Here is a 72,089-nt window from a genome sequence, read left to right as displayed (position 1 = left end):
GTGGGTTCGGTCCCTGGTCGGGGATCTAAGATCCCACATGCTGCGCGGTGAGGCCCCCCCAAAAAATATCAGATCAGATCTATGGTAGCAAGAAACATTCTGGATGCACTAAGGTGACTGGATTGTAGGGAGGCAAGGAGAGTCGTTATGCTGTTGCAAAATATCAGGGGACTGATGATGGCTGCCTGGACCAGAATGGTGACAGTGGGATGGGGCTAAGTGGATACCTTTGATACATATATGGAGATAGAATTCAATAGACTTGAGGGGGAAGGAGGAATTAAGGAAGATGGCCAAATTCTTGGCTTGGGCCACTGTGGTGGGTTGCCGTGTCCTTCTAGGCCACCTGAGAAGGACTGGAGGTCCTCTTGCTGGCTTGGAGATGGAGAGGACCACGTGGCACACAGGTGGTCAGTGTCTAGCAGCTGAGAGGGGCCCCTACCTGGCAACCAGCCTGGAAGTGGGATTCCCAGTCCCACACCTGCAAGGCTCTGAATTCTGCCAACCACAAGGTTGAGCCTGGAGGTGGGAAATTGGTAAAGAGACAGAAAGCCTGACTTCCAGACAGTAAACAGGAAAATGGGGTCACTTGAGAGCCACCTGAGTTGCTGTTGCCAAGGAAGCAACAAGGACTTAGTTTGGGGATAGAGGGGTGAAGGAGACTTGTTAAATGAATGCGTGTGTAGAGGGGAGGACGGGGGCTGCAGGATAGTAAATAATGTCGCTGAGCTTCCAGGTCTGAGCTTCCCAGAAGTGATCAACCAATATTTTCTGAGCAAGGGGAGAGGGGAAAAAACAAAGAAACAAAAAACAAATCTCTGTGTATCAGTAGCTGACACGATAGTTTGGATCTTTGGGAGGAAAAAGAAGGCAATGATTTTGGTCCAGGAAGGCTGGACCACAGCGCTCTCAAGCTGCCTGGGAGCTGAGAGCTGGGGGTGGCAGTGGAGCCATGGGGGGTGTACATGACATCAGAGCGGCCATCCTGCTCTGGGGTGGGCCTGTCACTGCCTGCCCCCTTCAGCTTGCATCCGGCGCTGGGGTTTGGGGGTAATTTAGAAGAGATTCTGGTTTTCTTCTCTCCTGGACTGTAGGACAGAACCCGTGTAATATTTTGCTGTGGGGCGATTCATTACAATTTGGACTTAAGGAAAACCCAGGCTGCAAGCAGACTGATGCTTCTCCAGCAGAAAAGGCTTTAAGATACCTGTGTTTACTCTGTGTGTCTTCTGGGCCCGGACTGAAAACACTCCAGAATAATGTGTTTATCTGATTCTCTTATCATCTTGAGGCCACATCCCCTGATTTATGTCACAGACTTCTGACTATGTCATAGTTGGCCATGTGTTCATTTCTTTCATTTTTTCAGTGGGAGGTAAGTGGGTCTTTCCTGTAATCTGAAGCTGGAAAACATCCGGAAGGCAGGGGCTGTCTTTATTTTGGTTATATGCCTGAGACATATCCCTCTTTTAAAAATGGCAATTGTCATATCGTAACAGTAAATAATATTCATTTGTGCATTCAGCCAGTATTTGTTGAGTGCCTATTATGTGGCAGGTACTTTTCTGGGTGCTACAAATTCAGCAGTGAATAAAACAGACAAAACTCTGCTTTCATGGAGAGGAGACAGAGAATAAGTTAAATGAATGAAATGTATCCTGCGTTAGGTGTTGATAAGTACGAAAAAGGAAAATAGCGCAGAGAGAGGATGGGGCCTGGGGGGAGGGGTGTTGGGAAGGGCGGCCAGGGAAGGCGCCGCCCCGACTCCCGGCCCGGCGTCCATAGGAAGGAAAGGTGTAGGCAGTCTTGCAGGAGGCATCTTTTATTTATTTATTTATTTATTATTATTTTTTTGGCTGTGTTGGGTCTTCGTTTCTGTGCGAGGGCTTTCTCCAGTTGCGGCGAGCGGGGGCCACTCTTCATCGCGGTGCGCGGGCCTCTCACTATCGCGGCCTCTCTTGTTGCGGAGCACAGGCTCCAGACGCGCAGGCTCAGTAGTTGTGGCTCACGGGCCTAGTTGCTCCGCGGCATGTGGGATCTTCCCAGACCAGGGCTCGAACCCGTGTCCCCTGCATTGGCAGGCAGATTCTCAACCACTGCACCACCAGGGAAGCCCTATAAGTGCATTTTATTCTTAAGTGTTTGAATGGCTCAATGATACAGTAACAGGATTGGCCCAAAGGCTTTTACATGTGACTATGAAAATGTTTATGAGTTTGATTTGCATTTATCACGGAGAGAGTCAATTTGTCCCTGTCAGACGGGGAGGTGGTGCTTTATCTTGGTGCACAGAGAAAAACTCTAATTTTTAATAATGATTTTGACCTGAAATTTAACTTCTGCCACTTCTAAGAGCACCTTAGCTCTCTACACCTTAGCTCTTAACACCTTAACACCTCTACACCTGATGCGTATCGTGGGAGAATGGCTACGTCTAGAATGGAAAGTAATCTAGTCAGAAAATGTTAAAACTGTGGGGAATCTCAAAGATTAGTTCATGAACTCCCCACCCCTTTACAGCAGAAGAAAGCAAAGGATTGACTTAGGTGAGTGCTGTGATGATTTAACGGCAGACTGGGTCTCAGCCCTTTCTGCTTTGAGTTTACCCATCTGTCCACTGGACCACACGTCTCCCCAAGTGAGGATGATTACAGACCCCTAGTACCCGCCACTGAGAATCAGCGGTAGTTTTATTACTTCCCTGTGAGTTGATCACACCCAGAGGAGGCGAATTACGAATTACGAATTACGACATCTGGCTGGTTGAGTCATACTCCATCCTCTGAAACTCCTTGCCCGAGGCGGGCTTCTTCAAACAAGCCAAGGAAAGTCCATTCCAATTAGTTCTCTGTGCATGATGTTTTCTGGGTTATCTCACTGGTAGCTTCTGATGGCCACAAAAAGAAAACAAACGCCGTGATTGACAGAAGAAAAGGAATTCTGTGATTCAGATTATGAATGTGTACAGAGTGGTTTGGATGGGACCTTGGAAAATTCTGCTGATTCCTGTGGAAGTACTTATTTTTTTGATGGCATGTTATTACAGATCATCTACAAAATGTAAATGGAAAAAATATGAGTGGGTTGGAGTCATGGGTGTCATTATGTGCCCAAGAAATTTCCCCCAAATGTCTTGCATGTCACTACTACAGTCCAATGTATTTTGCTATCTGTAGTTTTTTCTACCTAGTTTCAGGGGTATAATGATATACCTTTTTAAATTTATTTAGTAATTTTTAATTTTTAATTTTTTTTTTGGCACGCCACACACCTCGAGGGATCTTAGTTCCCTGACCAGGGATTGAACCCGCGTCCTCGGCAGTGAAAGGACCAAGTCCTAACCACTGGACCGCCAGGGAATTCCTGATATACCTTTAAATCTCTGTATATTTCCTTACATAAAGATCTATATGGACATGATCTGTTGGGCCTAACAGATCTTTCTGTGAATGTGGGACAGGCTGAGGTCAGAATGGGCCATGACCAAGAACTAATTCATGAGCTGGTGACACCACCAGCAAGCAGAATAGAGACACAAAATCAGAGTCACCAAGAGCATACGGTCAGGCGTATAGAGGTTAGAAATCCTGTGCCAGGGTACATATGGAGTGCTGTGGACCATGTTCCACTGCCAGGTTGCCTTTGCTAAAGGCCCAGGGCAGAGCCCTTGTGGTCTGTGTGGGGAGGGAAGGAAGGAGAGGGGCTTCCTTGGTCTTAAAGCCATAATGTGCTAACATCTGCTCAATGAAATCTTTCCTGATTCCTCTGGAGATATGGTCACTCCTGCCTCTGAGTTACCAGAGCAGTTGTGTTTCTCCTACGACTCCTCACGGCTGTGTACTGTCTTGTAGCATAATCGCTTGTGTTGCAATCTTTATAGCCTCCAAACTGTCTAGGACTGCTTCATGCATAACAGGTGCATAAGAAATGTTTATTGACTTGAATAGATAAGTCCTGATTCAGATATAGATACCGTAAAACAGGAATGCTAATAATACCTAGCATATAGGGGGACTGTTAAAATAAATGAAAATAATTGATATAAAGTGCTTTGCTCAGGGCTGGGCACAAAGACACTCATTTAATATTAGCTATTATTATTATTAATGTAAATATTTATTGAAACAATAAATCCAAATTTAAATGCTTGTTCTGCCAACTGGTCTTTTGGCTTCTATCAATTATTATAAGAACTCTGGAATAAGTTTTGATGATTAAAATATGATATTTTAAAAAATTTTTATTGGAGTATAGTTGATTTACCATGTTGTATTAGTTTCAGGTGTACAGCACTGCACAGCACAGTTATAAGTATACATATATAGACTCTTTTTCAGATTCTTTTCCCATATAGGTTATTACAGAGTATTGAGCAGAGTTCTACAAAACAGAAATAGAGCCACAGATATAGAAAACAAACTTATGGTTACCAGGGCAGGTAAGGAGGGTGGGAGGGATAAATTGGGAGATTGGGATTGACATATACACACTACTAAAACGTGATATTTTTAATGTCCAGAGAAAACTGTGTTTTAAAATATTTCTTGTGCTCTGTTTACTGATATTGAACTCAGGACCAAGGTTGGAATGATTGAAACGAACACCGTAGACTTTAAATATTTCGGGTCCACAGAGGCCATATTTTAATCACACAATAATGAAGAATAAAAACACTTCATTTGTCACTGAAGAGTTGTATGGAAAGATCCTTGAACAACCCAAGTAACTCTCATGAAGAAATCATCATGTTCACAAGAAATGAGATAATGAGGTATTTTAAAGGCCAGGAGTTGCCCAATATGCACGATAAGTTTGGAACCATAAATGAATGGTGAGGATGAGACAGCAGGAGTTTAGCTGCGGGCTGACCTCTCAGACACGGAACCTATGGCAACGTCCCCAGCCGTGGACCACTAATTCAACAAGCCTGTTCTTTTGTGGTTTGGACATTATAAACTATGACGTTTCAAGAGTTCCCATCAACAGGGCAGGAAATGAGTTTTTCATCCTTTTGCTTTCTTTGTTGGTGTGACTTACAAAATGAGTTTCCTGAACATAGGAATGAATTATGATGATCTATACGGTGGTGCATACCACCTGAAAATGATATTATTACCTTCTGATTTGAGATATCTTTTCATGTGGTTACTCTTTCATCAGAACTAGATGTGAAACCTGATGAAGGCGGGAATCGTGCTTTATTTTTCTGTGTATCCCTGAGTGTGTTGTTATGGGTGCTTATTAATTACAAATTTACTTTGATTTAAGAGCTTGGTGTGATGTTTAGTCCAGTTTGATTTAGTAAAAAGCCAAAGGGGAAGGTTTGGCAATTGTCTTATGAAGGCTGGTGGTCAGTCTGTTTGGAAAACTTCACTCCAGTAATTAGGGCCTTGACTTTCCAGTATTTGGGGGATCTTTTTTGAAAATTCCTTTATAGATTAACATCTATAGATTGAAGGTCCATGCACTGGTTCCAGAGTCTATGATCTTAACCTCTGCTCTACTCTTTCCCCCTGACAATATGGAGGCTGGAAAAGTGCATGTCGTCCATGCTTACCTGGTTTTGAGGCAGTTTGGTGTGACCTCGTGAAGTTGAACATGTGCAGACCATGTGACCTGGCAATTCTTCCCGGTCTTCACTGCAGAGTCACTAATCCTTGTACGTGTGGACTAAGAGATTCAAAGTGAAAGATTCAGAGTAGCAGTGGTCGTAAAAGAGAGGAAAAAGCTTGGAAACATCCAAATGTCCATTAATAGTAGAAAAGGTAAGTAAATTGGAGTCTATTCACACTGCGGGCTACTTACTCTGCAGCATTTATGAAGTGGACTAAATGATTGTTCTTGTCTCTCCTCCCTTATGAGAAGTATTCTAACTCCATCGTATTATGACTCAGCCTCCAGCCCCACTGCTCTGATACCTGGCCCTGAGCACTGCGTGTACGTGTCCTGTGTGGGATATAACTCACACCTTTGTACCCCCTCCTACAACCATTATATTGTTCCTCACTGTCGCAAAGCTTGGCCCACTTTTTCTAGATGGTCATAGGGTCTCTGTTGTAACTCTGATCTAACTCTGCATCATAGCCATAGACAATACAAGGAACAAACGGGCAGGGCTGGGTACCACTAAAGCTTTATTTATAAGACAGGCTCTACTTAGGTGATCTGTGGTCTGCAGTATCAAAAGGCATGTTGTACAAGCCCCTTCATCTTCTGATCTCATTCTCCCCTATTTTTATTTCCCCGATACACTGTGAAGCTTTCCTTCCACACTTCTGCACAAGCTCTTCTTCCTAAAAGTCCTTCTCCACTTTTCTCTACAAATGAACTTCTTCCAACAGCCAAAACAAAACAAAACAAAACAAAAAACACCCAAAGAAACCCCAAACAAGAAATAGTACAAAGCAAAACAAAGCCTCACCTGCGAAGCCTTCCCAGCTCTGCTTCCAGGAAGAATTGGGTGTTTTTTCTTGTTTTCCCATAGAACCCTTCCACATTTCTATTACAGCACTTGCTACCTGATTTCGTGATTCTTAAATATTTTTGCCCCTTTCTCATCCCTTCCCAGTAGGCAGTAAATCCCCTGTGAATGGAAATTTGTCTCAATCATATTTGAATTTTATTTATTTATTTATTTGGTTGCGCCGGGTCTTAGTTGCACCCGGCGGGCTCCTGAGTTGTGGCACGTGGGATCTAGTTCCCTGACCAGGGGTCAAAGCTGGGCCCCCTACACTGGGAGCTCGGAGTCTTAACCACTGTGCCACCAGGGAAGTCCCTGACTTATTGTTTTTTAACCATGGTGCAGTATTTCGTTGTACGAAGGCGCCACCCCCTTATGGATCTGAGGCACATTTGGGACATTTGATAATTTTTCAGACGGATGAGTCAAGGAAGAGAGAATGCTCTAGAAGGTTTTTCTGGTTGCCTGTGATGCCATTGAACTGGGATCCGAACTGTAAGAAAAGGATGGGTTCTCTGGGGGAAGAGGATGAACTCGGGTTAGTGGATGGAGATCAGAACTAAGGGTGCTAGGCTGGGTCGGAGACCAACCAGATTAGAGCCCCGTGTGCAGGGAGCTGGGACTTCCTGCAGGAACAGTGCCTTTAGCGGCGGCGTTGGGTGCCAGAGCTGGGCTGGGTGGGGGGCTGCAGTGACAGCACACCCAGGGGGCAGGTGGGGGAGGAAACCTGGAAGACGGAGTGGGAGTGAATGATGCACAGGCTTGGAAGTGTTTCTCACCGCTTTGGTCCACATTCCATTGTGTGAGCTCTGCTTCGTGACCTGACCTGACCGTGGAAACAGCACAGTTTCATTCTCAGGTTTTAGGGACATTTTATGGGGGACAAGAGCTGAGGAAAATGTGCCATCCGTGAAAAGGCTTGCTTTGGAGGTCACAAGTAGCTGTTTGCTTTGCTTTTTGAGCTTCCTCCAAAGAAGAAAAGCTCCCCCAAGACCATGCCAACAAATACTTGCTTATCTGTTGCTTAAACTGGCAGCTTGGCTTAAACCTAACTACTGTCCTTTCAACCCAGAGCCACAGAAATGTGGAAAGAGCCTCTTTCTCTCCACCACATGCAAACAGAAGCATGAATTCTGGGTCTCATTCCCGTTGGGAAATAGCCAAAGTTATTGTGACAGGACGGTATTTTGAGCAATGTTGGCTATTTGTTTTTTGGAACACAAAGCAAGCAATAAATCTGTCACCCTGAAAAATCAGGTTGTGACCTAGAGGAAGGAGCAAATTGTGACTTTAGGTAAAAAAGAGTGACCTACCAGGGAGGATAATTTATCATGATAACAAAATTGCTGGAGCTCTCCTGACAGACCAGGAAGAAGGGCTGCAGTAAGCAAATTCAGGAGATGCAAGCGTCCGAATATTTTTAACTGATCAATATTTCCAGGGTTCCCAAGCAGCCAAAAAACTGCCATCGTTCAGAATAAGTACATTGCTCACCTGATTTGTAAAAGGGAAAACTGAGAGCTCTGATTATTCTCTTTAAAAAAAAATGTCACCAATCAACAATAGGTGTTCTTTGTAGGATGAAAATAAATATTCTTCTGGGGATTGAAGTGAGAATGCTTGATTTTGAGGGGGAAGCAGGAGATAATGTGACCTGGAAATGCTTAAGGAAATTGACTAGTGGAAAGTAATGTCCTTCACTCACTCTTGTGTTAAAACTGGTCCTCCTTGGGACTTCCCTGGTGGTCCAGTGGTTAGGACTCCACACTTCCACTGCAGGAAACTAAGATCCCACATGCTGTGAGGCATGGCCATAAATAAATAAAGATAGATACATGAAAAAGCAAAAACAAAAACAAACCAAAAAAATACTAGTCCTCCTGGAGGGGGAACCAAGCAAATATGTCACCTTGGGAATTACTGATATAAAGACTTAGGTGACACCAGAGATTATTTAAAACAATAATTCTGTCTTTCCACTTATACTGGGTATCTTTCATTGGCCCCTTTCGATCTGCTCTCCCTGCTACTCCGTCCTGCTCAGTGCCCCTTAAGGTGACTTCAAAGGGCTCCCATGTCCCCCGGATGTTGGTGGGGTTCAGTCAATGCCACCTGCTGGAGAACAGAGGGAAGAGAGGCTGGGGACCCGTCCATCCTCCTCCTGCAGGTGCCTATAGGTTGGCCATGTCCCTCTTCTGAAGTCACAGCTCCTGGAGGGAGCTCTTTTCTGCAAGCCTTTTCTATCCCAAGTTTCCAGTGACCTCTCTCTTGCCTTGACACTTCTGTCGCAGGGGTGACGGATGTGCCGGGTGTCACCACCCCCTGGGGTCCTGCACGGTCCTGAAGTTTCCCTGTACTCCGCCCACACTTTTGTGGATTAAGCCGTCCTCAGTTGCTGTGTGCCGGTTTCTGCTTGGTCCCTGACCCATCCATCACTCCACAGACCACCTTCCATAGACCTCAACCTCATCATGGCTTTTCAGGGACCCTGGGTGAACTCCAACAGGCCTTAAACGGGGGTGGGGGGGTGGTGAATGCTATCAGTTGCTGGATGAAGAATGCAAAGTTTACACGATGTGGCTCAGTGTTGGAAACCACAAGATACATCCAAGCTTTGGATATTATCAAACTATGGTCTTTATCTCTAGATTCTGCTGAAATGTACAACTACAATGAGCCCGACTTTATGTCATCATCACGTTTCCTTAAAGTTGAAGGCTAGATAAAGCTCTCCACTTCTGAGCTTGAACACCCGTGATCTTAGCCACGGTGACCACAAGGCTCTACGTATTTTCACTTCAGTGGCCCACGGATCCAGCCGTGCTCCCACGGACTTGCCAGGCTCATCCTACGTCTCAGAAGAGATTTAACAGCAGGGAGTTCAAGTACGACAAAGACTTCATTACTTTTATTAGCTCTCTGTGCTTCCCTCCTTACTGGTGCACTGAGAGGTATTACTGAATAATCCATACTTGTCAGAAATATAAATGTGCCCTAGCTCAGGACTGCTTTAATTCTACCTATTGTATTTTCTTATTTAGGACATTTTGGAAGGGATTCAATAGATTCCTTCTGTAGGGGACCTTTGCTGCAGTGTGGTGTTGGTTTATGTCCAGTAAATGAGCAAACCAGGAACATCTAATTTTCTTGTGCCCGAGACCCCTGATGAAATGCATTCTTAATGCCAAGTGGCACGCAGATGCCTCTAGCTTTTCAGGCTAAGGCAGATTTTCAGGAAGAAAAGAACTTACTTGCTGCTTCTTTCGATTTTATTGTTGACCTTAAACAGGTTAAATATTTTTCTGCATCCATTTCCCCAGTCATCATATGTGTATGTGCATAAACTGTGGCCTGAATGTCTTTTTTAAAAAAAACACCACAACCAAAACTATTGAATAGTATCTTATAAAATATTTGGTTATTAAATCTCTATTAACTTAATTATAATTAATTATAATAGAAGAGTATAAGTACTAAAGGGATATGAAAGAGGTGAAATAAGTAGAATTTATCTAATTGATATTAATATTGATAGAGCAGAACACTCAACATCACACAAACATTTTCAATTGTCTTAGACTTTAGTATTATTCATATAAAAGAGAAAAGAGAAGATGGATATTTGTGTCAGGCACCAAACTAAGAACTTTATGTACCCTATCTCATTTGGTTATTTACTTTAAATTTACCTCAATAGCCAAGACATGGGGACTTCCCTGGTGGCACAGTGGTTAAGAATCTGCCTGCCAATGCAGGTGACTCGGGTTCGAGCCCTGGTCCGGGAAGATCCCACATGCCGCAGAGCAACTAGGCCTGTGAGCCACAACTACTGAGCCTGCAGTTTAGAGCCTGTGAGCCACAAGTACTGAAGCCCGCATGCCTGGAGCCCATGCTCTGCAACAAGAGAAGTCACCGCAATGAGAAGCCCGCGCACTGCAACGAAGAGTAGCCCCCGCTTGATGCGACCCTGTTGCACAGCAACAAAGACCCAAAGCAGCCAAAAATAAATAAACAAGTAAATAAATAAATAAATAAATAAAACGTCCTTTTAAACAAAATAACCAAGACATGGAAGCAACCTAAATGTCCATCGACAGAGGAATGAATAAAGAAGATGTGGTACATATATACAATGGAATACTACTCAGCCATTAAAAAGAATGAAATAATGCCATTTACAGCAACATGGATGGACCTAGAGATTGTCATACTAAGTGAAGTAGGTCGGACAGAGAAAGACAAATGTCATATGATATCACTTATTTGTGGAATTTAAAAAAATGGTACAAATGAACTTGTTTACAAAACAAAAATAGACTCACAGACATAGAGAACAAACTTATGGTTACCAAAGGGGAAAGCAGGGTGGCAGGAGGAAGGGAAAGATAAATTAGGAGTTTGGGATTAACATAAACACACTACTATATATAAAAGAGATAAACAACAAGGACCTACTGTATAGCACAGGGAACTATACTCAGTATTTTATAATAACTTATAATGGAAAAGAATCTGAAAAAGAATAAATATATATATATATATATATCTGAATCACTTTGCTGTACACTTGAAACTAACACAGCATTGTAAATTAACTATATCTCAATAAAAATTTACTTTTAATTTTTATTTCTTACAAACTCCATGAGGAGACTGACACGTACTGGGTGTTACAGAAATCTCCCATAGATTTTAAACTAATACGTATTTTTCCTTCTTGACAAGACATCTTGGAGTACTGAATTTGACAGTATTCATAGCCTTGGGGATTTTGTTTATAAAAATAGCACCTATGGCAGACTCAGGGCCGAGCAGTGCGGTCAGAGCAGCCGGGGCAAGTTATCCGCATCCTCGATAATCTCTCCTCGTCCTCCCAGCCGCTTCTGCAGCCTCACCCCTGAGCTCCTTCGTCGCTCTTGCCCGGGATCCTGCCTTGTCACCGACTCAAGGTCCTCCTTCCACTGGCTTCTCCATGGAGCTGGACATGGTTGTCACTCCTTCCCAACGTTCTCTCTGCTGTTGGCTGTGGTGACTTCGGTCTCTCCAGGCTGGTCCCCTCCCACCCTGGCCCATCCCTTCTCAAGTCTAGACTCTACCCGGCCATCACTCCCTGGGGTTCTTAAAGGCTCTGCCTGGGGACCACTCATCTTACTCAAGGGCTCTCTTCTGAGGGCCCTTTTCACAACTTCAGACACACACTTCCAGTTCAGCCATCCGTCAGATGCTGGCGAGACCCAGGTTTGCTTTTCTAGCTGCTCATGTGCCTTACTATGTTTAAGATACAACTCATAATCCACCTCTTCCCCCACCTGGTTTCCCTACAGGGGTGCCCCTACCCCATTCTGGCACAAGGAACAGTTATCTTTCCTTCACTCCCTAACTCCAGTGTTATGTTTGTTTGAATCATTACAGCATCTTTGAATCCAGTCACTTGTCCTCACTACCACCCACCCCAGACCAGATTCCTAATGTGTCTTTCCTTAGTAACTCACGCACTTCAAATGCTTGAATCAGTTACCTCTTCTACAGTCAGAAGGTTTTCACAAGACGCACATCTGATCGTGTCGCCTGCTTAATTAAAACCCTTCAAGTGACTTTATTTTTAGGAGAAAGATCCAAAGTCTTTCTCATGGCTTGTAAAACTGTGCAACTTCTGGCCCCTGGTTTTCTCTTTAGTTCATTTGAAGCCAGTCTCCCATCTGTTTCCTGTGCTCCTGCCCCTGTGACCTTATTTCAGTCTCTCAAACACACCAAAGCCCCTCCCACCACAGGACCTTTGCACTTGTGGTTTCTTCTTACTGGAATGCTCCGCTGCTCGTTTTTTACTTCCTTAAAGTCTGGCTCCGTTGCTAGACCTTAGGTACCATGAAGATAAGAGCTATGCCTGTTTCTGCTTTTTATTTTATCTCCAGATGCAGTTCTGACATACAGAAGAAGCTCAATAAATATTTGCTATGAAAACATATATAGGTAATACCTATGACCAAATTCCATTTTTTGTTTGCCTTTTAACATCATATCAAAATACAAGCATTTTGTGCCAAAGTTAATACTTTAAATATGTACTGATGTTTAAAAATTTTATATCGTTAGCTCTATCAGTCTCTCTGCTTTGGTTTATTGGCACCATGCTTAAATAGGACTCTCTCAGTAGAGGATGATATGAATTTTCATCTATTTTTTATGATATAGCTCTTTCTTTAACAAAATATTAATTTTTTTTAAAAGAATCTTTTATTTATTTATTTATTGTTGGCTGCGTTGGGTCTTCGTTGCAGTATGTGGGCTTCTCGTTGTGGTGGTTTCTCTTGTTGCAGAACACAGGCTCTAGGCGCACGGGCTTCATTAGTTATGGCACGCAGGCTCAGTAGTTGTGGCTTGCGGGCTCTATAACGCAGGCTCAGTAGTTGTGGCACATGGGCTTAGTTGCTCCATGGCATGTGGGATCTTCCTGGACTGGGGATCGAACCGGTGTCTGCTGCGTTGGCAGGTGGATTCTTAACCACTGTGCCACCAGGGAAGTCCCCAAAATATCAGATTTTTAACCATACGGAGTGTATTTGATGGCGAGATGTCAGGTAGTGAAGTTTTTGTTCTCCGTATAATACCTAATTTTCCCAACAGACCTTATTGAAAGCTCCATCTCTTCCCCAAAGACTTATCATGCCACTTTTATTTTTTATTTTATGTATATTTCAGACTTTTTTGAGATTTAATTTTGCTCTGTTGCTCTGTCATTTTGGTGACCTATTGCTCTGTCATTCTGATGACACATTAGAGTTGACCTTTGAACAATGAGGAAGTTAGGGCTCCTACCCCCTCTGCAGATTCAACCAGCCACAAATTGCGTAGCCTGTAGTGTTTGCTATTGAAAGCAAATCTGGATATAAGTGGACCTGTGCAGTTCAAACCCATGTTGTTCAAGGATCCACTGTATTTTAGTAATGGTGACTTTATAAGGCATTTAAATATATATTGACATATTTATATATAGATGTATTTAATATATGGTTGTGACAGTTATCTCTTGCTGCAATTATGCTGTATAACAACAATCCAAAATCCAATGGCTTAAAATAGCTCTTTTTAATAGGGTTTCAGCAAGCAGTTAAGCCTTAATGCCCTAAGGCGTTTACTACACGTAACAAATTAACTGTGCTGCATGGGGGAGAATTGAGAAAATTGTCACTCAAATATTTTTTCTATAGGACTTAATTTTCTCATGGAAACCCCTTTGAGAAGGTATGGCTTAAAACAGTAAACATTTATTTAGCTCATGAATCTGCAGCTTGATTTAGGCTAGGCTAAACTGGTTTTAGCTGGGCTCATTGTTAGTCTGGTGGTTTGCTGGCCGTGGGCTGGGGAGATGCACTTAACCAGGTCGCACATCTTTTATCCTCCATGAGCCAGCCCAGGCATTCGTACCGTGAGGGATAGAGGGCAGGATAGGAAGCAAACACAGAGCATTTTCAAACCTCTGTTTGCAGCAAGTTTGCTAACATCTCATTGGCCAAAACAAGTCACATGACTGAACTCAGCTCTGAGGGGCAGGGAAGTATACTTTACCTTTTGATGGAAGAAACTGCAGAGGCACCTTGCAAAGAAGGTGCATGCAGGGAGGGAGAGAGAAATTGAGACCATTAAGGTAATTAATGTACCACGTGATAGTCTCCTATTATTACTCTTTAAAGCTTTTTTACTGGCTCTTCCTGCAAATGTGTTATGTTTTGGAATCATTTTGTCAAGACAAAAAATGCCCACTGGGATTTGCATGGACACAAAGTATAAATTGAATACTGAGCTAGATGTTTTTAGGTATTCATGTCATTTGGTCTTTTCAGTAAATGAAAGTAGCTATCACCACCCCCATTTCACAGGTAATGACACTGAGGTTCAGATAGATTAAATACAGTCATCTTTTGGTATCTGTGGGGAGATTGGTTCTGGGACCCCTGCGACTACCAAAATCCGTGGATGATCAACTCCCTCAATGAAGGAGGTGCAGTATTTGCATATAACCGACACACATCCTCCTGTATACGTTACATCATCTCTCAATTAGTTATAATACCTAATACAATGAAAATTGTTATGTAAATAGATGTAAATGGCTGCCTGCAGGTGGCAAATTCAAGTTTTGCTTTGGGGAACTTTCCAGAATTTTTTTTCTGAGTATCTTCCATTTGAGGTCGGTTGAATCCGTGGATGTGGAACCCATGGATACTGAGGGCCGACTGTAACTTTTTATCAGGCAGCAAGTACGGTGAGAACCTGGGCTCAAACTTAAGCATTCTGCTTCAAGTCTGCTTCAAGTCCACATCTTCCATCATCCAGGGCTGCTTCCTTTGATAATTGCCGTGAGGCTCAAGCACGACAGTGTCCATGAATGGGCCTGGAGAATTAAAGTGAGCTAAGACCCAGTGATTTTGAAGTCCTTTAAGTATCCATGTTTCTGTAAATACAGGCATGTCTCATTTAACTGTGCTTTTTACACATTGAAGGTTTGTGGCAACCCTACGTTGAGCAAGACTATTGGTGCCATGTTTCCAACAGCATTTGCCCATTTCGTGTCTCTGTGTCACATTTTGGTAGTTCTCGCAAAATTTTAAACTTTTTCATTATTATTACATTTGCCATGGCAATCTGTGATCAGTGATCTTTGATGCTCCTATTGCAAAACATGATTCACTGAAGGCTCAGGTTAGCATTTTTTAGCAATAAAACATTTTTTAATTAAAGTATGTACCTTTTTTTTAGACATAATGCTATTTTATGTGTAATAGACTACAGTATAGTATAAGCATAACTTTTATATGTACTGGGAAACCAAAAAATTCATGCGACTAGCTTTATTGTGGTAGTCTGGAACTGAACTGGAAATATCTCCAAGGAATGCCTGCAGAGCTCATGAAGTTTAATTTGTAGAATAATCTTTTGTGTATCCTTCCTGTTTCATCCATTGGGTAACATGGTTTATAAAATCGACTGAAGGAGATTAAATAATCACAAGAGAATTGTAGTTGACATTTATTATGGAGGCACTAACTTTTATAACTCTATTGTGTTATAATCCATTCAATTTTCTGGCAATTTAGAAGAACAACTATTTATAAGGGGATTAGCTGTGTCTTCGGGCTGCCAAAATGTTCCCTTGGGAGGCTTTGATTGGGGTTCAGAAATGATGTAAAGGAGCGGAGGGCAAGTGGCATGTGCTGGTGGCAGTGGTGCCAGGGGTGGTGTCAGATGCTGACTTACTTCATTTTATCATCTTGGGAAACTATGCTCAATAGGTAAATTCTCTGGAGGATGCCATACAGCCATTTGCAAAGTGAAATATGTATTGAATACTTGCATTTTGATTAAAGTGAAAGTGTTTTTTGCTAGAAATTCTGGAAACAAGCAGCAGTGGAAAAAGCAGCAACAAAATTGCTTGAAGTTAAACTTGTTTTGTTGTGAATATTCTTTATAAGAGCCAAACCATTCTGTGTATGAAAACCAGTCCTATAGCCAGACATCTTAACGCTTTGGGTGGTCCCATCAATTCAGATCGTGAGTTGACCCCTCATGGAAATGGCTGAAAGTCAGATGGGGTCGTTGAATTCTGGGAGCCCTGGCCCCTCCAGCTGCCTGATGGCCCAGCATGTGGCTTTGCATGGGGTTATTCATACTGGCTTGAGAATCATGAGTACATTCATTTCCTATGAGTTCCTTAATCTCTGCCGTGCCTCCAGCCTGAGGACAGTATCGTGTATCCCTTAAGGTCCCAGTAAACATCCCTGAGGGGCTTCCCTGGTGACCCAGTTGTTGAGAATCTGCCTGCCAATGCAGGGGACACGGGTTCGAGCCCCGGTCTGGGAAGATCCCACATGCCGCGGAGCGACTAGGCCCGTGAGCCACAACTACTGAGCCTGCGCGTCTGGAGCCTGTGCTCCGCAACAAGAGAGGCCGCGATAGTGAGAGGCCCGCGCACCGCGATGAAGAGTGGCCCCCGCTTGCCACAACTAGAGAAAGCCCTCGCGCAGAAACGAAGACCCAACACAGCCATAAAAAAAAAAAAAAAAAAAAAAAAAAAAAATCCCTGAGAACCTGCTGCTGATGAGAAACGCAACTTAATCACTTTATCTTCTTGGCTTAGATGGCAGGACTTGCTGGGGCAACACGTGGAAACTTCATAATGTCCATCGAGGATTAACTACCTGAGAACAGTGCCGAACATCTAGAGAGAGGAGATTGTAGGAAGCTGTCTGCTCGCAGCAGGAATTTAGGAGGAGTTGTAAGGACCGGAGATAACGCAGGTTAAGGTGTCTGGTCCACAGTGGGCACCCCACACATATTAGCTGTGATTCCCACAACCGAGGGGTTGTCTGCATTTGCATCCTTCTGAATGGAGGAAGGGGGGTGAGCTAGATCAGTGGGGTCCACAGCCTACTACTGGTCATCAGAATTTCAGGAGGCGCTTCCTAAAATCCTAGATTTCCAGGTTGCGGCACTGGTGATTCTTATTCAATAGATTTATTTTATTTTATTTGTTAATAAAGCTCTGCAGCTCATTCTGGTGGCCAGCTAAGTTTAGAAACCACTAGAGGAGGAGATATCTAAATTCCCTCTCAGCTGCACCATTTGGAATACTGAGAAGGTTCCTTTCTCAGTATTTTCTGCTCGAGCTCCTTGCAAATTTGCATTAACCGAGGTCACCTGGTATTGTGCCCGCTCTCGACGTGGGAGAACTTGAAATCTAACTGAAAACACAGACAGGGACCTGACTGAGGAAACCAAACAGTCCCATCTTTCTCTTAAGCCAGAATCAAACTAAGAATCTAGACTTGTGAGCGGTCATATCAAGGGACCGTGCTCTTGTCAGAGCTGGTTGTTCTCAGGGCAAATTGGCTTAATGGGCTGAGCTGCCCTCATAGCCACGCCCATGCTTCAGGGAGTCCAAGACCTGGGATGCCTGGGGCACACCTCAGTCCTTAGCCTTGTGCAAATTTCTTGTCTTGATTTCCAAGTTTATCTTATGGCATGAACAGGAAGAAGGGAGTGCCCAACAAAGTATCTGCCGTCACATTTTCCTGCTGTCACACACAGCACTTTATGCCCACATGTAGGACACATTCCCAAACATGTACCCTGTAGCCTGTGCATTTTGCTCCTAGACAAGAACGCCCATCAGAAGGCAGATGACTGAGAATAATTTGTAAATGCGTCCTTACATACAATCAGTATCTGTATGAATGTGTATGTGTGTATCAACATATCAACTTGAAAAAAATCAATCATTTATAAATGACTAATTGACACATGTTGCATAACTAAAAGAGGACACCTTTGTGTCCAGACATCACTGTTGAGAGCTGCCAACGTAGAGATTTCTGATGCTCAAGAAAGGTGCATGTTTTAGTTCAGTTATCACCCTCTGTTGAAAGTGGACCCATAGGGTCCTCTCTGCTCTCAGACTAGGTGATGCCTGCCTTCTGCGCTACTTTGGGTTATACTGGGCAGCTTCTGGCTAGGACATTTCTCTGTTATCCTACCAGTGGAAAGGAGGTTTGTGGAAGACTTGTGGGTTTTGAGGAGGCTGGGATATTTAGCACATGGTAATTTAGGAATCGTACATTTTTCTGAGTATGCATTTGCCAGGATCTTGAACTGAATCGAGCCAGGAGCCCAAACCAGAGGCTGGTTAACCAACTTCAATTTCTCAAACAATAAATGAATCGGTTAACCACAAACCCATGGAGAAATGTTTCAGTTTTAACCTACTCAACCTGTTTAAACCAGAACTGGTGGTGAGTATTTTTTTTCTAAAACCACAGAACCATAACACCAAAATGTTTTCAAATCAGACCTAAATTAAATTTGGTTTGAGCTCCTGACTTCAACTTTGATAGTTGAAATGCTTTCTTTCATGTTCTGCACACTTAGCATTGATGATAATTTGGTAGAACCTTGTGTCTGAAGATCAGAGGAATGCTGCCAAAGTTTACAAACAGCATTTCAAATATATTATCTTTATCACATAGGTTGAAAAATCCTGTCATAGACTAGATTCACTCAGGGTTCACTGAAGGTGAAGTCATGAGTCAGAGAGAGAGGTGCATGGTGCCTGGGAGACCTCTTTAGATGTTTGTTGCATTTGCATTGGTTGCTGAGCCAAGTGGCCGACATTTATATAAAGTTTTTTGCATTGTTCACCAAGGAAGGAAATAATAGACCCATCCTCTTGTTCCTATACTACTTGTTACCTTGTACTACCAATGAACAGATGCTAAGATAATTTTAATTCATTGATGAATATGTTTCTTTGGAGCTTAGTTAAAAGCTCCATTCTTTTTTGATTTTGATTTTATATTGGAGTTATAGTTAATTTACAATGTTGTGTTAGTTTCAGGTGTACTGCAATCCATTCTTTTCTTATAGACAGAGGCCCAAGGCTCTGAGAGGCTCAGTTCTTACAGCTGTGAATGGAAGAGCTATGTTTAAGCCCAGCTCTCTTTTGAGTCATGGTCCAGCGTATTAACTACCATGAAATATGCCTTCTGGCTTGAGACATTGTTCTGTTTATTACCATATTTCCTTCTGTCTTGATAGGATTAGATAAAGACCACGCTGATTACTTTTATGCTTTGGCAACACCATAATGAATTAAGATTTTTTATGCCATTTTCTCTTCAGACAGTTTATAACTGAGGGAGAAACAGCTAGAGAAAGCCCTGGTCCATCCCTTCCATCTCAGTGGCGTGCTACACAGAAGAGGAGCTTGACCATCACGAGACCCAGCTCAACTTTCCACTCTGAGCGCCGTCTCAGGCTGCTTTTCTAAACTACAGTGGAAAAATGGAGACAGCAGAAAGCCAGCTAGTGAACAAAAACTACAAAACTGACCCTGCCTTCGGCTTGACATCTGCTCTGAAATGAACCTCTTAAATCTCTTCTTCCCGCTAGTGGATGGTTTTAAAACATATTCCCAAGGAGATGAATTTGACTCTTTATGTCTCCAGGTTTCTTTGGCCTTCTATGACTTTAACTGCAGGCTTACATTTTCTGAAGTCTGTCTGCAGGGAAGCCAGGCAGAGCACATTAACAGACCCCGCCTGCCACGGCTAAGTAATCTGGTCAAAGTATTCTTGTTGCGCAGTGCATGCATTCAGAGGACCATTTTCATTATTGCTGTAATTTGTTCTGATTCAAGTATTCCACGGAGAATGAGGTTTCTAGACCGAAAGTGGTCAGACGCAGCATAGCAGTGGTGATGTGGGATGCAGATGGCAGACAGAGCTTGAAGGAGAGATGGCAAATGTTTCTACATGCCTCAGTGTGTAGCATTTCTGATTTTTATATGGACATTAAATCTGGTCAAGCTCAAGTGCCATTTGCTCCAAGAGAGGATAATGTACACGTATCCTTCTGAATTCTAAAAAACAGACTGAAGCTGGAGGTGGCAGCCTATGTAGTCACAGCTACATTTCAGTATGCCTATAATCTAGGGCTTACAAAGAAGAAAAGAATATGCATATTTTGCCTGTGGGGTTCCAGGGAAAATTATTTTGACACTTGATGGATGATGTAAGATGATAAATCATGGAGTCTTTCTTAAATTGCAAGTATGACAGTTTTTATCAGTGAGTAAGCAGAATGTTTATGATGGGACGGGAACGACACTAGGCATTAGGGTAAGATGAATACTACACAGTACCCCTTCCCTCAAGGAGTTCACAGTATATAGTAGAGGAGACAGAAATTTAAATAGTTTTTCAAAAGCATGTGATGTGTCATTTGGCATCATGGTACCCTGGGAGTTCAGAGGGGCCCTCGGACTGCCTGGGGCAGGGTTCTGTAGAGTTGGGAAGGATGTCAGAGAGGAAATGCCTCTTGAACGGATATTTGAAGGATGCCAGGAAATCTCTGGTGGGGACGGTATTCTAGGCAGCTTGAGTCTCAAGTGCAAAGGTTTGGTAGCGTCAAAGAGCACTTTGCATTTAGGGAAGTAAGAAGTTCAGTAAGGCTAGAGATTGTGAGGGAGTTAACAGGAGTGGAGGCTGAAAAAAATAAGAATTTCTCCTCTCATGACCTAGAATCTCTAGGTCATGAGAAGAGGAGACATTAAAAATTAGGGAGCATGTGTGGACTTCCACATATATGCCACTGGGGAGTTACTTGGGATTTTGAGGAGACATTCAGATTTGTCATTTTCTGGTAAAAGTGAAAAAAGGTGGATTTTCTTGTTTGTTTTGTTTTGTTTCTTTGGCTGCACCACACAGCATGTGGGGTCAGATCCCTGACCAGGGATCGAACCCAGGCCCTTGGCAGTGAGAGTCCTAACCACTGGACTACGAGGAAATTCCCAAAAAAGGTGGATTGTTAACTGTAGAAAATAGTATGGGGGAGACTATACAGGAAGGCATGAATTAAGGCAGTGGGAATGGAGAGGAGGGGACTTATTTGGGGAACGTTAAGGAATGGAATTGTGGAATTGACAGGGGATAAGGGAGTGGAAAAGTAAAGGAAGACTGGCAGATGTGTGGCATGGAAAACTGATGGGATGGTGATACCATTAGTTGAAAAAATAAATGCAGTTTTGAGTGAGTATAAATTTGAACATACAGAGTTTCAGATTTTTACGGGATATTCAGGTGGGAATGTCTGCTTGTCCATTAGAAGTATATTTCTGGGACCGAAATGAGATGTCCATGTCAGAGATGGAGATTTGGGAGTTAGTCAGCCTATAGACAGCAGCTGAAGCCATGGGAATAAATGCCACCCACTGATGGTTTATAGAAAAGGGAAGGAGAGCATTTACGGTTCTGAAATATGGCAGAACGGGAACTCGAGAACCCACCCACTGCAAACACACAAACATGTAAGATACAAGGCAGCAAAGCTTATTAGAGCAGAGCTGCACTCAGAAAGTAATGGATGGATGGGGAGTTTGGGTTTAGTAGACACAAACTATTACATTTAGAATGGATAAACAACAAGGTCCTAGTGTATGGCACAGGGAACTATATCCAATCTCCTGGGATAAACCCTAACGAAAAAGAATATAAAAAAAAAGAATGTATGTATGTGTATAACTGAGTCACTTTGCTTTACAGAAGAAATTAATACAACATTGTAAATCAACTATACTTCAATAAAAATAAATAAATTTAAAAAAAAAGAAAGTAATGGGCATTTCCAGGGACCAGACATGCGGAGCGGGTGGAAAATTGCCCCACACCCTCCAAGTTACCTCCCTGAAAATGACTGGCATGGTAAATGAATAAGCTGAGATGGTGCCTGCCTGCTGGGGTGAAGTGCAGGTTTTGTGGTTCCCAATAACCTAGAAGATTGGGTTGTAGCATACATGTGGGATCAGGGGATGAAGCTTTTGTCCCCACTGAAGTAAGGAATTAAGACTCAAACCCATTTGGGATCCCTGAATGGATTTATGCACTTCAAAGGGTGGATTAGGAAAAAAATACCCTCTGGCATAGAAAGAAGACAATTAAATGGTCTCATTCTGGTTTTGAGATTAAAAAAGAAAGTCTCATGTGGGAATTTTTACATAATAGTTTCTACCAATATGGGTTTGGGGTTAAAAAACATTCTTAAGTTACTTTTGAGGTATGATTTACAGACTGTAAATTTCGTTCTTTTAAAGTAAACATTTTGATGAGTTTCGACAAATGTATAAGAGCCCCATAGTCAATAATCAATAAAGATACAGAACATTTACATCACCTCTAAAAGTTCATAGGAATTCCAAAAAAGGAACCATCAAAAGAAAAAGTCAATGGACACAAAAAGCCAGGATTATACTCTCCAGAACTTTAAGTAATCAAATAATCTGGTAGAAGCCAGAAACAAGAATTTTTGAAATGACTAAACTTACAAAATAAATTACTGAAAATATAAAAAAGAATAAGACACTCTGAGAAAAGAGCAGATAGATTGAAAAAGAAAAAAATAACTTCTAGGAATAAAAAATATGGTCTGCAGAATAGAAAACTCAGTGAATGGATGAAATGACAAATAATCTACAGCTGAAGAGAAGATTAGTGACCTGGAAGATACTTTTGTGAAAATAACCCAGAAAACAGTTTAGAGAAATTATACGTATTATGTATGTAACATATATAATATATAAAGTATGAACATGTACAATAATATAATAAATAATATTATAAAGTTATATAATATATAAAACATAAACACAAATATAAAATGTGAAAATATAGTCATATTATATGTACTATATTATGTATATAATTTCCTTAAACTATCTAGGGAAATTTTATATATATAATTCACATATAAATATATGTATATATAATATGTATACATATATTGTATATATATACACACAACAATGACTAATATGGGAAATATAAAAATAAGTTAGTACTAAAATTCTGGACAAACACAGCTGGTAAAATAAAAGAGATATTAAAATTAAAGTGTTTTTAAGTCATTGTATTGTTCAGGAGGATAGAACTGTTGATTAATTTTATAGTTTGTAAACTCAAATATGAATATTAAATAGTATTATGAATATTAAAAGGTACATGCAACATAATTTCTGCTTGTGGTAACAGTAGACATTCTTTTTTTTCCTTTTTTTGGCTGCATTAGGTGGCTTGCAGGATCTTAGTTCCCTGACCAGGGTTGGAACCCAGGCCCTTGGCAGTGAAAGTTTGGAGTCCTAACCACTGGACCACTGGGGATTCCCACAGTAGACATTCTTGTAGAAAAAAATCTGCTGAGCACATTAGAAAAACTCAACTAAATATTTAAAAATCTGTTTGGAGGCCTACAAGTTCTAGCAAGGCAGCAAGGATATATATATATATATTATACACACACATATATAAACTATCTCCTTGAAAATTAGAGGAATGCAAATTAAGATGAGAGGTCATTCATACCCATCAGTTAGGCAAAAATAAAAAGCAGAACTGCCAGATGCTGGGAGTGTATCTGAGACAGCCTCTTTGGAGAGAAATTTGACGGCATCATGTAAACACAGAGCTCTTCACCTTCTGTATACCCGAGAACAGCAGCTCTCAAAATGGCCTGGGACCCTTGGTGGCCCCTGAGACCCTTTGGAGAGTCTGGAAGATCAAAGCTTTTCATAATACTATTATGAAGTTATTTATTTTCACTCTCATTCCCTCACCAGTATGGTGGAGTTGTTCAGAGACTACGTAGTGTGTACGATCGTCATTGCTGTGATGGTTAATGGCGAGTGTGCTTGTGAATTCTTGTGTTGAAAACATTTCTCTCTCGATTTCTAATATGATAAATATTGATAAATAGAATCCACATTAAGAAAATAGTTCTTTGGGGTCCTCAGTAATTTTTAAGAGTATAAAGTTGTCTTGAGTCCAAGCAGTTTGAAAATCCTTGGGAAATTGTCACGTGCACAAAAAGAAAGGAATGCTCACTGCAGCATTATTTGCAGTTGCAAAAGGCACGGAACAGCCCAAATCCACTAAGTAGGAGAAAAGATCAATTGTTCTAGATTTCTAAAAAATAATGTTGAATATTTGAATGAAAAGGACAAGTTGTGAAAAGACATGCATAGTTTGTACTATAAAGATTTTTAAAGTCTTTAATACCCCCTGCCCCACACATGCACAGCTTTCCCCGTTACCAACATCCCTCACAGAGGGTACATTTGTTACAAGTGATGCATGTGCACTGACACTTGCTCATCACCCCAAGTCCATAGCTGACATTAGTGCTGACTCTTGGTGTTGTACACTCCATGGGTTTGGGCAAATGTATAAGGACACGGATCCACCATTATAGTAACATACAAAGCGTTTTCACTGCCCTAAAAATCCTCTGCGTTCCACCTATTCACCTCCTCCCCACCCCCAATCCCTGGCAACCACGGATATTTTTGCTGTCTTTGTAATTTTGCCTTTTCTAGATGTCATATAGCTGAAATCATGCAGTGTGTAGCTTTTTCAGATTGGCTTCTTTCACTTAGTCATATCCATTTAAAGTTCCTCCATGTGTTTTCAAGACTTGACAGCTCACTTCTTTTTAGCAGGGGTACCATAAAATTTAAAAACCTGCAAAATTACTAAATGTGTACACAAGTAGTTAATAACTGCCATGAATTGTAAACAGAAGCATGAGGGTGGTGAACACCAATGTGAAAATGGTGGCTACATTTGGGAAGTGAAGCCTGAGGATAGTGTAAGTGAGTGACACCCAGAACAATCCTATTGTGTTTGTAATTTATTTCTTTAAAAAACTCTGACAAATCCGTGCCAGGTCTTTTCGGTGTTTGTCGTATTATATTTTATACTTTTCTGTGCTCTTGAAATAGATCATAATAAAAATTATTTTAAAATTGTAAAAGAACCAGTGAAGAAACCCTGAGAAACCAACATCGAAAGATTGGGCAGCAGAGCCAAATAAGGATTATTAGAAAGAGAGGGTGCAAAGTAGAAGAAAACCCAGGACAGCCCAGTTCCAAGCACTATACGGTGTTGGGACCGCATCACAGTCAGATGCTGCAGAGAGGTGCGGTGGAGTGAGACCTGGATGCAGGATGGGAAAGGCAAGTGGTCAAAATGAATGGTTAGCAGTTCGGGGAGCAGGTAAGGCTGGAGGACAGGGGCTTAGCTTGTGGAAGGTGCTGGTTAAATGGTTCCTAATGGTTCAGAAAGTAAAAGTAAGGGAGATTCAGTAGTGAAACCAAGCAGGACACTGTGGGGCTCCTGGGGATGTGAGCCTTTCTGTCCCCAGTTCTTGTAGGGAAGAGACTCCAGCCTCCATGACCTTCCCTGAGTTCCAAAGGGCAGATTCAGACAGTTACTAATCAGGGAAGAGAGGGAATGCAAAGACAAGGGAGGGGCAGCCAAAAAACAATAGTGCAGCCTTGGGGCAGGGCCCTGATTCCACCTCAAGGGATACACATAACAATGTCTTTAAGCTCTTTATAGAATTAAAGCCCAATAAATGGAAGATGTCAACAATCTTCATACCAGAGAAAGACCACCTGAGGCCAGGAACCAGAAAAGCTCATCAAGAAGATTATCTGAGACCAGATTAGAGCAGTTACAGGCCCTGCACACACCCTAATCTTACAGCAACCCCACCCTTGAACCGTTGCTATAAAACTCCTCATCAAATCCCCCCGGGGTTGGGACACATCGTTTTTCGGTGCAGGAGACCGCTGTGTCCTGCTTTGCCTGGCACAGCTCTAAAGCTATTCCTTTCTACTTCACCCAAGACTCTGTCTCTGAGATCCTATTTGGCACCAGTGCACAGAGGCCAAACTTTCAACACCAGTAGGGAGTGGTTAAAAGGACTGGAGCCCCTCGTGGGGGAGAGGAACAAGTGGCAGGGGGTGGTAGAAGGATAACGTGCCCTGCAATTTGGAAGATCAAGGTTTCGTATGTGGAGCGGTTCCCGGTGTCCACAGACTCCTGGGTTTGGAGCAGGAGCTTGTCGTGGATGTAGAGAGCACTACGGTTGACAAGCCCAGGAGCTGTGTGGCCACGCTGTTCGGTTAATTTCGAGACAGTGTAGGAGGTCGTTTAACGTGCAGCTTGGTGGTCGGGCCGCCTGGGCTTCACTCCCAGCTCTGTTACCTACTAGCTGTGCGACCTTGACCAGGTGTCAGATGGAGTGTGTAAGCCTGTAAAGTGGGCTTAATTGTAGCACACCTTATGGGATTGGTGGGAGGATGATACAAGATAATTCAGGAACACACTTACACAGTGCTTGGCTCGTAGAAGGTGCTCAAAAATGTTAGCTAGTATTTTTTACTATTTTTTAATGCTTCCACACAATTGTTGAAGTCACCTGCAATCATGTAAGAGATGAAAGGAAAAGGGCCAACTGGGTGCCAAAGGCATCCGTGACTTTTGGGGGGTGGCTCGAAACAGGTAATTGAAATTGACAAGGAGAGGGAGACGCATGAGCTTCAGGGAAAGAGGGTTTTGTGGATAAAAGGGCAAGAGAATAGTCTGAGAGTGGAAAGAAGCAGCTAAGAGAATACTGACCTCTTCCCTGCAGATGTAGAGATATAAATTCTGGAGAGAGAAAGAGAGAGAGGGAGAGAGGGAGAGAGAGAAACACGAGGAACACGGGTACGAATATGAGAGGACACAGTTGTACATACAGAATTGTTTGAGTCCGAGACTTCCCTGGTGGGACAGTGGTTAAGAATCCGCCTGCCAATGCAGGGGACACGGGTTTGAGCCCTGGTCCCTGAAGATCCCACATGCCGTGGAGCAACTAAGCCTGTGCACCACAACTACTGAGCCTGTGCTCTAGAGCCTCAGTGCCACAACTACTGAGCCCATGTGCCACAGCTACTGAAGCCTGTGTGCCTAGAGCCCGTGCTCCGCAACAAGAGAAGCCACCGCAATGAGAAGCCCGCGCATCGCAACGAAGAGTATCCCCTGCTCGCCACAACTAGAGAAAGCCTGCGCGCAGGAACAAAGACCCAACGCAGCCAAAATAAATAAATAAATAAAATTAAGTCTTAAAAAAAAGAATTGTTTGAGTCCACAAGAAGATGTGTGTCTGGAAGGGCTTGCATTTTGGGTGTGACTGAGGAGACGTGATGGGTAACTCAGGTGGAGTTAAAGTAACTGCTTGAGATGTAACAGTTATGTTAGTGCCTACATATATTCTTGTGACTTTCAAAATCCTCCATTTATTGAGATTACAATTGCAGTGCTAGGGATACAAAAAGGTCTAGTGGCAGAGGGAGGTACGTAACTATATACATAACAGCATTGGAGGAGCAGGTGGGGTTAACTTTCTAATTGGAGTTGGGGAAGGCTTCACCAAGGAGATGGCATTTTAAACTGGGTTTTGACAGATGATGAAAAGATAATCATGAATGAGAAGACAGATGAAAGAATCTAAACAAGGGACTTCCCTGGTGGTCCAGTGGTCAAGACTCCACACTTCCACTGCAGGGGGCACGAGTTCCACCCCTGGTTGGGGAACTAAGATCCCATAGGTTGCGTGGCTCAGCCAAAGGAAAAAAAAAAAATCTAAACAAGAGAGAGGAGTAAAAGTCAGAACATTTAAATATAGCACATAATCACTGACAGATTTTTAAAAAACTAGTGATAAAATGATTGATTTGGTGAAAAATTGATACGCAGCAAGATAAGTACGTGCCTGGCACTTTGAATAGAGCCTTTTCTTGGCCTTTACTGAATGTCAGTTTAACAAAACTGCCTTTATTTATTTGTTTTTTAAATATTTATTTATTTATTTGACTGCTCCGGGTCTCCGTTGCGGCACGCAGGTTCTAGTTTCCTGACCAGGGATCGAACCCTGGCCCCCTGCATTGGGAACGTGCAGTCTTAGCCGCTGGACCACCAGGGAAGTCCCTAACAAAGCTTCCTTTAAAATTGTATCCCAGGAACTTCTTTCCAGAGCATCACGCAGACATCTTGGCCATCTCCCATGTTACTCTGGATACCATGATGCTATAACCTAACAATTACCTTTATTTCCGTTGGTGAATATGTTTAAGATGAGAAATTAAAAATTATAAACCATGCATGCATTGGCTTTAAAAAAATTTTTCCCCCTAGTTTTAGAACCAAACCTGCTATAAGTGTGCAATCTGCTTTGGCACTTAGATGAGTTTGGGGTAAGCAGATAATCAATCACAGCCAGGTAATAGACATCAGTGATATTGCTTTGCAAGGTACATGCTAGGATTTATGTTAGTGGATGGTTGTTTATGATACCTTTAAAATATTTGTGATGGAATAAGTCTTTTATAAACAAGCACCAAAGACAAAGCCATTCTTTTATTTATTTATTTATTTATTTATTTATTTATTTATTTATTTAAACAATCTGCTTATCCTATACTGATTAAATTTGAATGTTTGGTGTGGTTTTTGATAGCTGCAGTTCATATAACTTATCAAAATGAAGGCATCTCACACCATGAGCATATTAACCAATGGGCAATTCTGACTCTAGTTGTCTTCGAAACTCGTTTTCAGTTTGCCATTTAAAAGTGTATTTACCCAGATCTCTGAACATTGTCTAAAGCTAGAGGGTTAAGAACATCATTTTACTTGCAATTTACTTAACCTGTGTTCAAGAGTGGGTCATGCTGGCTTTGGCAGCACACGTGCTATTATTTATTATTATTTTTTAAAATTTTATTTACCTATTTATTTATTTTTGGCTGTGTTGGGTCTTCGTTGCTGCGCGCGGGTTTTTTCTAGTTGCGGCGAGCGGGGGCTACTCTTTGTTGCGGTGCGCGGGCTTCTCATCGCGGTGGCTTCTCTCATTGTGGAGCACGGGCTCTAGAGCGCAGGCTCAGTAGTTGTGGCACACGAGCTTAGTTGCTCCGCGGCATATGGGATCTTCCCGGACCAGGAATCGAACCCGTGTCCCCTGCATTGGCAGGCGGATTCTCAACCACTGCACCACCAGGGAAGCCCTGTTATTATTTTTAAGAGTGAGAGAAACACTTTGAAGTATCCCCAGATATGTTTCTTCCATTCAGCTTCCTTGACGGATATTCCAAGTCAATGTGCAGATAAAAACTTGTATTAAAAAAATCAACCTCTGGGGACTTCCCTGGCGGTTCAGTGGTTGAGACTTTGCCTTCCAATGTGGGGGGCATGGGTTTGATCCCTGGTCGGGGAGCTGGGATCCCACATGCCTCAAGGCCAAAAAGCTAAAACATGGAAGAGAAGCAATATTGTAACAAATTCAATAAAGACTTAAAAAAATAAAATAAAACATCAACCTCTGGAGGCTATTGTCACAGCTTATTCCTCTCCTCCAACTTTATTTCTCCCTCTTCTCTCTTGTCCACCGTGGCCCCTGATCCCACATCCCTCTTGCCCCTCCTGCTGAAGAGAGCAAATAGATGCCGTCGCTGGAGAATGCCCTCTTCTTCTGGATACCAAACATGTTACTCTCTTTACATCTGCACCTGTTTCTCGTCCCTATCCTGTCAAAGGACTTGCCAACCTCTGCTCGGGGTCACATCCCCTCCCACCTTCAGGAACCTCACACTGTTGATGATTTTGATTATTTCTTCTTTCTCAGGCATCTTCACCCTTTCTCTCAATCAGATTCTTCCCATCCATTTTTAATCACGCCTACGTACATCCAAGTAAAAACAAACCAATCCCCACGTGCCTCCGGGTCCCTGCCTGATCAGTCATCTTTCTTTCACAGCTAAATTCCCTTAGAGATTGGAAAGAATTGTCCGTCCTGCAGTCTCCATTTCCTCACCTCCTACTTACTCACCAGCCCACTTCGACCCTGCTTCCAGCCTTAGCACTGGGTAGAAACACCTCTCCCTCTTTTCTCTTACATTATCGATGACATTATCCTCTCAGCAAATCCGGTGAATATTTTTCAGTTACCATGTACTTGGGATCTCACCCACGGTGACTTGTTGACCTTCCATACCTAGAAACACTTCCTAGCTTTGGCCTCCATGGTACCAACCCTCCTGATCTTGTTCCCCCATCTTCTGCCATGCCTGTTCCATCCCTTCTATGGGTTGCCTTCTTGCATGCAGTTATTAGATGCTGGAGGACATTAGAGGCTCTCTCCTGGAACACCCCTCTTCCCACTCTATTCTCTCTTAGCCTGACTAGGGCTGTGACTGATTATGGGGAGGAGAGGTTCCTTAAAGGAAAAATCAGACGCTGTTGCCAGAATAAGGAAAATGGATACTGGAAACAGATACTGGGTAAGCAAACAACAGCAACACAAAACAAAACACAAACTCCAATTCCATCCCAATGGGCAATCGATCTGTTATTTACAATCTGTCCTCAGAATTATCCTTCCCGTTCTTTCTCACCCATCCTACATCCAACATTTAGAATTTTTGTTTCTTCCCCAAACCTGCCAAATGAGATCTTACCCACTTCCTAAGACTCAGAACCCATCTCTCTGGAAAACCTAAGTGAAACTTTCTTTCTGTATGTTCTCATAGCACTTTCCTTCTCTCCTTGGCACTTACCACATTCTAATTTATACCATAACTATTTCTGTTTTGTAGGCCAACCCTTTACTACAATGTAAACTTGCGCTCTGAGAGGCCAAGGACTATACCTTGTTTACCTTTTTATTCCATCCTGTGGCCAAGTTCATGGTAAGTGCTAAGTACTTTTTGGTTGGTTTGATGATCATTATCTACTCCTAGTGAGTCAGAAGCAGGCATATTGGAACTCAAAGAATTAAAAAAGAGAGACAGTTGAGGAAGGAAAAGATGTGGTTTTATTTTTTTACACTCTGTTACTTAAATAATTAAGTCCATCAGAAATAGCCACAGATTTTACATTTCTGGGAGCCACGATGGTATAACAAGAGCCCCTTCTGTCTCATACTGTTACATAGAGAAGATATCTGAATCCTAAATATTGTGAGTTTTTCCCCTATTCTGGTTTTATCTCTAATAAATGACCTGCCCTTTGGTTGTTTCTGTTGGTCAGACATGAGCTTCATGTCCTAAACAGATGGAAACAATTATGGAATAACCTTTCTAAATAACCAAGTTCTAGGAAAATCAAATCACAACTGTGATAATTTGGTAAGAATACTGATGACCTTCAGCTTCAAAACAATGCAATTGCAGCCTCTTGCAGCCATGATTGATGAGGACACTCACTCTATAAGTCCCCTGGGGAGGGAAGCCGCCCTGTTTATACCCCGGAGGTGGCTGGGCTTTCCCAAGGATGCCTTGGGAGAACACCATTGCTCTTATCTTTTCTAAACACTGTTTAGGTCTGAGGTGAATGTGACCTCAGTTTTTCCTTCTCCAAGTCAGTTCTGCTTATAGAATTCTAGAATAATAATTCCAGCAAAAGTAACTTTTAATCTGAATACAAGACCCTGACCAACACTGGTGTGTCAAGCTGGGTGAACTCAGCACTACGTCACAGTGAAAGCTGTTTTTCTGACAACATCAGTGATGAAGGATTCCATGGAGACAGATGTCAGGGATGTTCTGCAGGATGAATAATACGGCTTCTGCTAGTGGACCCTCAACTCTTTTTTTTTTTTCCTAAATTAATTTATTACTTATTTATTTATTTATGGCTGCCTTGGGTCTTCGTTGCTGTGCACGGGCTTTCTGTAGTTGCGGCGAGCGGGGGGGGCTACTCTTCGTTGTGGTGCGCGGGCTTCTCGTTGAGGTGGCTTCTCTTGTTGCGGAGCACGGGCTCTAGGTGCACAGGCTTCAGTAGTTGTGGCACAGGGGCTCAGTAGTTGTGACTCACGGGCTCTAGAGCTCAGGCTCAGTAGTTGTGGTGCACGGGCTTAGGTGCTCCGTGGCATGTGGGATCTTCCCGGACCAGGGATCGAACCCGTGTGCCCTGCGTTGGTAGGCAGATTCTCAACCACTGCGCCACCAGGGAAGCCCGGTCCCTCAACTCTTTATGTTGAGTATTCCAACCTCCATATCGTTTTGGATTTCCTCTTAAGACCTGTCTAGTTATCTGCCCTGAAACACAGTGTTGCAAATTCTGCATCACTTAGCTTCTACAGTCTTTAAGCTTATCTTACATACATATTATACCTGCTGCCAAGAACAGAGTAAAACCTTAGTATATCATACTTAAAGAGCAGAATACCGTGGAGTCCATCATATTCTGGTTGATTAAAATGATGTCTGGCAAAGGCAGTTTTTCTTCCTCATTTGTTCTGATGTCTTTGTCTTTACGATACTTGAAGCTCATCACTTTCTTTGCTGCCTTAATCCTTTTATGAATATGCATTTCTGTGTTGTTTGAGTCTGAAACAGACAAGAAGAGTCTTTCTCCCTATTTTAAAATTACACTTTCAAAGGTGTAAGATACTTTGAGAAAAACACTAAACAAAAATTCAACTGTGCAAAAGTGACACTTTGGGGCAGGATTATTATACAGAGGGAGTCCTTGCTCCATACATACTTACCCAGACTTCCTTTAAAAAGGGAGGCCTCCTACTGTTCTCTACTCAAAAAATGGCTTGTTAGAAAGCATGGCTAGCGTAAAAAGGAACGAAACTGGGTCATTTGTAGAGACGTGGATGGACCTAGAGACTGTCATACAGAGTGAAGTAAGTCAGAAAGAGAAAAACAAACATCATATATTAACGCATATATGTGGAACCTAGAAAAATGGTACAGATGAACTGGTTTGTAGGGCAGAAGTAGAGACACAGATGTAGAGAACAAACGTATGGACACCAAGGGGGGAAAGTGGGGCGGTGGGGGTGGTGGTGGGATGAATTGGGCAATTGGGATTGACATGTATACACTGATGTGTATAAAATGGATGACTAATAAGAACCTACTGTATAAAAAAATAAATAAATTCAAAATTCAAAAAAAAAAAAGAAAGCATGGCTAGAAGAGAATTTTTAAGTTATTCTTTACCAATGGGGTTGCCAGGTAAAATACAGAATGCCCAATTACATTAGAATTTCAGATAGAAAACATAATTTTTAGTATAGTGTGTCCCAAATGTTACATGAACATATTTATACTAAACTAAGTATTGGTTATTTGTCTGAAGTTCAAGTTTAAGTGGATGTCTTGTATTTTTATTTGCTAAATCTGGCGACTTACCAGGTAGAAGAAAATCTTAAGGTATTTATTAAACATCTTACTACAAAGTTTCAGTTTGTAAGCAACATTTCTCTTTTTTGGCATCAAAAGTGACCCCTGTTAGATGATATATGCAAAAGTTCTTTGTGAACTGAAAATATGGGCACAGAAATTTTGTTTAGATGCACTAGCAACACAGCATGATTCAAAAACCTAACACTGAAGAGTCTAACAGGGCACCACAATTAAGGCTGGTGTGGAGGAGGGGAGTGATTTTTTTCTCTTTCTACAGCATTGTTTCAAGCCTCCCAACTTCCAACGAGTTGTGCAAACTCTTTTAGAGGAACATATATATGAAGTGAGTTGTATTGGATCTGAGTTGAGGTCAAGAAATAGAAAAAAAGAAGCAGCAGAGATGGCTTAGGCAGTGCAATAAACGTGACCTGGGTTCAAATTCTATATGCAGAAAACTCAGAAACTAACGACATTGATCACATTATGTAACTTTTCTGGTTGTCATCATTTAAGTTAACACTTCAGATAAATGGCTTTTCTGCATAAGTGGCTGTATCATATTAGGCATTTACTATATGACAGCTATTATAATTATTGGCTAGGGTATAAAAGAACAGCAAAGATGTGAAAACAAAGAAGGGGAAGGAAAGGACGCAGGAAAGAGAGAGATCAGAGGATGGAATTTAGGAGTTTTTTAAAAAACCTCTTAAGGAATAAAATGAAATGCAAACAACCATCCCCACCTCCCAAGTATAATAAAAATCCCAGGGTGTTCAAATTCTTTCCCCCAAGTCTTGCTGGGACCCATGCAACAAAGTTGCAACTGGTTAAACAATTGTAACAATTTGCCTGATGAAAGGAAATACTCAAAACAACTAAGAGAAGTTTATCCAAACCCAAATTCCAGATGAGAAGTAAAAAATTAATATTTAGAAATCTCTGGATGAGTAACATTCCTTTGCCAGTTTTCTAAATGACTGATCGATTTCTTTTCTTTTTTTACTTTTAAAATTTCCACATAGATATAGGCTACTATCTTTTAGGCCATTTACTTTATACAACATACAATTGAAATTAAAGAAAGCATTAGTACAAAGCAAGTGCCATTCCTATGAAGTGATTAGCATACAACTTGAGACCCCAAGATTTGAGAAAATTGTAAGAATCCTACCTAAAGAATATTTAGGATATCATTGTCTTTATAGAGAGAGCAGAAGTGCTTTTTATCTTTTTTTCCTTTTTTCAAAAAATTGAGGTACAATTGGTATATAACATACAAGTTTCAGGTGTAAAACATAATAATTGTATACACTTCACAGAGATCACTACCGTAAGACTAGCTGTTATCCATCACTATCTTTTTTTCTGATAATAGGAAAAATAGACTTGAATGGAGGTGCCCAAGATGCATACATTTTGGTAGAGCCTTATAAATCAGTTGGGATCCAGTCGTGATTAAGTAGTATTTTACCCAGATAAATGCTGCGTTTGGCAATATGTAGATGAGCAAACTCTGGCACATGAAACTTCCTGAGAGTTCTGAATATAAGATCCAGCTTAGCTTGCCTACAGTGAGGGACTTGCCCTAAAGTATGAACGATTTCCCAACTTCCTAGCACATTTCAGGATGTGTGAAATCCCCAGACTTGGGTGGAGACCATCGATCCTCAGCCCCTCAGGTCATCAGCTCATAGCCTGAGGCGGGTTCATTACAGCCCATCCTCATCAGCTGGCAGAGCTGCAGATACAAACGACAGTAATGAATCTTTATTTTCAAAGCGATGGTGTAGGAGGAGCCTTCCGTCTTTCCCTGTGGCGTGGGATGGAGCGACCGTGTTGCTATGGATTATGACCTCTGACAGCAACCTCAGCTCCCTGCCCCGAGTGAAGCTGAGCTAGACCAAGCACATGCTAATGGATTTAACAGCCGTATTTGGTAACTCTGCTCGCCCTTAATCGTTCGCAGAAACGCTCTGGGAGTTTTCAAACAGGCATCCATGGAGAAAGCTTTGGGGCTCAGGCGACTGCTTCCTGCACGTGCCCTCCTACCCACAGCCTGGCTGTCAGACGCCTGTGGTCAGGTCCCATCTGCGTTGGGGCATCTACGGGGCTGCGGACTGAGGCGATCAGCTTAAATGGACCCAAACGAAGCTGTTATTGCCTATTATTTATTTACTTGATCTTGGAGTCACAAAAGATTATACAGGTCAAGATCTGAGGCTCTTCTCTGTGTGCTCTGGCCCGCCTTGCCCTCATCCTTTGTGTAAAGCTGCTTCCAAGATGGCCCAACCTCTTTCTGTGGACCTTTTCCATTTTGGACCATTCTGAACCTTCTTTGGGACATCGTAACCCTCGCGGTGGTTCAGTGCCCATGTGTCTGTAGTGCAGTTTCTTTTTCATTCTTCCCGAGACACGTATTTGATGCTGTTTTAGATGAGCAGATACTACATTAATTTAGTTTCCTGGTAGTGCTCGAAAGGCCACAGAGAATTACATGAGAATGCACCATTAAGGAATTAGGAGGAGGAAGAATTTAAGAATCGAGGTTCTTCTGTAACGCCTCAGGAATTCTCTTCCATTTCCCTGTAGCTGCGAGAAAGGGGTGTGTCTTTCTCTGGAATGCTGTGATGGAGACACCATGCTCTATCAATAGCTCCTCCTTTGTGCATTTTCTGCAAATCTTATGTTCAATTGGTATCAGTGTAAATCAGGTGCCTGTCAACCTTTTTCGCTGTCACAGCACACACAGAAAAGTAACAGTTGTACTGCACACTGGAATAAATGGGGAGGAGGGGGGGTTCATTATTTTTTGTGTTAAATGATTACGAGAAGAAAAGAAATTACAAAGCATTAGGGCAACTATTACATATAAAGCCACCAAATAAAATATTTTCAAAAATGTCAATGAGAAACTTACTTTCATGATCATAAATTTAAAAAAATTTTTATTGTAGCATAGTTGATTTACATTGTTGTGTTACTTTCAGGTGTACAGCAAAGTGAATCAGTTATACATATACATGTATCTTTTTTTTAGATTCTTTTCCTAATAGGCCATTACAGACTATTGAGTAGAGTTCCTTGTGCTATACAGCAGGTTCTTATTAGTTATCTATTTTATATATAGTAGTGTGTATATGTCAATCCCAATCTCCCAATTTATCCCTGCCCCCGCTTATCCCCTGGTAACCATAAGTTTGTTTTCTAAATCCGTGACTCTACTTCTGTTTTGTAAATAAGTTCATTTGTACCCTTGATCATAAGTTTTTAATATCAGGTTAATATTTAAAGTTAAAATGGCTCTATGCAATTTCTGACTTTTTAATAATAGTCTCTTCAACATATTTAGTCAACCTTGACAGTAGACTCTCTTCCCGCAACTATATGATAAAAAAATTTTTTTTTTAATTTTATTTATTTATTTGGTTGCACTGGGTCAGTTGTGGCTTGCTGGCTCCTTAGTTGTGGCATGCAAACTCTTAGTTGTGGCATGCAAACTCTTAGTTGTGGCATGCATGTGGGATCTAGTTCCCTGACCAGGGATCGAACCCGGGCCCCCTGCATTGGGAGCTCGGAGTCTCAACCACTCACTGCACCACCTGGGAAGTCCCTATGATGAAATTTTTAAGCCACTCTTTACAATTATTAAAAACATTTATGACACTTGAATTCTGTTGGAAACAACACATTTTCCTTCTCTTCCACTTATAAATGTATTTAATGCTGAGACTTCTTATGATAATATGATTTCTGTAAAATGTTTTCCTATCAGATATTTCACCATAAAAATAAAGTGACATTTTGTAGAATGCACTTGCATTGTTAGAGTGGTTGGTAGCAAATGGGCAGATTTTTGTCACCTAAGTGACATACGTGATGACAAGAGACTAGCAAGCCCAGTGCCTGCCACGAGTCCCATCCAACCCCTGAAATAAGGGGCTCCTGGAGGTACTGGAAGCATTTACCTAAAGGATTCCTAAGGCACGTTCCGGCCATTGGTTTAGGGTGGAGGATGGTGGTGAGATTGATATGGTTTCCCGCAGGCGCCGGGCAGGGAGCAACTTGAATCTTGTCACCATGTGTGTTGGACGCATCTGTCCATTGGTATTGATGTGTTCTAAGCGACCGTTCTAAGAAGGCAAGCACATTCTGTAAAATAGCTTTATTATTATTTTGAAATAATAGAGAGAGCTGGCTCCTGAAATCAAGATCCAAGCAGTAGAGCTGTTTTGGCCATGCAGAGTGGGTGGTGGAGCAAAAGCGCCAGATAGCCTTCATTTTGCTTGTCCCCTGCAGCCACTTCTGAGATGTGACAGGCTCTACTCACAGCCCCTCAACCCTGTGGCGCATCCTCAGAGGGGGCTGTTTACGGATGGAAATGACGGGCTGGGGGCCAAGCCAGTTTAGCTGCTCTGAGTGTGCCTGGGATTAGTATCATCTGCCATCCATTTGCTGGGCACCAGGATGTTTGGACACCTCGCTTAACAAGCTCTAGTGTGAATAATGTTTTAGAAAGAGGTCTCTGTACCCCATTCCCTGTGCCATGTACATGCCTGACTAAGATGCTCTAAAACGTGGTTGAGTCAAACTGTGATTAGAAGAACCTGAAATTCTATACTTACAGAAAAGTTCTGCAGAAGAGACCTTCCCCAGCCGCATCACACAAAGACACCGGTGGTCATGGCAGAGGGATGTCCAGTATGGCACTCAGCCAAGGCCAGCTGAATTGTGAAAGGCTGCAGGTCTTCAGGGTATATCAGTCCAATAGATGCTCCTCCTGGGGGGTGGAACGAAAGGGTTCACATTTCCTGACACTTGCTGTACAAAATTACCCGTAGTGACATCGACCCTCACGTCCTTTCCTCTTGCTCAGAAGCTGAGACATTTCTGCTCTCATTCAGGCATAAACTTTCCATCTGTGCTTTTCACCCCTTTCCTTTTGACTTCTTATAGGACCTCCTTTATCTCTTTTCCACCCTGTTTTGAGCTGTTCCTTCCTTCTCTGATTCCTTTTTCAACCTAGCGGTGTTTTGTTTTGTTTTGCCTTCCTAAAATCCCTCTCTCTTCGTCCAGCTGCAACTCAGTTTTCCCTTTCCCTTCTATGAATATCTCTGAAGTATAATAAACTTCGATTCATTTCTCATGCACGTGAACTTGACTTCGGCTTTAACTGCTGTCCTGAACTGATGTCATTTTGTTTTCCATTGGACTTCATATTGTCAAATCCAGTGTACATTTCCAACTCCTGTCTTAGTGATCTCTTTGCTGTGTATACCACTGTTTAATCATTCCTTCTTTGGAGATTAAAGAGGCTCAAGAATCCTTTGACACTTCTTCCATCGAGATACAGGTGTCTTTCTGTCCCTTCCCATTGAATCTAGGCAGGTTCTGTGACTGCTTTGATAATTAAAATATGACGGGAGGGAGGGACTTCCCTGGTGGCACAGTGGTTAAGAATCCACCTGCCAATGCAGGGGACACGGGTTCGAGCTCTGGTCCAGGAAAATCCCACATGCCGCGGAGCAACAAAGCCCGTGCACCACAATTACTGAACCTGCGAGCCACAACTACTGAGCCCATGTGCCACAACTACTGAAGCCCCCATGCTGCAACTACTGAAGGCCGTGCGCCTAGAGCCCGTGCTCCACAACAAGAGAAGTCACTGCAATGAGAAGCCCGCGCACTGCAACAAAGAATAGTGCCCGCTCTCTGCAACTAGAGAAAGCCCGTGCACAAAAACGAAGACCCAACACAGCGGGGAAAAAAAAAAAAAAAAAACAAACATGATGGAAAGATGCAGTGCCGATTTTTGGTCCCAGGTCTTAGGAGACGGGCAGCTTCCACATCCTGTTACTTAGAAGACTAACTCTTGGAGCCGTGAGTCACCTTGTAAGAAATCTTGGTATCCTGCTGTGAACCACGTGGACAGGCCCTGAGACCACGTGGAGCAGGGGAGGGACTTAGCTGAGCCCAACCTTCCAGCCGTCCTCACAGGGTATCAGACATGTGAGTGAAGCTGTCTGGGTGTATCCAGACCAGCCCGGCCACCAGCTGAATGTCCCTAGTGTGTCCACCGGTACCACCTGGGAGAGAAGAATTGCCCAGCCCAAACCTGCCTTAGTTCCGGCCTCTTAAAATTGAGAGATATAATAAAATAGCTAGTAAGTTTGTTACATAACAATAGATAGCCAGAAAACCACCTTCCTCCTTGAAACTCTCTGATTTATTGACTCCTGATCTCTTGCTGTGCTCCTGCCTCTCCTTTATTCTTTTTTTTTTTTTTGGCTGTGCTCAGTGGCTTGCGGGATCTTAGTTCCCCAACCAGGGATCGAACCCATGCCCTTGGCAGTGAAAGTGTGGAGTCCTAACCACTGGACCGCTAGGGAAGTCCCTCTTCTCTACTCTTGACGTCACTTCCCTGCCCCGTATGGGCTCTCTCTTCCTAGGCCATCCCCTGGGATGTTGGTACTTCCTACCACTCGGCTCTACCTAAATGCATTTATTTATACACACCCATTTCTCCTGCTATGTTTTCTCTCTTTAAATTAATAAACTTTATTCTTTAGAGCAGTTTTAGGTTCACAGCAAAACTGAACTGAAAGTACAGGGAGTTTTCATTGCTGTGTTTTCAAGTTCCAGCTCACATACCATTATCTTTATGAAATCTGGGATTTCTCTGGATGAAAATTTTCTCCTCCAAAATTTCATTGCCCCTTTGCTTTACATTTTCACCAAGATTTTCATTTTCTAACCTGTTTTATTTTTCCTGTACCTATCTTTTCTTCTTTGCTAGACTGTAAATTCCTTAAGGGCAGGGTCCATCTCTGATTTATCTCTGAATTCCCCACCTACCCGCCATGGTTCATTCACTGTTTTGGCAGATATTGGGTTATGCATGTACCACATTGCACTGCTTATATATTTGTAGGTCTGTCTTATTAGGCTGAGCGCTATGAGATCAGATATTTTTTGTTTCTGTATCTCCCAGTGCTTTGTGCAATGTCAAGTATACAGTAGGTGGTTGATAAATGCCTGCTTTTCCAATATGAAAGGAAGCTGGCTGTTGCATGGTGAAATTTTAGTTAAAATATCAATACATATTTAGTAGTAATCATAAACAATTAAAGATCAGGGAAAAGCATAAAAAATTTGGTTTTAACTGAATATATTTATTGTGGTCTCAAAAGCATAATTTTCCATCTCCTAATGTTTCCTAAGGTCACCCAGTCTTCATGACTCCCGTAGGATTAGACATCTCTCATAGATTAAAATAGATCTGGAATTGTAACTTCTTATGACAGCAGAAAAATATCAAGGAAATGAGATTGAGTCAAAACACATCTTTAAAGTGCTCTTTTGCTCAGAACGTCTGACATTTAAAACTCATCATCTCTTGCCACTTGAGTCTCAGTGTTGACCTCACGGATTTTATGGAAGATACAGGATTTAGAGGGCAAAAAAGAGCGCAAGAAGGCAAGGTGGTTGAAAATGAAGAGTCGTGGTGTAACTGGGGCTTGAGGATGTTAATTTCAGACCAAGAGCAGGAAGGATGGATCAAAAAGGAAAAGGATGCGTGATTGACCAAAAGGCAAGGGAAGAATGACAGTGAGAGCAGCAAAGATGACAAAGACGGAAGAGGCCAAAGGGCAAGGCCCCAAAGAGTGAGGAGGGAACATTTCTACAGTAATAACTGTGATCTGTTAAGTGCACAAATAACTTCAAAATATCATTGATGAAAAATAAAAGCACCATCTTCCCAGCATATCAAATTTGTTTGCCTTGGTTATTTTTTTCAGGAGAATGGACATATTTGGAGAGACCAAAACCTATCAAGCATCCCTATAAATAACTATGAAGCTTCTACTCATATAAAATTCCTGAAGCATGACTACAAACCCTCCTCCTGGGAGAAAAAAGGACATTTTTGGAGTTGGCAGATCTTATCTTGACTTTAACTGAGTTTAGACACCTTCCTTCAAGATGATTCTCCTTCCAATCCTAAAACGCTAGAAACCTGGAATCAGGATGTTGACTCGAGGAGGTGTAGACTTTAGTTCTTTATGCCGTTATTCTCATTAATTTGGTAGACATTCTGGAATTTAGAAGCACATGTTTTTTTTCTGTCCTAACACACATGAATTAACATTCAAAGGTACACCATATGCCCGTGAGCATATTTACATTTTGAAAAATCTCCTCCTTACCCCCAATTTGTGGAGAAATGAAGCACGGAAATAATTCCCAATTCCCTTTAAAGCTTATTAACTATGGATCATGATACAGACAAGGTAGATGGCAGTTTACATTTGATCCCTTAGAATTATCTGAAACTATAATTTTCATCTGCAACTCAGAAAAATGCCAGGGAATAATTACAATAGCATATCGATGGGAAATATCTTGATCCTAAACAGTAATTTAATATAAAAACAGCATTCGCAAATGTTAGTACTTTATTATTTGTAATAAGTTCTTCCCCTCCCCATTGGTTCCGATGCAGACAGTGGTTGAGAGCGGTCGCTCTAAAGTGACACTGTAATGAACTATCACCCGTCGGGCCACTGGGACAATGTTTTAGCCCCTGTTGGTGAAGTCAATGATTATGGACCTTGAAATCTTTCTTGAATGTCCAATACATTTTCCTACCTAGGTTTCAATATAAACCACTTTTATTTCTCTTGCTGGCTGAAATTCAAGGTCTTTTTCCAATGCCAAAATCTAAAATCTCCATTTCATCAGCTTTGAATACATTTAGAAAATGCCAGAATGCATCATGACAACTTTACGATCAGCTAATGCCAGAAACATCCTTCTATTGTCTTCAAATTCTCAGAAGATTAAATGCTTGAAAAAGTACCAGAGATGCTTCTCTGGAAACTTAGCTTTGGGTTTGAACCTGCCAAAAATTTACATTATGGTCTTTCAGCCTAGTATCTTATATCGCCTACCACAAAGGGAGAGAGGGGTTCCAGCCCGTGAGTTGTACAGCTCATGCCTGGGTTCACTTTTTCCTTCTGCGTGAGAATATTCTGAAGCATCAGACTACAGACCATGTGCAAAGGACCAGAGGTGTCATTAAAACTATTGAGTACTTTCTGTAAACAATGTGTATTAATTCTGAGACTCAGGTTCTAGGTTTAAAACAATGAATGATATAGTCCCAGTCTTAAAGAGTTCAAAGTGTAAGTGGGGGAAGCCAGTATGAATAGGTGTTAATGTAAGGTTAAAAATATCCTCTAATTGAAGCACTGTGTCACAGGTCCCTTCCCAGAAGGGAGAAACTTTGATCTGGGCCTTGAAGAATGAGCTGGAACTTGATAGGGGAAGGAGAAACCTAAAGGTCTTTCAGCCAGAGAGAGCAGCACGTGAAAAGGCTTTGGAGAGTAAGAGGTTTGGGAGAAATGCAAACTGTTCTGAATAATTAAATTAAAAGCGTGGGCGACTGTTTTGGCTTGACTCCCACTTACATTTTATTTCTGAGGATACCCTATGGTGTCTCCTGTCTCTTGCTTCCTGAAGAGTTAAACGAACTGTGATCGGAGACAAACTGTGCACCCAGGAGCCTCCATGCTGTTGTAGAGCGGGTTACATTGACTCTCTAGGATGTTTATAAACCACACTGTTAAAGCACTCACAGTTTATTGACCGAGACAAAGGAGAAGCATTCTGCTCCTATTTGCTTGTGGTGGTGGCCAGGAGAGGGCTGAAGCAGAAAGATCAGTGAGTGACTCATTCTGGAGGGGTCAGGACGTAACTCCAGACCCCTGACTTCCAGGGCAGACCTTGATTCACACCCACACACCCAAGGTCTCCAGACATTGTTTTCCAGGTACCAGGCTCTTGACCATCTTAAGGGAAGGCTCACAAAGAGAGGGACCATCTCTGCCAAACTGAGATGCTTTCTACTCTGGAAAGAGGGACCAATGGGACTTGCTGTTTACCACCCACCAAGAAAGGAAGGACTGAGCAGTTCAGTCTTGGGTATCTACTGAGCCTGATTCCGTGCTGAGCACAGTTCAAGGGGAATTGGACATCGACAAGGCATGTTCTTCACCCTCTTGGAGTTCACAGAAGGATGGGGATTGATTACACAGAGTTGGGTGTAAGAGCACAGGAATTCAGCCTTGTTTTCCGTGGATGATCTCAGTCATTCCCATCAGTATCAAATTTACTGTGCACTTTGAAGACTTCTGGAACTTTTTTTTCTGAATCAGAATTTCCAACGGCTGGGACTTCCCTGGTGGCGCAGTGCTTAAGAATCTGCCTGCCAACGCAGGGGACATGGGTTTGAGCCCTGGTCCGGGAAGATCCCACATGCCGCGGAGCAGCTAAGCCCGTGCGCCACAACTACTGAGCCCGTGTGCCACAACTACTGAAGCCTGCGTGCCTAGAGTCCATGCTCCGCAACGAGAGAAGCCTGTGCACCGCAACGAAGAGTAGCCCCCGCTCGTCGCAACTAGAGAAAGCCCGCGCACAGCAACAAAGACCCAACACAGCCTAAATAAATAAATAAATAAATTTATTTAAAAAACCCAACCCATATGATCATCTCAATAGATGCAGAAAAATAGCTTTAAAAAAAGAAAAAAGAAAAAGGATTTCCAATGGCCTCCTGGACGTCTTCACTAGCGTGTCCCTGAGGCCATTTGAATTCAGCAGTTGAGGCTGACACTATCAAAGACCAGGTGAGACTAGTGACATCAATGATGGCTTAGGGAAGAGAGAGGCTATACTCCCCAGGGAGCAGCAGCAGGACATCACAGCTGGAGACCAGCAAGGAATCAGGTGACAGGGACTTCCCTGGTGGTCTAGTGGTTAGGACTCCACGCTTCCACTGCAGAGGGCCTGGGTTCGATCCCTGGCTGGGGAACCAAGATCCTGCATGCTGCGTGGTGTGGCCAAAAAAAAAAAAGAAAAAAGAAATCAGGTGACAGCATGTATGTCTCGCCCCTTTTATTCACCCCAGACACACACACACACACACACACACACACACACACACGACTACACCTGACAACACTTGGGCTAGTGGTAAAGATATAGAAATGCCATTGGCAGAGAGAGGTGTCCCAGGAGGCGGACTTTATTCAACACACAGCATAGTGTGCAGAAGACCCAGAAGTTCCCATCTGCCGGGGACGCAAGGGCACACTGAGAGGGCCTGTGAGGTGGCAGGGACCCGGGGTCAGCATGCAGGAGCCACAAAGAGCAGGTCTCTTTTTTGGGGGGGAGAAAAAATACTTAATGAATAATGTGTATTTTTTATTAAAAATTTTTGTATACACATGATATTTTACATAATCGTTTGGACAAACTTTGTTCTTAAGTCTTGGACCTAGAAATGTAGCAGTGGGGCAATCTAATTGCCGTTCAGCGTAGCAACATCGCCTTTGAATTTCCATCTGCGTCTCAGCTCTCTCTGCGTCTTCCTGGAGCATCGCCACCTGAAGCTCTTGGCAGCAGGTGTCCCCATGGGATACGTACCCTCTCGTGACCGCTCCAGCCAACAAACTGCTTTTTCTGCAAGGAACCACTACCTGTCAGTGGATTCTGCGCTGTAGGTATTCATCGCTACAAAGTACAATGCGAAGGCTTTCTTTCGGAAAACAGTTTAAAAATGTTTTAGCTTTGTTTTGTTTTTTTTAAAGACATTCAGTAGTTACAATTCTTTATCGTTTGGCCATGTCACATGAGTAGCTGGTCAGGCATTTCCAAAATGTCTTACATGCTGTGCTGTTGTCTTCCGCCGCAGGAGAATGAAGAATGTGGCCACCACCTTGCTGTCCACAGCCTGTATTTCTCTTACTTTACACTCAGCTGCGTTTACTTCCTGAGCCCACACAACCGAAGGGTGTGGACTGGACGTAGGGCTGTGGTTCCTAAGCCACTCAGAGCCTCGTTTGTTCCATTGTCAGTGACAGTGGCATGATTTCTCCTTCTATAGAGATTCCTTTAATTATATTGATGCGTAAGATTGGTATTCAAGATAGAAATGTTTCTCGACATGAAAGTAAAACCAAACACGGTTGACTTTATCATGAATACGTGCTTCAGAAATGTAGACAAAAGACTTCTGGCTGTTTCTAAAAGTTCATACGTCTAAAATACAAGGTATTGGATATTTTTAGTAATATTAACCATTTTGTACAAAGTAGAATGTAATTCAGGAAACTATTTTTCAGTGACATGAGTTTTAGAATTCATACCCTGGAGAGATCTCAAAAATCCATTGTTCTCAGTGTCTGAAAATCACTGACAACCTATGGCAAACATTTCCACAAGCTTTTTGTTTAAACTCGTAGCTTTCACAGATTCTGAACTATAAGGAGTTATCTTATTTGTCAAGTCTGTTGTACAAGAATTTACTCATAAAATATATTTGGCAACCTCATTCGTCCCTCTAACTCTTCCTTATATTTTTCATACTAATCATCTCTAGAGATTCCTCTAATTATATTGATGGGTAAGATTGGTATTCAAGATAGAGACATTTCTTGACATGAAAGTAAAACCAAACACAGTTGAATTTATCATTAATACATGGTTCAGAAGTGTAGATGAGAAGACTTTTGGCTCTTTCTAAAAGCTCATATGTCTAATATACTAGGTATTGGATATTTTTAATAATATTAACCGTTTTGTTCAAAGTAGAATATTATTCTACAGAGTCCTTTAAATTAAATCTCTATAGAATGAGCATCTAGAATGCTGAAGGATTTAAAAACAAATATTCTGATATTAACACATAACTCTGCTGACTGGTTTCACTTTAAATTGACGACTGTGAACTGCGAATTGGACCTTGATGGTACCTGGTAGTCAGACTACACTTACCTGGTCTACTTTTTGTCCTGGTCTCTTAAAACACTCACACCTGTATTCTGCCCAGGAGCCACTTGGGACTTTGAAAAGAAAATTTCAATCGAATCAGTTTGCAGGAAGCTTCTGAACCACACACACTCCTGAAAGTATATTTATGACACCTTTTACTGAACTTCACTCTGGGTAAGTTTGTGCTCACTTCCTGCCCTTTCTGATTCTCATGATACTCATAATAGTAACGATCATACCATCTTCCATATTTGTAGCTTCTAATAATTGTCAAGTACTGCACACATATTGATCTCTAATCCACTCAGCAATGCAGGGTTGGTAATTATCTTGCCCATTTTCCTGATGAAAATACTGAATCTCAGAGGGGCCAAGTTCCTTGCCCAAAGCCACATAGGACTTAAGTGGTGCAGCTGCAGTTTGGCCCAGGATGTTCTGGCATTAATACCATACGCTTTTGGACCCGACCATGCTGTCCTCTCTCCTGCATGTCAGGGAATGAGTCTTCCTCAGGTTGACACTGCTGGCAATGACTGCAAAAAATGTGCTCTTGAGTTTGGCTGTAATGGCCTAATTTTCATACTCATGGCTCTGAGTGTAGTTGAGGGGCGCACATCAATCCTTCTTGTCATGAAAGCTCTGTCTTTAACCACTTAATGAAATAGAAAGCTGTTTCCAAGCAAGGCTGAATAGCAGTATATCCTGCAGATCAAATAAAGTATTTTCAGGGCAAATAGAGTGCGCTGATATTACACGGGAAGTTGGCTCTGTTTGTAGGGCATGCATTTCATAGTTCGTACTGAAGCTTCACCCTGGGTCGCTGTGTCAGGCGTATTACTAAAGATTTAGTAAAATCAGAACCAGGATTTGCCATTTTGCTGCAGGGGACTTTAAGAGGTCCATAACTCAGCTAACATTATTTCTGGGATGATGGGTATTGGGTGTATCGTTAGGAAGATCAAGCTCTCCCGGAGCTGAGGGTGGAGAGCTGGCGGCAGGAAGGAAAGCGGGGCAAGGGTTGAGGTGTTGCACAGCCCCTTAAAAGTCTCTAACTCTGCTGTCTTAGGAAAAAAAGAATAATTTGGCAAGGTCCTTGAGAAATCATTTAATCCATGTTCCAGATGTTTGAAAGGACTAGTCCTATTCCTGTATTTTTAGAGACTTCCAAAGTAATTGGTTCTATAACTTCTCAGAAGCACCAGGTTAGGTAAGGGAGTTCTACCTTAGATCTCACTTTTGCCTCTTTCTTTTTCTTCTGTCCTCAGTGGAGTAAGAATTAGAAGGATCTTGTGGCAGTTATTCCTCAATTTTCCTTTTCTTCTGATGTCTAGATGCTGACAGTAAATCTGGATTGGGTTAATTAGCATATTGTGGAGCACCTTTTGATGTTATTAAAAATGTGTAACTCTGTGGTGAAATACTATTTTAGGCTGGATTTTTTTTTTTACAGCTTTTTTCATCAGTGAGATTATGCTAATATCATATTAAAATACACTTATACACTGGAAAATTAATTATAAGTTAGGTATGCACTTCAGTGCTCTATTTGTGACATTTTCCTTGCTGATATGCATTTTATCATTTCGACAAGCATTAATTCTTATATTTCTGATTCCTATAACCCTCAAAGAATGTTAGCTGAGCGATGAGTCATTTATTGATGTCCTAGTGTTCAATTTATTTGTTAAGTAGCTTCTTTGTAAAAGGCAAAGGTAAGAGATGTAAAGACATGTCAAGATTAGGATCCTTGATTCTTGGAGTTCACAGTGAAGGATAGATGCTTGCAGATTAAATAGCAATTTGGCGATGTAAGCCAGACAGGGAAAGACAAATATTATATGATACGGCTTCTACGTGGAATCTAAAAAAATGATACAAATGAACTAATGTACAAAACAGAAATAGGGGCTTCCCTGGTGGCGCAGTGGTTAAGAATCTGCCTGCCAATGCAGGGGACATGGGTTCGAGCCCTGGTCCGGGAAGGTCCCACAGGCCGCGGAGCAACTAAGCCGGTGCGCCACAACTACTGAAGCCTGTGCTCTAGAGCCCGTGCTCCGCAACAAGAGAAGCCACCGCAATGAGAAGCCCCTGCTCGCCGCAACTAGAGAAATCCCACGCACAACAACGAAAGACCCAATGCAGCCAATAAATAAATAAATAAAATCTGTTTTTAAAAAAAAAAAAACCAGAAATAGACCCATGGACATAGAAAACTAATTTATGATTACCAAAGGGGAAGGGGGGCAGGGATAAATTAGGAGTTTTGGATTAAAATGTATTGCTATATATAAAATAGATAACCAACAAGGACCTACTGTATAGCACAGGGAACTCTACTCAATATTTTATAGTAACCTATAAGGGCAAAGAATCTGAAAAAAATAGACGTGTATGTATGTATAACTGAATCACTTTGCTAGACACCTGAAACTAACACAACATTGTAGATCAACCATACTTCAATTAAAAAAAAAGTTAAATAGGGATTCAAGGCAGTCTCTAATTACGTACACGTTAATTATGTATAAAGATTTTGAGATTCCAGAGAAGAGGGCATGAGCGTGGGCTTCTGCTGGTGGAGAACATGTTTTCGGGAGAAGCTGTGACTTCAACTGGGTCTTGGAGCACAGACAAGATGTAAGTAGTTGGAGAGGGGCAGGCCGCATCGGGTTTGGGGAAGGAACAGATTAGAATGAGCTGGAATGTGGCAGGGGGGTGCAGGGGTGGGTGGAGTTCATCCCGAAGGGAATGAAGTTTGTGTTGGGGAGAGTCAAGCTAGTAAAGCAGGCTGTGATTAGGTGACGAGGGCCTCGAAGTCCTGGGCTCCTGCAGTGGATGGGTTTTGGAGAAGCGAGTGACACAGTGTTTTAAGGGAATGCATCTGGTGACCGTGAACAGTCCGCACAGAGGACGAGAGCAGGAGAGCTGGTGCTGCGTCAACTTTGGCAAGAAGTCTAACCATTCTGGGCCTCAGTTCCCTCATTAACAAAATTTAATTAATTACTTCGTATTTTTAATTGTGGTGAAAAACACTGTTTCCTCATTTTTAAACAACTCTAGCGTTATCGTGAGAAGTGAATGAGGTGAAGTATGTAAAGCGCTTGGTACTTTTCCTGAGTGCCGGACACATAATAATCCCTCAGGATAGGGGAGCTGAAAATATTATTTCAAAGGGAAGAGGCTCTAGAGAGTGGGGTTATAATAATAATTCAGTTGTGAGCTGGTCAGGCAGTTTCTAGTAAATAGCTCCCAGGTGATTTTTGTCACGTTGCGTTATTTGCTTATATGTCTGATTTGAACTCGTTGGAGGCGAGAGCATCTTGTGGTGTAAGATGCGTAGACGGGGTCAAGAACGTGTAATGTGTACACATTAAACACTCGTTGAATCCACAATTAACATGCAGGCTGAGTGGGTCAGAGTGCACAGGAAGGATGGATAAAAAGGCCTGACGAGGAAAGAATTAATTATACCTGAAAGGCTGAAGTTGACAGGGTAGAGCAAAATGGATAGTACAGGTCATACCAGGGGTTCTGAGTTTGGGCAACAGAGAAAATGATTATATTGTTAACAGAAGAAAGAATGAGCTTTGGAGAGAAAATGATGAGCTTAGGGTTTTATTGCAGTTGCTTCAAAATTAATCACTCATTTACTTATTCATTCAACAAATATTATTGAGTTTTGACCATGTGAAATCAAGTACTTTGCCCGAATTTTGTTTACAATGCAAAATATTGTCTTTCCTGTTACACATTTTGCAGTTTCTTTCCTCTTTCCTTTAGCTTCCTTTTCTTTTGCTTAACTGTTAGAGGAACAGCTTTATGACCTTTTTCTCACACTCCTTTTCTTTTATTTAAAAAAATTTTTTTTATCAAACTATAGTTGTTTTACAATGCTGTGTTAGTTTCAAGTGTCCAGCAAAGTGATTCCTTTATACATATACTCTTTTTCAGATTCTTTTCCACTATAGATTATTACAAGATATTGAATATAGTTCCCTGTGCTGTACAGTAGGAACTTGTTGTTTATTTTATTGATTTATTTTTGGCAGCACCACAGGGCTTGTGGGATCTCAGTTCCCCAACCAGGAGTTGAACCCAGGCGCTCGGCAGTGAAAGCGTGCAGTCCTAACCACTGGACCACCAAGGAATTCCCTATCTACTTTATATATAGTGGTTTGTATCTGCTAATCCCAAACTTCTAGCTTATCTCTCCCCCACCCCCTCTTTTTTTGGTTGTAACACAATTGCTGTTCTGCTCCCCGTTGTCTAAGAACTACTTCTAACCCTCTCATTGCCCTTTCCTTGCCTCCCTTCTCTGCCTGGTCTTCAGGGCTCATTTTCTCTATCTCTCTTTTTCCCTGTAACTTGTGAACTTGAGGGTTCTCTAGCCCACAGGGAGCCCCATGTGAAGAGCTGAGTTGTGAGCTCAAATGCTAAGGAGGGGGCTTCCCCGGTGGCGCAGTGGTTGAGAATCTGCCTGCCAATGCAGGGAACACGGGTTCGAGCCCTGGTCTGGGAGGATCCCACGTGCCGCGGAGCAACTAGGCCCATGTGCCACAACTACTGAGCCTGCGCGTCTGGAGCCTGTGCTCCGCAACAAGAGAGGCCGCGACAGTGAGAGGCCCGCGCACCGCGATGAAGAGTGGCCCCCGCTCGCCGCAACTGGAGAAAGCCCTCGCACAGAAACGAAGACCTAACACAGCCAAAAAAAAAAAAAAAAAAAAAAATGCTAAGGAGGGCACTGTGATTTACAAGGGCCGTGTGTGTGTGAGTGTGTGTGTGTGTTTGTGGTGGGAGATTGGACTCAACATGTGGATGGCTGGCAGACTTTTGCTTCTGATTACCTAGGATAGTTCGGTTATGGCAAGACAGAGACATAGGACATGAGTCTGAGTGCAACAGGATCAGATCTGGTTTGGATAAAGCCAAGCTTTAATGAGGAATTTCCCTGTGGGGAGTCCTGAAGTTTTCAGGCTGCACTGACACGGGCCAGCGTAATCCTTGTGGGCAGAAAAGAGCACGAGGCAGGTGTACAGAATCAGAACACCCAGGAGCCTTAATTCTGAGACCTGAATTTAGAGACTCTTTTCTTCCCATTCACTGCTTTACTGTGATCGCCTCTGAGTAAAACCAAATGGAATTGGAACTTGGGTGATTTCCAACTGGTGATGGTTGAGCTGGGAGCAGTATTGAGGTTTCTTTTGCTAAGCAAATAATTTAGAGATACCATACATTAAATCTGTAAACAAGATCTGAGGGTGGGAGGAGATTTTTAAGTTGTTCAACAGAATACATGTTTTGAGGCACTGAAAAAACTCCACTAAGTACTTCAGAAACAGAATATCTATGTGGATAATTGATGTGCCAATTGCAATTTGAAATCTTCTAAAGATCTCTATCAGGTGATTTTTTTTTTCTCTATGTTAATTATGTTGTTTGTACTTGAAAGGAATGAATCTGTACTTCAAGAATGTTTATAATTCAGATGCTTCACAAATTCCAGTTGTTTCTCATCCTTAATTAGTGGTGTTTTGCGGTTTATTTCCATCTTGTTTCAAGAAACTCCTAAAAGGACTTCTACAGGAGGGGTGTGTGTGTGTGTGTGTGTATTTAAATTAAGGTTGGGCATTCCCAAGTTTCTCTCTGGTAAGAATTCCTCCTTGCTTTTTTTTTAAAAATTAATTTATTTAATTTATTTATCTTTGGCTGTGTTGGGTCTTCATTGCTGCGCACAGGCTTTCTCTAGTTGTGGTGAGCGGGGGCTACTCTTCGTTGCAGTGTGCGTGCTTCTCATTGTGGTGGCTTCTCTTGTTGTGGAGCACGGGCTCTAGGTGCACGGACTTCAGTAGTTGAGGCACACGGGCTCAGTAGTTGTGGCTCGCGGGCTCAGTAGTTGTGGCTCGCGGGCTCTAGAGCACAGGCTCATTAGTTGTGGTGCACGGGCTCAGTTGCTCCGTGGCATGTAGGATCTTTGCGGACCACGGCTCGATCCCGTGTCCCCTGCATTGGCAGGCGGATTCTTATCCACTGCGCCACCAGGGAAGCCCCAACGTCAAATGTTTTCCAGAGTGGTTTCACTAAACCCACCTCCACCAGCAGTGTGTGTGAGTTCCCACTGTCTTCCATGCTGGACAACACTTGATGTTGCTCGGAATTTAAATGTATGCCACTCTGGTGGGTGTGTTACAGAATCTCATTGTGGTTTATTTTACATTTCTCTATTACTAATGAGCATAAGCATCTAATTAATATGTTTGTATTGTTTCTTTTGTCAAGTGTCCATTCAAGTAATTTTGCTGCCTTTTTTATTGGATTTGTTGTCTAATTAATTTGCAGGTATTTTCGTATATTCTGTATGCTGATCATTTGTGATATGTGTTGTAAATATATTTTCCCACTTGTGGTTTTGCTTTTAACTTTCTTGCATCTTATTCACGAACGTAACTGTTTTTTCATTTCAACAAATATTTATTAAGCATTGAATGTTAAGTAGAAACTCTTCTAGTACCAGTGCTAAATGAGTGAACAGAATAGGCCCATTCTTTGTTCTCAGCCTATATTCTGGTCGAGGAAGGCAGGTAATAAAAAATATAATAAGCAAATGATGTAGCATGTCAGCAATACGTTGAATTTATTGTAAAAATAGAAAATCCTAAACTTCAGTGAAATGCTGAGGTTCCTCTTTGTTCAGCTGGGGCAGACTTCAGGCTTCTAGAAGCACTGAGAAAGGGGGGGTTTTCTCAGTTGCTTCTCGTCCATCAGTCCCTCACCCCCCTTTGCTTGGCTGTCTCTGGCTGCCCTAGAGTCAGAGGAGAGATTGAAAGAGAGGTAATGGGCAGAGCAGGGCGTCTTGGTCTGTCGTGGGCTGATAGCAACAAGTTTGACCAGAGTTTGAAGGTGATTCTTTCCTCATGGTGATGATTTCCAGGTGTTTTCAAAGACCCTCAATGTGGATCCATCCATCCATCCAACCATCCAACCATCCATCCGTCCATCCATCCAACCATCCGTCCATCCACCCATCCATCCATCCATCCATCCATCCATCCATCCATCCATCCGTCCATCCATCCAACCATTCATCCATCCATCCATCTGTCTATCCATCCAACCATCCAACCATCCATCCGTCCATCCATCCAACCATCCGTCCATCCATCCATCCATCCATCCACCCATCCATCCATGCATCCGATAATTATATATTGAATAGGCATATGTGCTCTGTGCCTTTTTTCTCCACAGTCTTATCTGAAGTTATATTACTTATTTTTTTGTTTACTGTATTTAAAAACTGTGTATGATCTGCGTCCCTCACTAGAATGTGAGCTCTTTGATGGCAGAGAATTTGTCTTGTTTACTCACCCCCATATCAACAGAGTCTAAAACAGTGCCTGATGCATTATAAACACCCAGTAATTATCTAATGAGTAAATAGAACTGAGATTTTAAATCTAGGAAGTTCAAGCAATGGTGGTAGCTTGAAGCGCATGCTTGAAGATTCTGTCTTCATCTTTTTTTCTTAGTGTAAATAATTTCCAGGCTTCTAATCTATTTTTATGGAATATGTTATGTAATTTAAGCTAAGTTGTTTTGTTTGCCTTGTTTAATCCCTTTTGCAATTTCCCCCTAAATTATATATGAAAAACTGCATATTTATTCATTTATTTTACAAATATTTATTGAGCACTTTCTCTGTGCCAGATGCTGTTCTGGGCACTGTGAAAACATACTCCCTTTTATTAAAGAAGCCACATTGCGGTGTGAGAGACAGATCATTTAAAAAGCTAAAAATAAATGCTGTAATTTCAGATAAGTGCTATGAGGAAAAATAAATCAGGGAAAGGGTACAGAGAGTGACTGGGGCATAGGTGGGCAGTACTGAGTAGTGTAGACAGCAGGTGATGTTTGACAGAGACCTGAATGCTGTGAAGTGGTGAGCCATGCCAAGAGCTTTGGAGGCAGAGAGGGGAGCTCATGCAAATGCCCTGGGGAATGAAGAAGGTCAGCGTGTCTGGAATAGAGTATGGGGGGAGCTGGGTAGGAGATAAGGCTACAGAAGTGAGAGGGACAGAACTGTGTGGGTCTGAGAGGCCACATTAAGGAAGTTCAATTATAAGATGGGTGGTCCTGATTTTAAAATAAGCAGTCAAGACCAAATAGTAATATTCATTCTTATCCTCGACATCTTCTCCCCTCTTTGCCTGTTCTCCTGCAGCTTTATTTGGTTTAGGTGCATCAGGCCAGTTTCTCATTTTAGTACAATTAGAATGCATAAGTATTTGATAGCAGCTAGGAAAAAAAATGGGTGTTTTCCACTTTGCTTCTAGGTATGGGGATATTCAACATAAAAAAAAAAACCCTTCATAGATGATTTTCTTTTCTTTTTTTTTTTTAAATTGAAGTGTAGTTGATTTACAATGTTGTGTTAGTTTCTGGTGTATAGCAAAGTGATGCAGTTATACACATCTATATATACAGATCCTTTTCATATTCTTTTTCATTATAGATTATTATAAGATATTGAATATAGTCCGCTGTGCTATACAGTAGGACCTTGTCGTTTATCCATTCCATAGATAATAGTCAGCATCTGCTAATCCCAAACTCCCAATCCAAAACTCCCCATCTCCCCTCCCCCTTGGTAACCATAAATCTGTTCTCTATGTCTGTGAGTCTGCTTCTGCTTTGTAGATAGGTTCATCTGTGTCATATTTTAGATTCCACATTCACTGATGATTTTCTCAAGTGGAATAGTACTGATAGTCTAGTGTATAATAACTACCTTTATTTATGGATTCTAATGAAAAATCAGGAACTGTGTTCCACTGTGAGATCTTAGAATAATAGAGCCAGAAAGGGATTTTGAGACTCTTGAATCCAGGTTTGTCCTTTTGCAGATGAGGAAATTGAGACATCTGGTTTACCTCACATGTCAGGTGGCTTCGTTACACAGAGGCTGAGCTGGGGGGGGAGTCTCATTGTCTGATTCCCAAGAGAGTGTGCACGTGTGGTATGGGACCCACTACCTTCTCTGTTCTCTTTGTGCATCAGCAGTGGTTCTCAGTCCTAATGCTTCTCTTGATGACATTTAATGGGCACGTGATCATGATGATTAAGCTAGTTTATCAAGTAGCTGGAAAGCAAGAGATGGGGAAGAGACCATATCTTTGTGTTTTCAACACCAGTTTACTGAGTGCCACCCATGTCGTGTATCATGCTAGACACTGGGACACGGCAGAGGCCGACAAGGATGAGAGACCCACCAGCGACTCTGGGGACTTCAGTCCAGGTAACCCATTCAAGGTGGCACGTGGATGTAATTTTTGTTCCAGCGATAAGATGTAGGTTATTGCATTGTCAACACACATTTTACCTATAAGATTTCCATATATTTCAGGTTGTGAGATATTTAATACAGGCTGTCCTGTGCAACACAATTCTCTCTCTTTCCATCACCTAGAATATAGTTTCATTTGTCGACTAAAATTATAGGAAGGTGTTTGTCCGCGAGGCCCTGAGATCTGGAAACAGAACATACTTTAGGTCTCTTGTCCAGGGTCAGGTGCTGTCCCGCCTGCCTGTAATGACCGTCTGTGATCAGGAGAGCCATACTGTGGGAGCAGCGGCCGGCAGGCGGGAAATGTAATGGGTGATGCCGGGCCAATCACAGACAGCAGGCTGGAGGCAAAGAATCCGGCAGCGAGGGCCAGTCGGACGAAAGCCTGGGCGCCGGGGTGGAACTGTAGAGCCTAAATCTGGTTTTCAGGGCAGGAGGCCCGTCACCTGGAGTACTTAGGAAAGGAAGGTGTCAAGATATTGGGAGGGGACTTCCCTGGTGGCGCAGTGGTTAAGAATCCGCCTGCCAATGCAGGGGATGCGGGTTCGAGCCCTGGTCCTGGAAGATCCCACATGCCATGGAGCAACTAAGCCCGTGCGCCACAACTACTGAGCCTGTGCTCTAGAGCCCGCGAACCACAACTACTGAGCCCACGCGCCACAACTACTGAAGCCTGTGCACCTATAGCCTGTGCTCCACAACAAAGACAAGCCACTGCAATGAGAAGCCCGCGCACCGCAACGAAGAGTAGCCCCCTCTCGCTGCAACTAGAGAAAGCCCACGCAGCAGGGAACATCCAACACAGCCAAAAATAAATAAATTAAAAAAAAAAAAAGATATTGGGGAGGGGACCCACAGCAGAGGCTCAAGAAAGGGCACGATGGCAGGGTTATTGGAGCTGAGTGACAGGGCGAGCGAGGCCCGACCGAGAGAACACAGAAACAGCTAAGTGCTCAGAGCAGAATTCAAAGCTCAGAGGGGAACCCTGGTAAAGCCCGGTTTATGCTGAGCCGTCAGAATTTTGTCCCCGTATTTTTCTTGCCTAAGGACCAGATCAGCCTATAAATGATGTTTAAGGGCTTCCAGGTGTGGGGAATAGGGACTAGGGAATCTGTGGACACAAAGAGCTTGCCATCGGGGGTGGCTTTGATTGACATTATCTCACAGAAGTGGCTTTCACACACACTGCTGTGCATCAGAATCACCCCGCAGGATTATTGAAACACGGATTGCCGGGCCCCACCCCTGGAGTTTCTGATTTGGTAGGTCTAGGCTGGAGCTGACTAGATTTAATATCACAGGCTCCCGAGTGATGCTGATTATGTAGGTGTGGGGACCACACTTCGAATACTCCCGTCTTGCAGTATCAGAGATGCTTAAAGTAAGATAATGGAGGTGGTGAGGACCTTATAATGATCCCCAGATTCTGGTGGATTTATTCCGGGAAGAAGCAGGAAGCTCAGGGAATCTGTCTGTTTTGAATTCCTTAGAGTACCTAGTGAAAATTTAAACTCTTTGACAGTATCTTTCAAACACTACATTTTTCCCCCATTAACATAGGTCTCGAATTGATATGTATCAATTTGCTTAAAAATGGGTATGCGTTAAAAATTAAAGTAAGGTCAAGTATTTGCAGCCTGTTTCTTTCTAGCACAACGTCACTCCTCCGTGAGGTCGGGGCTGCCTGCACTTTGCTCATGGCTGCATCCCAAGCACGCGCTGCTGGTACATGCCAGGGAGGCTGGGGTATTTGTTAAGTGAGCAAATAGGTGAATTTAATATGCATATAATTTTTTTTTTATTGGGATATAGTTGCTTTACAATGTTGTGTTCGTTTCTGCTGTACAGTGAAGTGAATCAGCTATATGTATACATATATCCCCTCCCTCTTTGACCTCCCCCCATCCATCCCACCCATCTAGGTCACCACAGAGCACCGAGCTGAGCTCCCTGTGCTATATAGCAGGTTCCCACCAACTATCTATTTTACACCTGGTAGTGTATATATGTCAATCCTAATCTCTCAATTCATCGCATCCCCCTTCCCCCCCGTGGCCACACGTCCATTCTCTATGTCTGCATCTCTATTCCTGCCCTGCAACTAGGTTCATCTGTACCATTTTTCTAGATTCCCCATATATGCATTAATATACGATATTTGTTTTTCTCCTTCTGGCTTACTTCACTCTGTATGACAGATTCTAGGTCCATCCACGTCTGTACAAATGACCCAGTTTTGTTCCTTTTTATGGCTGAGTAATATTCCATTGCCTATATGTACCACATCTTCTTTATCCATTCCTTTGTCGATGGACATTTAGCTTGCTTCCATGTCCTGGCTATTGTAAATAGTGCTGGAATATGCATATAATATTAATTTATACTTTATTAACTTTTCTTCTAAGGCAGCCTTAAGATAAGAATGCAAAATAATTGACGTGAAGGGGAAAGGTGGGGAGCCACAGCAGGTGTCAGCAAGCAGCACATCAAGAGGCGGATGCAGATAGCAGCCCCTTAGTGAGATGTTGTCTGGCCGGGAAGAAACCAGCCCCCGCTTCCCTCCACTCTTGCCCATGACGAGGAGAGGCACGCGGTGGCTGGTGGGTCTGTTTACCCAGCTTCCTCCTGTTCTCACTGTCAATCCACAGTCAGGTTTGTCTGCTTCCCGGATGAGTGACGGGGCCACGCCTCCTCCGCCTGCTCCCTGCCTGCCTGGTCCGCCTCTGCCTTCAGGAAGCCGGCTCTGCTTTCCCTCACTGCTCCTTTCAGTGTGCTCTCTCTCCTGTGGGCGGGAGTCACACAGCTGGCCCCCCAACACTCCTGCAGGCTGATGGCAATTCCGCCACCTCAGTTTCCACACTCTAATACAGAAATAAAACTTCTGTGTTCTCTTAGGACATCCCTGGCGGCCCAGTGGTTACGAAGCCGCTTGCCAATGCAGGGGACATGGGTTCGAGCCCTGGTCCGGGAAGATCCCACATGCCATGGAGCAACTGAGCCCGTGCACCACAACTACTGAGCCTGCGCTCCAGAGCCTGTGAGCCACAACTACTGAGCCCGCAAGCCACAACTACTGAGCCCACGAGCCACAACTACTGAAGCCTGTGCGCCTAGAGCCCATGCTCTGCAATAAGAGAAGCCACCGCAATGAGAAGCCCGCACACCGCAACAAAGAGTAGCCCCTGCTCGCCGCAACCAGAGAAAGCCCGCGCACAGCAACGAAGACCCAATGCAGCCATAAATAAATGAATAAAAACAAATAAATTAACAAATTAAAAAAAAAAAGGGTCTTCACACACACACACAAAAAACACTTCTGTGTTCTCTAAAGGAAACTGTACGAATAAACTGGTATCTGCAAGGTGTCATGAGCTGCTCTAGACAGCAGAGAATTTAGAAATGCAAAATTTTATTCTTACCATACCACCCGGTATCCTCTTCTCTTTTACTCCCCACACGTGCCATGTTTCTCTTTTAGTCAAACCCATAATCAGCTAGAATAATTGTCTTCACCTTCCTCACCTCTCAGACCATTTTTTAAAAAAATTGGATCTTTTATTTTAAAAATCATTATTATATTTCTTCTGTATTGGTAACCTGTTGTTATGGAATATTTCAAACACATACAAAAGAAGAAAAAGTTTATTAACCATTTGTTTTTACTGGAGTAGAGTTGATTTACAATGTTGTGATAGTTTCAGGTGTACAGCAAAGTGATTCCGTTATACATATATATTATATATTGATATATATCTATTCTTTCTCAGATTCTTTTCCATTATAGGTTGTTACAAGATATTGAATGTAGTTCCCTGTGCTATACAGTAGTTCCTTGTTTCCCTTCTTTTTCAAAACCATGAAATCTTTGAATCAAACAACTTCCTGTGAAAAGTGAGTGTCTGCACCAGAAGCGAAGGTGTTCTAGGGACTGGGGGTGGGCAACCCTGCGCTCTGCAGGATCCTGGCAAGGTCGCTCTTTGTGGCCATTCAGCCCAGCACAGTATGTGACAATAAATTAGCTAAGACAGATTCAACGCAGTTATTTCCTCAACAATAACATACTGGGTGCCTGCAAATGACGGCTTCGCCGTTTGCTCATTTCAAACAGAGTCAGGGAGAGGAATTAAAATGGAATCAAATGCTGAGAACAAGGGATGCTATTTGTGCTTCATCTTCTGAAATACTCTATTTTTTTTTTCCTGGGGATTTTAATCTGACCACAGGCAGAAAGGTGATCATTAGAGTAAGGTGCTATCTTCTTTTTTAAATGCTCCATTACACTGTACATGTACATGGTAATAATTGGTAGGCACATGCTCACTCTGCAGGGAAATACAGGAGATTGCATTGGGTCCTAGGCAGCACCAGCTTCTGTAAAACTCATCCTCCAGGAGAAGTCCAGGCTGAGCGGGGACCAGCGAGACTTCAGGGGCTGAAGAGCAGACCACTCTGGCCACCACAAGAGCTGGGGCGAATCTCTGGGCCTTCGGGACCCTCATTTTCTAGGTGTAAAAATGGGGACAGTCACCCATGTCTCCCCCTCTGCAGGGGGCTGTCGGGACTCAGTCCCCTCGAGTGGTCGTTCAAATCATATAATGTACAGGAAAGTGTTTTATAAAGTTTGAAGCAAAAATGAGCTTTCATGATGTAGGCATTTAAAAAATATTTGAGCGTGAGGAACACAGGCGTTTTGTGAAGGTGCCCTGTGTGTACGTAGAAGGCTGTCTTAGGCTCTCTGGGGAAGGAGAATGGGACCAGGTCCTGCATTCAAGAGGAGAATGAACGCATCATCATAAAAGGATGTTGGTGGCTATTTATCTGTTGAGCATCTTTGTGCCAGGCCAGGGACGAGGGATCTCCATGCAGCCTTACTAAGTGGGAACTGTCGTTCTCACGACAAAGGAGGAAACTCAGGTGCTGGGAGTTTACAGTAATCTTCTACACACACACACACATACACACACACACACACACACACACACACGGTCTGTCCATCTCACATTTAAACTTAAGCGTAGCTTTTATCATTATCAGCCAACTGGATTAGTTTTCCTGCTGATTTATAAGAATCATATTTTAATGTTCTCATGGTTTAATTTTAACGGTTCTTGTTTTGAGTTTTCATGTTTTAATATTTTTAAACAAATTGGGTGCTAGAGATGATCAGAGTTTCAAATAAAATATCTGGGAGCATGGGTTGTTGGATCTGATATCAAATCTATACTTTAAAAATATGACTGGCTGAGTAAACGAAGCCTAGTTCTTTCCATGTTATATTAAATCTGTGAAATATTGGGCGATTCATGCAGTAGAAGTCCTGTTGTAGAAAAAAACCCTTTCGGTTGTAACTAAAACTTCTTCACGTGACAGCAGTGAGGTGTGCTGTGCTTCTTACTGACAGCATTGCTCTGAGCACTAGAGCTTTCTTTTAACCAGGAGTGGAGCACATGTTTTAACACAGTTACCATCTATTAACTAGTAAATTCGGCCACAGCTTTATACTCAGCCCATATGATGTAATAGCTTTAGCTTTCCTAGATTACTTTCTAACTTGGCGTGGGAGATAAGGTACATGGTAAAGGTGAGAATTTTTAGCAAATGCCGCACATGCATCTCCTGTATTTCCCTGTGGGAATGTGTTTACATTGATATAAATTGGGTTGCAAATTACGTATCTAGAGGTACCATGTATGTGGTGGAGACCTTGTCATGAGCAAGTCTCAAATATGCATGAAAAAGAGTCTAACTTTTCAAATCATCCTTTGGAACTCCTCATGAATAAAAAAAATATATTTAAATAGGCACAGATTGGAGCAGGGCGTGGAAAGTAATGTATGTCTCTCCTTCACACCTGAGGGGCACACACCTCTCTTCAAGTCTGGTCCAGGGATCTTTCCTTGAGGACCAAGGAAAGAGTGATTACTTGTGAGCTAGGGGTCTGGGTGGAGTTTTTCATTTTATCTGCCAAAATTGATTTGCAAAATACTTATTGCTAATATCTAATGAGCGCTTACTATGTACGTATGTGCTTACTATGTTTGTGGTTTTTTTTGTGAATCGTTTTTTCCAAATCCTCTACCCCATGACGTACTTGGTCTTATTATCCCCATTTTACAGATGAGAAAACCCAGAGGCCATCAGCCTGGTCGAGAGGGGATCTGGAATTGAACCCAGTATTCTGACTCCCAAGCTTAACTGTTCACCTATAACACCAGTGTGAAAAAAGTTAATACTAAAAAAAAAAAAAATTACACAGCAAAAAGATTAAAGCTAAAAGGAAAGATAAAAGCGGGAGCTAGACAAACATTTACTCCTGCTTCACATCCTTTCCCGGGTCAGTGTTGGCTTGTCCCCTTCTTAAATCTTTGGTTTTCTCCTTGATGGTTTCTACCCCAGGGACTGTCATATAAATACCTCCTCCAAAGCAGAATAGTGCTGGGGATGAGGCTCTGCTTGGGCACCACCAAAGTGAAGGTTTCTGTGAAGTAAGTCCTCTCTGTTTTGGAAGGGACCGTGATTTTCCCTGAAATAATGCATGTGGTGCCAGTGGCGGGAGAACACGGATTGGCCCACTGTGGGAGAGAAGCAAAGATATGGCCACCAACTGGTGTAAGAGGAGCCACAGAGGTTAGGTCCCTGGACAAGTGTTGCTTGATAGTTCTGTGGGGTGGGGAAAGGGGCAGGTTTGGGGCATGCCAGGGGCGGAGGGAAGGAAGCAGACGATTCCATTTCTATGGAAGCAGAATCAGCCATGGGCTGATAGTCTTTGGCAGCAGGAAATTGGACATTATTTCTGGAGAGCACTTCCTGTCCAGAAAGGAAGGACTTATCCACTTTGCACATTTCCCCACGTGCAGGAGGGGCTTCCTAAGAGGGAAACACTGTTGTGTGGACCCCATGTCTGTGTGTTCAGCAGGGGTCTGTGAAAGCAGTGGCTGCCCAGGAAGCCCCGTGGGGACTCACACCCAGGAGAGAGGGGGGTGAACGTTCTCACTCCCCTCCACACGTGTCAACCCACACCATCAATTTGTCGTTAAGCTAACTGGCCACTAATTTTGTTTGGACTGTCATCTGCTGGAATTCTCTAAGCTTTAGACACACAGAATTCAGATGGTTCCTGTGTGAGCTGGGGTTCTGAACCAGGAGGCTCTGGCCAACCCCAGACAGTCCTTCCAGACCCAGCTTATCCCTTCCACCCCAGGGAGCCTTGAAGAATATTGGTGGAGGGATTACCAGAGGCCCCTGCGTGGTTCGGGCTGGGTGAACGCGCAGGCAGATACTGCGTGTGGCTGTTTCTAGGGGACCAGATCTTACCTCTTCTGCCTCCTTGATACTGTGCCCTTGTCCCTTCTCATCAGACACCCCCTTTCCCATCTGAAATGTAGCAAAGCCCCATCCTCATCCTTTCTAAGTACAGCCTTGCTCCGTTGGGTTATAACTAGCTGGGAGGTTTCATGGACCACTCATTTTTATTGGACACTAACTTTGGGGGCCAAATTGTGTCTCCCAAAGATCACAAACACCACGCACGTCACCAAACTAAAGCTGAAAGTTTTGAGACAAGTGCTTGATCCAAAGCAAGGAGCAAAGTACAAAGTCAGGGTTGTCGCATCACACTTCATGTATTATTAAAATCAACTTGTCGAAATAACCTTGAAATGCTCATAGAATTATTTTTATATTACCACAGAAAGGAATATGGAACCTCATGGATTTTTTTGTAATGTATTTTATTCACCTCGTTCTATTTTTTGTTTTACACAAGCGTTTTCCCTTGTCTTTCATGCAGACAGATGGTCTCCGCTCTGAGCAGGGGCTCCAGCCTCCGCGTTGCTATGCTACAAAATGCATCCTATCTGCCTTCTCTCTCTGTTGTATCCCGTTTCCGTTCAACAACTCAAAATAACTAGCCGAGTGCTTCAACATGCTACTTCCTCCTTTCTACAGAGTTGAATATCTATCAAGTATCTTCCTGGGCTTCCTATCTCTTCCTGTTACAGCCTTGAAAAAAATGTGTTTGCCCCAAATTGATTTCCCTCATCACTTCCTATTTACATCAACCCTCTCATTGCTAAGGCAGGCAAAACATACAGCAGTGACTCATGCAGCTGTTGGCCCATAGGAAAAAAAAAATGGGTCAGCCAATTGTGATGTTTGAAACCAAGATTTCTTTATTGCGATCAGGCGTGGGGTCTCTGTTTGTCCTTTTTATCTTGACATTGTTTCCCAACAGATACTAGAAAGTAAAAAAATAAAAAATGAAAGCTAACCAACCAAACAAACATCAAAGCAGCTCTCTTCTCACTTCTGGCCTTAAGGAAGAGGATAATAAACTGGACAATTCCTACAAAATTAGAGGCAAGGAGAGGAGATGAAATGTTCTTCTGTATTTTGAAAATAGGAAGTTTTGCAATTTAAAGAGAAAAATCCCTCAAAAAAAAAAAAAAGAAAGAAAAAACAAAAAGAAATGCTTTTAAAGGCTGTAGGTCACGTTGGGGGTTTCTCTCTCTTGTTTAAGCTCTAGGACATTAGATTCACTTTTGGATTCTTTCAAAACTCATTTCACGGCCCCTTAATTCACGCCATTTTTCTTGTCCCTAGCAGTCCCAAATCTCAAATAATTAGACTAAAGTCGGCCCCACTAAGAAATCAGTGGATGTGGGATGGAGAGGTGGTAACATGGAATTTGGAGCACTTGGGGAAAACGTATTCATCCTTCCTGGCTCTTGAGTGAGTTCAAATTCCAATTTCTGAAGGAGAAGCTAATGTCAAGTGGGGAAGCAAGCGTGTATTTGAAAATTCAGAGAACACATGTGATTCACATTAGTGTTATTTTTCCTGATTTGAAAAATGAGGGTGCCGCAACGTTGCCTGTTTTGAAACGAAGTGTAAAACACACAGCATTGGGATGCCACACCGTCACTGTAAATTGAACAGAAGTTTCGGTGACCTTAAATTTATGTGAACTTGTGCAAAATGTTCTCTTTAGAGGTAGGCACGTTGATCTTTCCCGGGACATTTTGGTTTCTCGGTCAAGTATCCTCCGTGGGGTTGTTGTAGGTTTCTTCCCGCCCTGGCTGGGGTGGGGTTGGGGGATAGGCTTACTTCCATCCACACTGGTGTTTGTGCCCGACTTTGCTGCGTTTGTGTTGGCCTCGTGCCTGGAGAAGGTTCTAATGACGTTTATCAGAACAGATGGTAACTGTGGGCAAGTCCCCCACCACAGTCTTTATCTCCATACTCAGAACACTGCGAATTATTGATGCGATCTTGACCACAGGAGAAGCTGAGTCATGGTGAGGACCTGAGTTTCCTGGTACCACTCCTTGGAGGTTTCTGGGACCTCCTGGGAGGTCTACTCCCAGGACCTTATCGGAGTTGCCCGAACACCACACGTCCCCTTGAGCGCTCCGGCTACGTCACGTGTGAGCCAGGACAAGGTGAAGCGGGGACTCAGGCGACGGCAGTGTCAGGTGGGACCCAATAGAAAGCAGTGGGATGAGCTCTGTCTGCCTTTATCATTGATTGTGCAGGGCTATGCGTGTTCATGGGGGTCTGAAGGCGCTTGCTAGACAGATACTGGTGTTCTTGGCCTGGTCAGATAAAAACGTAGATAGAGGATGGTGATGTGGACATGTTAAGTTCATATGTCTGTATATATGTGTATGTATGTATATGTGTGTATATATATTTATGTGTGTAGGTATATATATGTAAATATATGTATTTATGTCTATCCGTGTGTGTGTATATGTGTATATATGCATGTATGTATGTGTGTGTATATATATATTTGTGAGAAGTAGTGTGTATATGTGTATATGTGTGTGTATATATATGTGTGTATAGTATGTGTGTGTATATATATATAATATATGGAGAGAGAGAGAGAGAGAAGTAGTTATTAAAAATAATTAAAACCACTCAAAACCATTTTAACTCATTGCTCCAAAATGTGCATCAAATACTACCTTACATGTCATCTTAGTTTATCTGTGGGCAAGAATCATCTGATATCACTGATATGTGGAATCTAAAGTATGATATAAATGAGCTTATTTACAAAACAAAAATAGATTCACAGACATAGAAAACAAACCTATGGTTACCAAAGGGGAAAGATGGGGGGGAGGCATACATTAGGAGTTTGGGATTAACATATACACACTACTACATATAAAATAGATAACCAACAAGGACCTACTGTATAGTACAGGGAACTATGCTCATTATCTTGTAATAACCTATTAGGGAAAAGAATCTGAAAAAGAATATACTGAATCACTGCATCACTTTGCTGTACACCTGAAACTAACACAACATTATAAATTAGCTATACTTCAATACAAAAAATTTAGATACAATAACTCTCTTCCATTAGATATTTTAAAAATATTTAAAGGGTTGTAATACTATAAATTTCATCAGATCTCCAGGTTGTTTTTTTTTATCTTGAGATTGAGAGTCCCTTGTCCTCTGATTCACATCATACTTAGAAAAATAAACAATAGATTCAAGGAAAAAGAAATTCATTTTTGGAACTTCTGTTCTGAGGGCTCGGGAACATACCGTCCACCTTCGTCATCCCCCTCGGAGTATTTCATCATGTCATTTTAAACCATGAGTCTTAAAATCCCTTCCCCTCTTGACCATGGTGCACATTCCAGGCAAGATAGTGAGTCCGCAGTGAGAATCGGGGCTGCCTGGCATGTGAGGAGAGGAGCAGCCTGAACTACGTAGACCGTTGGGCACAACATTGGTGACTGGGTGTGATGGCTTATGTCTAAAATTCATGCAGCTGGTATAAGGATTGATACCGGAGTCTTTTTTTTTTCCCATTTAACTAAGTTTTGTTATTTCTCTTAATACTGGAGTAAAGCACATTCATTGCAGAAATCTTAAAAAGCCTCAGGGTGAGAAACACACCTTATCGATCCATCACCACCAGGAACATTGTGGTGTGTTTCTTTTCCCTCCTGTCTTCCTTCCTTTGGGTTATGATTGCTCGGCAGATGGTTTTCTAGCTGCTCTTTTTCTACCTATGAATGGTTTTCCATGTAATTAAATATCTTAAATTCTGATTGACAATAGCTGCATTTATATCTCCTATACAAATAACTTTGGTTACTTGCCCAAAGGGTAAATTCATTCTACTTTTAAAAATAGCTACAAATTTTATTATGAAATAATGCAAGATTGTGAGAAAGGCAGATTTTGTATCTGGTCCCCACCCACCTCTTCCTTCTGATACCTCCCCTTCTCCCGGCGTACAGCACATACTACACCCTCAGGGAGGGGGTCTGTTCAGGCTCACTTCTTCCAGAACAATCAGATGCTTGAAAATCAGACCTTTCTCCTGAACTCAGTTGACACTTTTATTTTAGGGCATTCTTCAGAAATCCTACTCTTTCCTAGATATTTTCATTTCAAAGGGGAGACTGAAAATGCAGAGAAGCAGATCTCTCACCAAATTTTAGGTAGTACATCCTCAGCGTATGCGCGGCAGGCATCCTTTGGAGGAGACGTACCACTCTGTCAACGTTTGTGGCCAGCTCTGTTTAGGGACCGTAATTGTTTCCCGATTATCTCATAATTTTGGCACCTGTCTCCCCAGTAATATGGTCAGTTCCTTTTTTTTTTTTTCTGTGCCATATGACTTTATTCTTTTAAATTAATTTTTATTGGAGTTCAGTTGCTTTACAATGTTGTGTTACAGTTCCTTTAATAGAGGTCCAAGGAGGGAAATTTCTTGTCCCTGTTCAATGCTTAATATGATTCTCGGAATGTTGCCAATAATGATGGTGACGATGACGATGACAAAGACGATTATAGAAAGCAGTTCACTTAATTGGAGTGGTCAGATAGGCACTCAGACTTGAGACTGTGAGATGTGTCCAGTCTCAGCAAGGAAGGGATATTCCTTCTAATACTATACCCAGGGCACGAGTCACATGGAGGAAGGCCAGTGGAGGCGAATTTATTAGGCAAATTTGCCTGATGAAAGAGAGATTGGGTGATATTAAGCAGAATAGTTAGGCTTCTGTCTAGGGTTAGGACATCTTGGGTACATGAAGTAAATTTTGAGATAATATACCCCAGGGTCATAATGCTGTCAGAATTTTTAATGAGCCTGGCATTCTTTTCTGTTGAACCATATCCAGTGAAACAGATAACCCTGGTCGTCAGAGGCATGTTTCCACGAGTGGAAAATGAGTAACTCTCTCTGTTAAGTAACGGAGATAAGAACAAGCCTGACGTCACACGCCTTGGCCATTCCTGCTCCTCTCCTGAAAGCGTTTTTTGTCTTCTGACAAACTCTTACCCATCCTTCAAATCCAATTCAAATATCCTTTCAAACACTTACCGATGCCTCAGCCTAACTCTGTGAACCCTAAGTCTTCCACTTCAGTGTTTTCACAACATTCTTGATCTTTTTTTAAAAAAAAAACTTTTAATTTTATATTGGAGTATAGCCGACAGTTTCAGGTGCACAGAAAAGCGACTCAGCCATACGTGTACATGTATCCATTCTCCCCCAAACTCCCCTCCCATCCAGGCTGCCACATAACATTGAGCAGAGTTCCCTGTGTTATACAGAAGGCCCTTGTTGGTTATCCATTTAAAATATAGCGCTGTGTACACAACATTCTTGTTCTGTGTTCACAAATATTTAATTATCACATGTAGGCATCATGCTGTCATTGAATGTCCCCCAGCCCCACTGTCCTGCGAACTCATCAGGTGTAGGGGCCATGCTCTGTTTTGCCTTGCATGCGGGGGACTTACCACCATCCATCGCCCATAGTAGGGATACAACAAATTTTATCAAGTGAATGAATGATGTTCCATAAACCATGTTGCAAGTTTCTGATGAAGCCAGTAAAGCCCAGTACAGAGATGGGGTACATTCTGCTCTCTTTCTTGGGCTGTTTTGGTCAGGATGCACACACGGATTGGGGTATTTAGCCTCAGCGTGTGACTAATAAGGCCGTGTTTTCCTTGTTGCCCATCCTTTGCCTTAGATCTCCCCCTCGAAGCCTAAAGGCCAGTTTCCTATTTCTAAGCATACTGAGCCCGTTCCTACCACAGAGGCCTTTTCTCTTTCGGTTCCCTCTGGCTGGAATAATTTTCCTCCAGTTATTTGCTTGACTCAATTCGTCACTCCATTATGTCTCATATCCTCAAAGACCACCCCTCTCAACTCATTCTCTCTATCCCGATTTAGATTTCTGTATAACACTTACACTGTTTGCTATTACAAGGCACACTTTGTACCTACATGTTTCTTGTTGGTATCCTCTCCTAGAGTATATCCTCAGGGACATGGACTGTTTGTTTTTTTTTTCATTGCTCCATCCCCAGCACAGACCACAATGTGTAGTTTAAGGTAGCTTGTAATTAAATATTTGTTGAATGTTCAGTGAGCTTGCCTGCTCTGTCTGGGTCTGAGAACCGGGTGACAGCTTAGATGAACTGAGTTTGCACTGGTATGCAAAAGACAATTTTCTTTCAAGAAGAAAAGTGAAGGAATTTTTTTATTGTAGAATAAAAATCATGGAAATGTCAATATTTCTCTTAAAAATCCCATTAAGTAACTCTTATTCCAGTTACTTAAGTATGTCCAGTGGTTTTTGACAACAATACAAAAGCAATGCAATGAAAGAAGAGTAGATTTTTTCAACAAATGGTGCTAGAGCAATAGGACATCAGTGGCAGATAAATGAACCTCAGATGAAGCCCCCCAATTATCTCAAAATGTATCATGCAAAATAGGAAATGCAAATCTATCAAACCTTCAGAAAAAACATAGGAGAAAAATTTTGGAACCTAGGGCTAGGCAAAGAATTTATAGACGTGACACCCAAAGAACAATTCATAAAAGGAAAAATTGAGAAATAAGACCTCATCAAAGTGAAAAACATTTGCTTCGTAAAAGACCCCATGAAGAAGATGAAAAGATAAGCTACAGATAGGGGAGAAAATATTTGCAAATCACATATCTGACAAGTGCCTTGTACCTAGACTACGTAAAGGCCTCTCAAAACTCAACAGTAAAAAACAAAAAGCCAAAAAGAACACACACTTGAACAATCCAATTAGAAAACAGACACAAGATATGAAAAAGGGTATACAGATGGCAGATAAGCACATGAAAAGGTGTTCAACATCATTAGTCATTAGGGAAATGCAAATTAATATTATAGCGAGATATCATTACACAACTATCAAAATGGCTAAATTATAATATAGTGACTGCCCCGAATGCTGATGGGGATGAGAAACTGGATGGCTCATACCTTGCTGGTTGGAATATTCGATAGTGCCTCTGCTCTGGAGAAGAGTTTGACAGGTTTTTTTTTTGTTTTTGTTTTTAAACTACACATGCACTTATCATATAACCCGGAATTTTCACTCTTGGACATTTATCCCAGAGAAATGAAAACTTATCTTCATGTAAAAATCTGCACGTGAATATTCATAGCAGCTTTACTTATAATAGCCCCAAAATGAAAATAACCCAAAGTCCTTCAACAGTTGATGGTTAAACCAACCGTGGTAGCACTTCCAGGCCATGGAATGGTCCTTGGCAATAAAAGGGAATAAACCACTGATGTTTGGATGGATCTCGGGGGAATTTTTCTGAATTAAAAAAATAACATTCTGGGCTTCCCTGGTGGCGCATTGGTTGAGAATCTGCCTGCCATTGCAGGGGACACGGGTTCGAGCCCTGGTCAGGGAAGATCCCACATGCCGCGGAGCAGCTGGGCCCGTGAGCCACAACTACTGAGCCTGCGCGTCTGGAGCCTGTGCCCCGCAACAAGAGAGGCCGCAATAGTGAGAGGCCCGTGCACCGCGGTGAAGAGTGGCCCCTGCACCGCAATGAAGAGTGGCCCCCGCTTGCCGCAACTAGAGAAAGCCCTCGCACGAAACGAAGACACAGCACAGCCAAAAAAATAAAATAAAATAAATAAATAAATTTAAAAAAATCCTTAAAAAAAAAAAAAAAGACATTCTGTATGATTCTGTTTAGGTAACAGTATTAAAACAACAAAATTATAATGATGGAGAACAGATTAGCGGCTGTCAAAGTTCAGGGAAGGGGAGGGAGGAAGGGGTTGTTAAGGAATGAAGGGGTGGGATAGGGGAGGCTTTGCTGTTCCGGGTTTTGATTATGGTAGTGATTACACAAATGTGCACACGTGATAAAATTGCATATAACTACACACACACACACGTAAACCAGTGCATATAAAACTGGTGAAATCGGAAGAGCGTGACTCTAATTTAGAGCCGATGGACTAAAAGCAGGAGAATTAGTTTGTCAATCAGCTTATTCGGGTGATACAGAGACCCAGCAAGAGATGCACAGCTTTGCAAAATGGCACCTACCTAGATACGAAAGAGGAAATTTCCTGCTAGCGTGTTGATTTCCCAGGGCTGCTGCGGCAAATTACTACGAATTGGGTGGTTTAAAACACCAGAGTTTATTCTCTCACAGTGCTTGAGGCTAGAAGTTTGAAAGCAGGGTGCTGACGCTTGGCGTCTCTCTTTCTCTGTGTCTTTCCTCTTATAAAGACACCAGTTGTTGGATTAGGGCCCATCCTAATCTAGTCTGACCTCATCTTAACTGGATTCCATCTGCAAAGACCCTATTTCCAAATAAGGTCACAGTTAGAGGTACTGGGGTTTGGGACTTGAATACATCTTTTCGAGGGACACCATTCAACCCCCAATGGCTGTCATTTTTTTCTTTAGAAACGTAATAAAGGACAAAATCTTGTACCAATCTTGAGGTAACATGGATCTATTAGTTGTGGCCAGGTATTACCTTAGAAAACATGTGTTTCTGTCTACATGGAAAGTATCGGTGATCATTTGCTGGTTTGGGGGAGCAGTAAGGGAAAGTACAGTCAACACCCCCTCCCTGGAAAGGGAGGACAGCATCTATATTGCTAGGATTCTTCCCAGTTTTCTCTGCTTCAACACCTATTACCCAGGTCACAGAGCCTGTGAATAACAAATTCAAGATACAGTGTTTCTGTGATTCAAACTCAGTTTGCCCCAAAGGAAAATGCTTTTCTTTGTGGACACGTTTGAGCATGTGACAGTCTAGCCAGTATCACTGCTTACTTTGCGTTTGAGCCAATACAGGCATTCATTTTAGGTAAACACCATTTATAAGGTGAAAAAGGGGGATAAAACATGTCTTACACTACGATGCTTCTAACTGGGGCAGGAAATCAAATCAAGAGCCTGAAGCACATTCCTTCTGGAAAACCTGTTAAAGGAAGGAAGTTCCCTGAGGGATTTTTAATCCTCCTGCACAGGACTTTTTTTTTTTTTTTCTTGAAGGTCATTCAAAAAAAATCTGTACACACTGCCCTGTAGGGCACTTATGACACGCTTGGGGAAAATTTATAATGCTGCAGCATTAAGATGCAAAAGGCCCTGTCGTGCTAAAAGATAGAGGATCACTGTCCTTGTTGAATAAGAAGAGTTGCATGAAGAAGCAGCAGATGTGCTCAGAGTTTCCAGCTTGTTAGAAAGAGTTAGCAGTGGCAGGGAACAACCTAATTCAAAAGTTCTGCAAACGGGACTAACCCAAAGAAAACAAATTGGGATGCAGCAAGGGAATAGGTTTTTTTTTTCTTTTTGTAAGGAAAATTGCTTTCTTGTATTTCCAGAACCCAGGAACCAAGAGGCTGGGTCCCGCTGGCTTTCCTGTTGATACTTAGTGGCCTGTGCGTGGAGGCATCTCTCACAGCAATGCTAGTTATTTGCATTCATGCCTTCTTTCATTCACTCAAAATTATTTGCAGAGCAGGTGCCAGACGTTCTGCCGGGAAACCACAGTCACAGACTCTTATAGGCCACCCACATCACTAGGGACCACATGA

The sequence above is a fragment of the Balaenoptera musculus genome, chromosome 1 (assembly GCF_009873245.2).
Source record: "Balaenoptera musculus isolate JJ_BM4_2016_0621 chromosome 1, mBalMus1.pri.v3, whole genome shotgun sequence".
NCBI classification, from domain to species: domain Eukaryota; kingdom Metazoa; phylum Chordata; class Mammalia; order Artiodactyla; family Balaenopteridae; genus Balaenoptera; species Balaenoptera musculus.
Note: the sequence above shows the minus strand (reverse complement) of the source record.